At 35.2% G+C, this 53,142-nt stretch overlaps 1 protein-coding gene across 1 annotated transcript; it reads left to right on the top strand.

The window, feature by feature from the left end:
• Positions 1 to 10,689: 10,689 nt before the first annotated feature.
• Positions 10,690 to 52,652, top strand: LOC123532056 (PR domain-containing protein 11-like). The gene is made up of 7 exons (XM_053517979.1): positions 10,690 to 10,862; positions 25,334 to 25,450; positions 26,824 to 26,928; positions 48,169 to 48,248; positions 51,078 to 51,275; positions 51,794 to 51,932; positions 52,471 to 52,652. The coding sequence occupies exons 1-7, from the start codon at positions 10,790 to 10,792 to the stop codon at positions 52,650 to 52,652; spliced, it is 894 nt and encodes a 297-aa protein (XP_053373954.1). The 5' UTR covers positions 10,690 to 10,789.
• The last annotated feature ends 490 nt before the right edge of the window (positions 52,653 to 53,142 follow it).

Raw genomic sequence — 53,142 nt, 5'->3', positions numbered from 1 at the left:
GATTTAGAAGGTTTTCTGTTACTTGACATGGTGGCCTAGTTTTTGACGCACACGTTTCAAACTCGTCTGAGGCTTCAAAGTGAGGAACCAAGACTTCGTCGACCTAGCGGGTTAGCAATGTTAACTGCACAAGCCGCCAGCATTCGAAATTTAAGTCAGCTAAGGACTATTCACAGAAATGTGTCCACAATTTAAACATCTACGTTATGGGCCATAACCACGGTGTCACTGTAGCCGTATAAAATGTACAACTGGAGTGAGCAACAACTAATCATATTACATGTGTATGGGGTTTGGTACTATAGTTCAAAAACTAAAGTGTCAGTGGACACAAGCACAGCATAAGCTTCCCATACAAGCCTGACTAAAATACTTCTAAGTCAAGGGCCCGTAACACTGACGTTACAGATGCAGTATGAAATCGAAAAAGTGGGTGCACAACAACTCATCACTACGACCATTAGTGTAAAGTTTGATGTTAGCTCAAAAAGTAAAAGAACAAGAAGCGGTCACAGACAGATATATCCACCGCCGAATGGGAAGTTTTGTCAAAGCGAAAATTGTGAAAACAAAGGACAATAACTCAGGCAAAAATATTTGAATTATGAATGCATGACAATATACACTGCGACACTTGACAACGGTAATACTGTGAAAGTTTGGTGAAAATCTCATGAGAAATGTAGACAGAGTTTTCACAAGTCAAATTAAACAAAGGGCAATAACTCCGCCAAAAATGACCGCATTGTGAAAGCCTGACACTATGTTCTGCGGCACTTGATAACAGTAGTTCTTTGAAAGTTTGGTGAAAATTGCATAAGAAATGTGGGATGAATCGCTCACAGAAGAGTAAAGTGGGACGGACGCACGCATGCACACCCGCTTAACATTGCTATATCCCTTCGCGAATTCATTCGGCGGGGGATAGCTTTCAGCAAGATCATGAGCCGTGACGTGACGCGACGGACGAGCAAGAGCAAAGCTATTGGCCTCAACCTGTGTAACATAAATCACTCTTGTTGATACACGTCATACAAGGTCTCCGAAATCTGTAACTGTGATGAATATCCCGCAATGTATATTTTTGTAAGAAGATATGATATATATTCTATAAAAAACAACCAATAGGCAACTTTTAGTATAGGATTTATTTATTTCATTGCTGGATGATGTAATGCTATTCAACCGTCACCAATTCATTTAACTCTAAGAATAACTGGCAGGCAGCATCAGGATGGTGTGTATCAAAAATTTCCGGTAAAATGTCATCACGTCAGGTTTACCGTACTGTAACTCGGCATTGTGCTGGGATCTTATTTCATGAATATTCCACTTGTGAGCAATTCGGTCCAGATCTGCTTGTATCAGATTTATAAAACAAAATTTCAAATTTGCACAGCAGACCGGATCGAGATCATTAAATTGCCCCAAATCACGTAAATCCTTATAGAAATTCATCCACCACTGCACTCTTTGGTGCCATAAAGAGCCCTACCATCGTTCGAGTCGTTGATTAGAGGTGCTTTTGCATACAATAACGCTTCGATGCCCTGCAAAGTTATCACGTACTGGCAAAATTGCTGTAGAAGGTAGACAACTGAATTCTCTGTTCCTGCATCACAGTGCAATAGTCATGGTGTTTTTCTTTTTTCAAATTTTCTTTAGTGAACCCAAATTATACTATGCAACGAGGTTTGACTTATTGTTGGTATTCCAGACCTCTAACCAGATTAGTCTCCTGCTGAATCCATCTATTGCGAAGTGTATACAAAATCCGAAGGGTTTCAGCTTGTCGTAACCATCCATATGCCATATAATACCTTTCGCACAATAAATGCGCCTTTTAAGACGATGTGCCTTTCTGAGGTCAGTACCATCCGGATCCAACGCTTTCATTATATCCATAACATCATTACGCTGTACGTTCGTATTATGATTTACTCTTAGCCGGTGCCACATCGTTCGATTACAAACAGATTGTCCGCTAGTCTGCAGTTCCTTGTCGATAACATGAACAATTGTATCCAGTGGAGTGAAGGTGTGCAAATCCCGACGTTTCAGGTCTAGCTTCTTAAGGATGTTTTTCAACTGACATAATGACAAAAAAAATCACGTGTCTTAACAGCAAAAATCCAATAATTTCCTTGTACTTAAATCCTAGTTTGAAATGTTCAACAATGAGTGAGGTCATTCCATTATTAGAAGATGCTGTAGGCAAATAAGTCGGCACCACACCAACAACCATTTTCAGCAGTGTCAACATAAGAAATTCTACGCACCTCTTCATTTTGATTGTTTGTTGATAACTTATATGTGATAGAAAAAGATTCAGTCTTTAAATGATATTTTCAATCAGGGAATGTTACTTGCACGTGAAAGTACTGCAAAGGCCATTCAGACATGTGACGAATCAGAACATAGCATACTACAATAAGATAAAATGGGGAGTAAGCACCAGTATATCTCATCTACTGACGAAGAACACAAACCTGCACATGCCGAACTTTGAATGATTACACGTTTGTGGAAACTGACAGATTAATTGCATTATACAAATTTTGAATTTGATGGTATATCAAACATCTGTCAATGCGTTTCTTACGAATTATGTCGAAATAGTTCCTTGTAAACTCGAACATTAATCATTAACAATGCTCTTCCAATTTTGCAAAATGAACATGACTACTTACCTTTTAGAGATCTTTGTTATCGTTGCCAACGTCAGCCATCTTCTACGCACGTTCTCGAAATGCGCGCCAATATTACACCGAAGATATAAGTCATAACTCAAAAGTCACAAGTCATGCGTTTTAAGTCAAAAGTCTTAAGTCATTAGTCGCAAGCCAAAATTGCCCTCCAGGGCTTCCACAGTATGGAATATATTCTACAGTTTCCATCCGATAGAAATGCAACTTGATATTCATCATCAAAATGAAGTGAAAATGCGCATATTGGTGGGACTTTCATATTTACTGGTACTGATGATAGACCCGGACAGAAAATGAGGTTTTTTACCTGTAACGTTTTAATTTCTGCAAATTGTAATCAATGGTCGGTATCAAAATAAAGCTTAACCTTTGCTGAAAACCTTACATAATTCAAATTTATATTTAGTTAGCAAACTCACATGAAGTGAGGCCCTGAAAGGGGTATGTAAAATGGGGACTGTATGAACGTTGACTGACGATAAATTCGAACACTTTGTCATTTACAAAATTTTCTTGGTATTATTATATTGAAACTTTCCCCAAAAAGCTGCAACAGTCATTCCTTATCAAGTAATGAATAGTTACCAAATGTCAGGCATTCATGTTTCGACAGTGAGCATGCGCAAAAAAACACCCTCTTCCCCAGTAATTTTGGATAAATATTTTTATACAAATAAATGTAAGTCATTTATTTATACAGAATATGTACCAATTTTGTTTTTGTTTACACCAGTTGGTGTTGTAAGTGGAAACTATTAGATGGTGTGTTCAATTTTGTAAATAACCGATTGCAAACGAATATTTCCAAGGTGGTCGACTTTATCATCTGTCCGGGTTTATCATCAGTACCAGTAATTATTTTTGAGTTATGACCCATTTTTGGACTTTATTCATTATATCTCACACATGTTCACGGGGACATATCTTAAACAATGTTGATATCATTCTTGCTTTATATAACTTGTTTTTTTTGTTGTTGTTTTTTTAAAGACATTGACTGTGGACGCAATAAGTTACCATTTTATCTATGAGACCAGCATGTACATCTTTGAATTTTACACTACAAAACAACATACTGAATAAATTGGCCAATAATCATTCTCAGGATCCACCCAAACAAATTGACAACCGGGCCAAAAGACACACATTGTATCTAGACAAAATATATATTGATATGCATTTTTTCAGACTACCTCCTACTATTGCACCAATTTTCATGTGAAATAGTTTAAAAGTTGCATCAGGATCTACCATCTTTGACTGCCTAGGTCACAAAACCGTACGATGTCCGTACGGTTTTAAAAAATTGTTCGAGTCCACATATTATAAAATCGTTAAGGTCTCTGTACAATCGTAACATCTGGTCACAGTGCCTACGCGCCCCGTACGATCTTAAGAGGATGCAATCGTAGGATATCCGTACGGACATTGCAGACCAGTCGTGAGCCCGGTCGTACCTCGTACGGTGCTCGTGGGTTCGTGCGCCGCTTGCACGGCACTCGCACGGCACTCGAACGGTGTCCGCACAGTAAAATATATTCCTGTTTTCATGCCAACTTGAATCACCAAGGAAGTTGTAAGGAGCCCGTACGGCGATCGTAACGCCCTGCGAGCCCCGTGCGGACATCCTACGTTGACCGTGCGAGTCATGCGGGCTCATGCTGTTTCCGTACGGGGCACTTGCGAGCTGCTCCCTACTTTGAAAATCTCTACGAGCTTGTAGAGAACTCGGGAAGTTTCCGAGTCCTCTACCATTTCAAAAAAAATCCGTTTAAAGCTTGTACGAGTAAACGATGTCCGTACGGACGCCGTACGAGTTTGCCAAAATACCCATACGGCGCTCGTAGCGTTCTTATGACAGGGGTATAATGGACAGTCAGACAAGCGAATAGGCGTATAGACAGAGAACATGAATTAACAATGATATTTTTCAATATTAGTTTATGATTATGTACCAAATTCATAACAAAGTCTTCTTTGTTATGTATGTTCTGACAGGACCCACTTTTTGTCATAAGCTTTACTGTTTGTTTTTTTTTACAAATGAATTCATTTGTTTTGACACGGCAATAAAATAAAGAACACGCATGTTCTCTTAACATTTGCCTTCTATCAATGCATAAAGTTTCATGAAACATAACTTGTACTATTAAAGTTACCGCAGGTTGCAGTGTTGTATTGACGGGACTTAAAAGTAGAGTAAATCAACTCCTATATACTCCTGGACTGCACAATACAATATGTACATCTCACTGCATCTATTTCTTGAAAAACGTTTACCTTCAATAAAATCTCTGATGAAAACTGGTTTGCTACTAGTATTATCTTAAATTTAAATAAGAGCGTGCATCTTGCTTGTTTTATTGCACCGACACACTTAATGTCATATAAAAGCTTTTTAGCAACAATGGTGGAAGAAGACCCAACGTGCCTCTCGGACATTCTTTCAGACACGACCAGGCATTCAGTTCTACAAAGGGTTATGACCAAATTTAATGTAGACAGTATAAATGCAAATCATACATGAAAGTGACTGCCGAACTTTCACAGATGAATATTGCGCAATACTTCTGGGGTAGAACACATGTATATTCGTGGTACAAATCTAGTAACTTTTAATTTAGATATTGATAGCAATAGCATAAATGATGGCAGACATTAAAAAGTGTTCTTTTTAGATGATAGTATTGTAAGAAAAAGATCACCAGTTTGTATAGTACAATCCTGAAATGAAAACTGGGGAATGTTTAATATATTCACATATAATATGCATTTCATGTTCTCATCCAGTAACATATATAATATTATTTCAATATGCGAATATTTGATATTCAAACATGTCACTGATATTACCTGCTGTGGCATTATCATGACCTGTTCCTGTTTAAAATGATACTAGTAGTTAGTTTGAGTAAATAACTAAATACGTACTAGCATAACTGATATAAATTTTACATTTCTTTTTCAATAATTTGAATATATATAAATAGACTCAAGTTATTTAAACGCGAAAAGGGTTGCGTAAAGAATATTACATATACTTTCATACACATATAAATAAATCACAATCTACAGAAATTGTAAATTTTATTGTCCAGAAACAAGCATGCCACTATTCTCAACATGAAATGCCAGATTCAAAACAGATCAGATAAGAATAAAGGACAGTGAAACACCGCTCGCGCTAGCATCAATGGCACGAAAACAGAACTCACTCGTCCCCCGCCATTTTGCTCTCTCTCTCTCATTTTCTTCCTGTATGTTTAGATCGCTCGAAACCCCTGTATAATTCGGGCATTAAGTTCCTTCCTCTGTGATCTCAAAAGATCGGTGTTTCACTGAATGAAGACGCGTTTGTCTTATGTTAGTCTTATACAACTGGGATATTAATGCCGGGTAGCAAGAAAATCCAGCCGGTCAACCAAACATACATAATATCGTTACTGATAAATATACTTCATCAAACTGCTTTTTAACGACTTTTTACAGGTAATTTGGCCTGATCTTATTTCTTTTTGTTATTTCATTCATACAAGACTGTATCAAAGCTATCGTAGGCCGCTGTTCAACACAGCATTATTCAAGGTGAAATACGCCCGAGTTCTGTTCGATATTTTGTTTGATACAGACATGATCATGTTCCCGATTTAAAGCAAGTTTTAATATTTAATATTTCTGCAACTTTTATGTCTATACCATGATTTCAAGTCTGTCAGACTGTATTCGTAAATCGATTTATTCAGTCGACATAATTATTATACATTATTACTTGCATTATAAGGCCACTTGAGTGGAAGAACAAAAACTGGTCTCAACACAAATGTTCTCTCAACACATAATTTGTTCTTACCGCCTCGGTAGCCTAGTGGTACAGCGTCCGCTTCGAGTGCGGGAGGTCGTGAGTTCGATCCCCGGCCGCGTCATACCAAAGACGTAAAAATTGGTACTAGCAGAGGGTAGTGCTAGGACTGGTCAGCCCGGTGTCAGTATAATGTGACTGGGAGGGGTATCATGTCACGTGTCTACGGCGTGATATTCCAGTGAGGCAGCACTATAAAGTTGGGCATTGTGCTCACTGCTACAAGTAGACACCGTCATTTATATGACTAAAAAATTGTTGAAAAAGACGTTAAACCCGAACACACACACACATGTATACACAATCGGACAAGGAACCGAAAAAGCGGTCTCTTAAGGAAGTTCGACGTATCGCATTTCTTATTGCTCATCATGTTTTCATATTAGAAAATCTTTACAATGGTATAAAATTTACAGAAATAATCGATATTTGCATTAATGTGACGTCAGAGTTACAAAACATTATAATGAGCCCTTGTGAGTGCTGTGGGCCGTAGAAGTTTCTCAGTTTAATGTAGAATAAAGAAAACCAACTTTTAGTGTGTTTGTTCCTTTAATAAAATTCTGTGTAAAACTATTTGATTCAACTGTCTAAAGTTATCTTAAATAACTGACTAAATAAACATGAAATGACTGAATAAAACTTTATGTGATTTATACCGTTCTTCTTAATTATTTGAATGTTTTGAACTTGAATATTGTGAAAAAAGGGAAGATAAATCTACTGGGCATATAAACAGCAAAGCCTGTTTAGGCTGTTGAGTTGTCTTTCTTTAATGCTGAATTGTATATTTGCGAGTGTATGTATATTACTTTTTTATGTGCGTGTATGTATGTATGTGTGTATATATGTATGTCGGTACTTATGTATGTATATGTATGTGTGTGTGTGTGTGTGTGTGTGTGTATATATATATATATGTGTGTGTGTGTGTATATATATGTGTATATGTATCTCTCTCTCTATATATGTGTGTATGTGTAAGTATATGTGTGCACGTCAGGGGCGTACCTGGATGATTTTGAACTGTACGCCAGATATGAACAGCATAGCTACGAACCAAGCAGAGATGCAGCGAAAGTGGGGCAGGTGACGGAGGGGGTCTCCATCTCCTGGTGGATTGAGGTTTTCAAGGGTCTCCCCTTGAAAACGTTGAGTCTTTCTCGGCAGGAGATGCGTTCTGTTGCTATATTCCAGAGTTAATATATTTTGTTTGTCACATTTGTACTACACACTTCAAAGATAATCATTTAAATTCATAGTTTATCACACCGCTCATGCTTACTAGCAGTGTTCGTGACAGTTCCTAAAATTGCAACTGGAGCAGCCTCGGATATTTTGAGGAATATAACCATTTTTCGTGTAGAGTCCTATGTAACTTTACCCTGGAAAGTGTGTTCTTCAGTAGCTCGAATACTCTGGCACGAACACTACATATGTCATTCTATGATATATTCTATTGTGCAACTGCCAAGACCCGCGCAGGCATATTGTGTATCGCCAAAGGGACCTAACCATGAGTCTGTTAGGGTAACTGCATTTAAACTCTTACCTAATCCCAACTGCTACACATGTGAACAAATCGCCTATTTGAATCATGTGCAACTAGATTTTTGTTGTTATCATTTTTGAAATCTTCTTCAATGTTTAATTTAACGCATGACTTTTTCTGCATGCGCATTTTGACAGGTTTTTGATATATATATAGCAAATATTTCAAGTTTTCTCACACGAAACGAAACTTTGTAGTAAACGTTAACAACTTCTAATATTGGCAAATGCAAATTCAAACTGCGTAATTTGCTAAATGGTTTTTCGGTATCCAGATTTGGATATAGATTAATAGATTAAACTGCAGCCATAAAAAAATCTTTATTATCACTCCAAGAGTATTATATTTAGCGTAACTTTTTTCTTACCCGGGATACCGGCTGATCATTTTTGTTCTCTTGATGCTCTCTTGATTTACCAATAACGTAACATGTTATTTGAAACTTGAACAGCAGAGTGAAACAGGTGTCCTGTTTTTGTGCAGACAAAATTCTCTGACCTGCCCAAATTGAGTACATCGAGGTTCAATGGACATATATGGTGTTTTGTTGGAATGTTTGTGGAAAACGAGCGGTCTTTGCCGTAGAAACTTGCATGCACAATAGATTTGTTGGGTATAACTATGCACCGATACAGATTTATGTTAATATGGGGACTTTCTAGCTTTCCAGTTTTGATGGTGGAGGAAGACTCCAGTTGCCCCTCCATGCATTATTTCATCACGGGCGGCCACCTAGGTAGAACCACCAACCTTCCGTAAGCCAGCTGGATGGCTTCCTCTTATGATGTTCACAATAGAATATCTTTTGTGACAGAGTATCGCAGCTTGGAGTTTGTGGCAAAATGAATCCTCTGAAGTGGTGCTCTAAATAAGTATACGTGTATTAAATGTAAATCATTAGCTAGACTTCTTGTACTATTACTAAATATTTATACTGTTTTAGCTAGACATGCATTTTGTCTTATTTTAAACGTATTGCATGGTACTGTTAATTGTATGTTTACATAACCTATATGTAGTAATTGTCATATTTTCAAATATAAAATTCGGATCAAATGGTACATGTATGTAGCTTGTATCCACTCGTATGTTTGTATGTTCAAAACACCGAACGAGGTGTCTATTTTTTAATAAGAGTAAGCCATCAAGCTGGCTTTGTGAACAAAACATGGCTATATCCTGGTACAAGTTCATCCGGGGTCGTCCTCTGTTAAAAGCTGGATAGTTATTTTGAGACATAAAAACAAACTTGTAAAATATTGTAAATTTACTTCAAGTGATCATCTTATACTTAACTTCCTATAAGCGTCTCAGGGATTACCTACATAATACACTTGCTTCACTTACATGTTTTCGAATGTTTCTACTTAAGTTTGCCACTTGAGCATTTTTGGTTCTTGTGAAACATATCTATGTGAATTTTTTTCTATAGAAAACTTTAACCAAGGGATGCCCAATATGAATATACATATGTGTATACCAGTTTGTTTACATTTGAGCTATTGGTTACAATAATATTGATTTCACTGATAAAAATTGATTATAATGAGAACTGTAAACTGCAAATATGATAAACAGGAAAAACACTGTCAGTAAGACCAGTTTTCATCAGTAAAATTACTTCTTTTTAAGCAGTTTATGATTTAGAAAGAAGAAAGATATAAATAGATGTATCATTCGATTGTGTTTCCACTGGCTCTTCATTGACAGTGCATAGAGTGTTTCTTTATCCGTTCGTTTTGGTCTCGCTGTCATTTTGTGTACTTGTGCGTGCGTGCGTGCGTGCGTGTATTAATTTATGACATGTCTTTTTGGCGATCTGTGTCTCTTGTTGTGTTTGCTATGCTTCCAGGAAATCTACACTTACTTTTTATGTTTTTTTTTTGTATTTACGATTATTAAAAAGTACAAAGTATGTCCAATAATTCAAAAACGAATTAGATAATCACATTTAGATTATATTGTTCGAATGAAGAACTTTAAATAGACACCTAAACTCCTTTAGATTTTCATTTTATTGCATTTTTAGCATACTGAGCCTTTAAATTTTCACGATGCCGAATTTGAATTGTACGCACAGGCGTATAGGCGTATGCCCAGGTACGTCCCTGCACGTATGTATGTGTGTGTGTGTGTGTGTACATGTGTATTTGTATATATGTATACATACGTATGTGCTATGTTTATGTGTGAAATATATATGTATGTTAAATTTATATGTATGGATGCTGATGCAAGTATTTGTTTGTATCGGTGCATGTGTATATATGTATATTGCATACATATTCTCTGGTTCACATAAAGTATTAGGGTGTTGTGATCACAGGGTAAATCTTGTTTAGTTATTAACTAGAAATGTTATGGTTGTCATTTAATGTTTGATTAAATAGTCTCATATAATTCTATGTCAAGAATGGTCATATGCATTTTTAAAGTTGTTTTTATGTTTTATATGTGTTTGTATGCATGTGAATGAGACTTAAATAAATAAATAAATTTAGTAGTTTCAACTTATGTTACATACAGAAAAATAAGTGTATAATAACAGTATATTGAACGCTCTTGAAACAGATGGTTTACAATTGAGTTTTGTTGTTTATAGTGGTTTAAATTATCTTCGCCTTTAGCGGATTTATATTCACGGTGCATTATCATAAAAAATCCTTAGATATGCGATTAATTTTGGTGTTCTGGATTTATATTTATTCACATAATTATACAACATGCTTCAAGGATTATTCAGGTAATACATAAATTTGTACATTTGTATATCAGCTGAATGAAACTCGGTAATATAATTAGATTTAAAAAACAAACATATTTAGAAAATATGTGTTAAATTGATCTTTTAATATACGGTAATGACTTAGAAATGACAATCGTCATTTTATTGCACGTTAAGATTTCGGCAACGATCGGAGCCGAAACAATGGCTCACGTGATTACGTAATATAACAAATATCGACGAAAAACGCAAATTTCAATGAATTGCAGAATAGTCGAACTTATAGAAAACAGAAATATTTATTACTTAAAAAAAAACTAGTAAAAAAAAAGAAGTATCTGTCTGTCTGTTTTGTCTGTCTGGATAAAATTGTTTGTTTATCGGCATGTCTGACATTATGTCTACTAAGGTCATATGACATTTTTCAAGCTTTATTGGTAGAGGAAGACCTGAGATAGCACTCAGGGTATGGTGGCAAACACAGATCAAGGAAACCTATGTAGAACCATTAAATTTCCGCATGCTGTCGAGGTGGCTTCCTATCGAAGCTCGAACCCATCGTAGTAAGTCTAAGCTTATCTACAAAAGCAGGAGCATAGAGACTGGAATTAAAGCGAATGTCACTGTCTTATTTGGAACACTGAAAACATTTACTGGCATAGAAATAACAGCAATTTAGTAATTATTTTCTGTCAGACACAAGCCTTCCATAAGTGTAGTGGAAGGCTTTCCCACATGAAGGATTCTACCAGAGCCCGCCCACTTAGCACAGATCTATACATCGCTACGTCGATAGATCGATCCCGAACGAGGCGTATGTTCCCCGTGACGATTTGGTAGAAGACATTGTAGTAATTTTCGTCCTCCACCTCTATTTTTATGGAGAAGTTAGCAGTTATTTGCGAAGGTTAGTGCGGGTCCAGGAACGCAACTACATAATTTTATTACTATAAAAAACGGCGCTAGCCTCAAAAACAAACAAATCTACATGCTAGTCGAGGTTTCGAATCTACATCTCTAGGGGCAAGGGATTCCTAGTCGGCCTGATGAAAGCGCCCGCAGTCCCTGTAGTATCTGAATGCATTCATATTAAATACAATGTTGATATTTTAATATGCACAATAATATATTGTTATTCTATAATCAATATTTTCCTGCTTGTTTTATGATCAGCTGAAAGTATCATTATTATCTACAAAATGCACATCGATATCATACAACCACTCTGTCTGTTTCATATGAATATGAATGGTAACTACCGGTCTCTTGTCAGAGCTTAGCCACTTCTAGAAATAAATTAGTTTAGACCGGGGTATTTAAAATCCATAGAGCTAGAATGTCTATTCATTTTCTTTTCTAAAATGCGGCTTGTCATTCAAATATAAAAATATTGCCTAGTTGCTGTTGTTATTTTGGTTTGATAAAATATGACTTTTTGGAAATAGCTAAATAAAAACATTCAGAACCCTACCTGATTCTTTCGGAAAATATTGGTTTAGTTATTAACAGACGGGAAGTAACTCTGTTACACATAATTTAATATAGTAGCTGAATTCTTCCGTAACAATCGCAGACAACACAACGTTACCAACTTAGATCATTAGAAATTGTCAACTGAGGGTATTTTGCGGCATTGGTTATTGTAAAATGCATTGAAAATACGAAGACTTCTTCCTGTTATTCGAAACACACCACACTTTAAGGGGTGGAGGCTTACCCGGCAAAAGGATCTACGTGATACACAATCAAACGGAGGCGCAAATCAATCATGTGTTTAAAGTGAAAAAAAGCAAGAGAGGTTTTTTCGCTTAACATACATGTACATTATAATTGTCACTAGATTGCGGCATGTTGTAAATGTGTAATCGAGTACTTCTCTGTATTCGACACACAATATAAGGTGATAGAACATCGTCAAAGTGAAAGAATGTAGATTGTCTCCACTCTATTTAGAATAGCAGTATTGCGAGGTTAGGCGGGCCGGAACGCAACTAAATTTTACATAACGCGTAGCCAAAAAAAATTACATAGTGAGTCGATCACTCTAGGAAGGATTCTCGCTTAAAGGCCCCATCGTGTATTGAATTAATAAATCAATGTATTATACAAATATAGTATTCTATCAATATTCTGCTGATTTATGACCTGAGTCATTATTTCAAAGATCGATCAACAACACTCGTCTTCATGATTAATGGTAATCGAGCTTAGCCTCTAGATATTAGTTGACGGTATTAAATCCTACTAGATTCTATTCTTTTTTCTAATGCGGCTGCATAATATAAAATTGCTATTGTGTTGTATTTTGGTTTGTAAAATATGAACTTGGAAATACTAAAATCAAACGATTCGAACCACTGATTTTTCGGAAAAATAGGTAGTTATTACAGTGTGAATAACCTGTACACATATTATATAGTAGCGAATTTTCTAACATTGCGACAACACTACACTTGGTTCGGCAAGGTTTGAAACATGAACGAGCGATCATCATTGTTATGAAAAACAAGAGGTTTTTTACATACTGTACTAACATTGAAGCAATAGGTATTTTGGCATGTATGTAAAAGATGTAAATACAATATTTTATAAAAACACCGAGAACAGAGCTTTGAGTGGAACACATCAGATAGGCAGGTAGAATAATTCAAGTTGAAGTCAAACCATTAGAGTCGTAGGTTCGTAACATGTGGGGTAGTTATCAGTCATTTGCAGAGGACAGGTTAAAATTAATCCAGTTCAAACAGGTATGACAACTGATAGCCATATATAACTGAAATTAGACTGATTATACCGTACACATACGGAACGGCAACAACAACAATAACAACAACAACAACAACAACATTTATTAGCATAATCGACATATATATGCCTTTGGCTAATGAACAGTATACAGTTCTATCAAAACATGCGTATAAATAATTTGTAATCAACATTTCAAACCCTTAACAAATAAATTTCCCTCAAATATTTACATATATTCCATTGGACTTTTTTCTTAGCAGATGACAACAAATTATCAAACATTTTCAAATTTGGCCACGATGCTTTTGGCAAATATTTTGAACGTAAGTTTTTATATTTAGGACAAGTCAATAACACATGATTCTCAGATTCTATAGCATTTAAATTACAATTTTGACATATTCTTTGATCCCTAGCTATACCACTATACCTTCCAGTTAAATAGCTAAGCAATGTGAAGACATTCTAAAACAACAGTAATTTTCTTAAGTAATCATTATCAACATTTGTGAGATATGGTTCAAACATAAACAGCGTTTTAAATCTTGAATAATATTCTAGTTTTGGCATGTTTGTAATACTACCATGCCATTCCTGTATATACTGGTCTCTTAACCGTTTTTGTAGCATTGGAAAATAGTTTATATTTGGCGCTATATGGTTCCATAAATATCCATATCCTAGTTGTTCTGAAAGAGTTTTAACATATTTGGGCCAGTTTGTACATCGGGGAGAATTGACATTGTTACATTGGTCTCTAAAAATATCAGTCATGATAGAATGTGGATTATTTACAAGCTTTAACCAATATTTTAGAACTTTCTCTTTACACAGTATTGAGAGAGGATACCTTCCAAGTTCCCCCAACACTGCCATATTTGGGGTTTGCATTTTTACACCGAGTATCCTTTTACAAAATTTCATATGTATTCTATCTAAGCAACTTGTATCGTATACGCCCTATACTTCAGCACAAATAATAAAAGTGGTTCAAACCTTACATCAAAGAGTGTCATTTAGTCTTAACATCAATATTTTAAACTAAAAATAGTGAATTTATATACCCAGAACAGCTTTGGGTGCTCGATCAGGACAGTGCCATATTAAAGGGACACTGATCTGGATGGCCTGGTTGTGGCCTATGGGATGATAGATCAGCGTATTTGCGATAAGGCCAATTAACAAGTCAGAACATGGTAGGCAATGCTTATGCTTATATAATGAAGCTAACTGTTATAGCTACACGTGCAATAAATAAATTGCAAGTAATTTCTAAAACCTTTATAGCAAATCACTTCTACCTTTTATAACGAGTTAGAAGTTTTGAAATCAGGCTAATAAACAAGTGATAAATTACAAACAGTGTTTATCATAATTTTCATAAAGTAAGTTTTTTAAAAATAATTCATATGCTGTTTTTTATATACAAAAATATAAAAAATGCATCAGGCAATAGTTTTGAGACGTAATAATTATTGTGTATTTGAAACAATAAATCATTTATTGCTGATTTATTATACATTAAAGAATTAACATATTTGAACCAAGAGAATTAAGCTTTTATATAAATCCTTCTGTCTATATACCTTCTTATTATTAAAATGCTAACGAACGTTCTTTAATTTCTAAAAATCAGCAATTACCTTTTTTTTTCGTTTTATTATGTTACATTTTGATATAAAGATCACAATCATTGATAAACAAACTTGTAAATATTCTTATTTAAGATTTTGAATAATATATTCTCATAGTGATAAATGCTTTGCCTTATATAGAGTTAATTATTTAATTGGCCAGGTCATTATCAACATTGATCTGAGCAATCAAATATTATCTTTACATTAAATAATTTGTGTACATTGGCTAAAAAAGACTAAAAAACATACAGCATTTCCAATATATAAATGCAAAACACAGGAAAATAACCAATATATTTTTGTTAGGATCCTTAAAAATTTGATCTTGATAATTATGCTAATGTCAAGTATCAGGTTTTATGCGACCCTTATACAGACTACCAAAGGCTCTTGTTATTGGGATAAAATTTGGGTATTTTTTTTAGGGGGGGGGGGGGGGGGGGCGGAGGGGGTATTATATAGAGAGTTTCTTGCTTGATAATGCTTCAGATACGGAACGGCAATGGCGTGTCTTACATAGTTATTAGCCCCACACAAGTGTCATAACAGGTTAAGCACGTAAGGCACGTCATTGCCCGTCAGTGCGTTATGGTGTTGTGTCTGTTTAAGAGAGATAATGAACTGTGCAACACACAAACGTCCCCTAGCAGAAGTCTTTGACTGTTATAACTATGTTTCTGTATTTCTTCTAAATTTCATTTAAATTTCCAAGTCAAAAACTCCTTTGCAAAACATGCTCGGAAGTAAGGTGGCACCTTACTTTAAATTCCCTTGTACATTATCTATTTATAGCTGCCTTATTGCAAGTATTCTGGAACTCGCAAAGATGAGCTGCGCATAGTCACGTGTCTGCCTTGTATATAGCCATCCGAACTAATCTGTTTTATTCCATTAACAAATTGCCAGTTGGTATCGATACTAATGAAAAATTTATAGTTATTATAAGCGTAATAGCGCTTGCAGATAAAAAAATATACTCTGATGGAAGGTTCCGCGCAAAAACACTTATCAACATTAGAATGAGCAATCAGCTGTTATCGTTATAGCGGCTCGTTTGTTCCATGCTGTCCTGTAGTGTTCACCTGTCAGAACTACAACACGATGGCAGACAAATAGCCTATGTTGTTTTGTCATTTTGGCGCCCCTGTCAGCATGACGACACAACAAAAAGGCGACATGGTGACATTTTGTTGTAATGTTGTCGCCCTGCTACTGTGCGTTTCCCTTGCGCTAGCCGGATCGCTAAGCCAAAACACGAAGACTGGATGTCGTGTTTTACTTCGGTTGTGTTGGCTGATGTGCCACTCGTCAACACGAGAACACGACTACATAGCCTTTTGTGGTGTTGTGATTCTACCGTGGCGTTATGCACCAACACGGCGATAATATAAATGATTTCGCCCTCTGGTGAAACCTATGAGTTTGATTCTGTTTGAAAAACAAGAACTACATATTTTCTGGACTCTGAACGATCTTAATGATTCATTTACCTTGTCCGATCATTACGCTTATACGCCTGTGCGTACAATTCAAATTCGGCACTGTGACAATGAAAAGTCTTAAAATGCTAAAAATGCAATAATTTGTGGGTTTTTTTTAATAATCGTGAATTATATGGAAAAACATAAAGTAAGAACACATTGGGTACTGCCCAGGAAGGGTCAGCGACAGCACCTTCGAACGGTACATCTACTTTCTAAATCCTATACAAACAAGCAATTCTACAGATGAAAGCTAGCCTTACTGAGTGTGTTTTTTCTGTATATCATATCTGCAGTTTGCAGTTCTCGTGATCATCAATTCTCATTAGTGGAATCAATCTTATTGTAAACAATAGCACAAAAGTGAACAATCCTCGAATAGTGAGTACGGACATAACAACTGGTGTCGAAAATATTATATTAATTATTTCAAATATCGTATAGTTTTAATTGAACTTGTAAAAAATTTCAGTAAAGGTTTTCACAACCATGTCATATAATCTTGATAAAAACGTGTATATTGGGCATCTCTTGTTTAAAGTTTTCTATAGAAAATGGAAATAGATATGTCTCACAACTTGAACCAAAATGCCCATGTGGAAACATTCGAACAATGAAAGTAAAACAAGACTTAGTGTATTGATGCCATGTAAAGTATGCAGGTAAACACTGAAACGTTTAGAAAGTTTAGTATAAGATGATCAATTAAAGTGAACTTGCAATATTTTACAAGTTCGTGTTCGTATCTCAAAAGAACTATCCAGCTTTTAACAGTGTTTAATGTTGGGAGGAAGACCACGGGTGCCTCCTTTGGACATGGCATTAGCCATGAACTGGTATCTGGATAAATCCATGAATTGTTCATAAAGTCAGCTTGATTGCTTACTCTTACTGAAAATAGACAAAACCTCGTGCGGGTTTTCGAATATATAAAGATACGAGCGGATACAAGCGACAGTCCATATCTCAAAGGTATACTGGATCCGAACTTTACATTTGAAAATATGAACAATTACTTCATATAGTTAATGTAAACATACAATTAACAGTACTATGCAGTAGGTTTAAAATAAGACAAAATGCATGTATAGCTAAACAGTGTAAATATTTATTACTAGCCAATGATTTATATTTAACATACACGTATACTAACTGAATGTTTTCATTTCTGGGGAATCGTTTTGCCACAAACTCCAAGTTGCGATACTCTGTCAAAAAATTATAGATATCATGTGAGGAAGCTATCCAGCTGGCTTACAGAAGGTTGGTGGTTCCACCTAGGTGGCCGCCCGTGATGAAATAATGCACGGAGGGGCACCTGGGGTCTTCCTTCGCCACCAAAGCTAGAAAGTTCCCATATGACCTAAATTTGTGTCGGTGCGTCGTTATACCCAACAAATCTATTGTGCATGCAAGTTTCTACGGCAACGACAGAGTGGTCTTTTTCTAAACATACCAACATAGCTATAAGTATGTCCATTGAACCTCGATGTACTCAATTTGGGCATGTTGGAAAAGTTGTTTGCACAAAAACAGGACACCCGTCTCAACCTGTTGTTCAAGTTTTAAATGACATGTAAAACGTTTTATTGGTAGATCAAGAGAACAGTAGGAGAACAAAATGATCAGCCGATGTCAAGTTACGCTAAATATAACACTCTTGACGATATTGAAGACTTTTTAATTGTTGAAATTAAATTTATCAATCTTAGTCTATATCCAAATCTGGATACCGAAATACCATTTAGCAATATACGCAGTTTGAATTAACGTTTGCCAATATTAGATGCTGTTTACGTTTACTGGAAAAAAAGTTACGTTTGGCGTGAAAAAACTTACAGTAAAAATATTTGCAGTGTGTGGTTCGATACATTTTTCAAAAACCTGTTTAATGCGGATGCAGAACTCATGCATTAAATTAAACATTGACGGAGATTTCAAAAACGATAACAACAAAAAGCTAGTACATCCTTAATGTGAAAGTATTGCCTATGCAATCTTCGCATTGTTGAGGATATTAAATAAATAATAATGATAACAGCTTTGCACACGGTTCGAATATGCGATTTGTTCACGTGTAGCAGTTGGGATTAGGTAAGAGTTTAGATGCAGTTACCCTAACAAATACTTTATTCCCTTTGGCGATACAAAATGCGCGGGTCTTGACAGCTGCACAATAGTCAGGTGGTTTTAGTGACAAAAGTGCTCTAGAAATCATTTTATGAGGGCCGGCATGTTAATGCCCGAAGACAACATATTTGTTGAAGCTTGAACCTTACCGGTTACTTTGATAGCTGTCTCCAAAAAATATAACGATGTTTTATGGAAATTAGAGGGGTCAAAAGGTCATGCTATGAAATTCTGATTTTGCATTTTTTTTTGTGTAGCTTTTATTTCAATGATTATGTACTGGCAATGTGTCTGGTAAATTATACCCTAAATTTATTATGAAACTATTTTAGTCACATAGAATTGGTGCGAAGCTAAAATAGAACATGACAAATAGAAACAATGTCTGAAATTAGGGTCAAAGGTCGTGCACTTTATCTATTTACGTTGAGACAATGTCATCTATAGATACTATTAATATGTTATCCAAAAGTGATAAATGGAATTCATTCAAATTTCATACAAAGATTAACGACATTAAGGAAAAGTGCTTTGTACAAGTACAATAAACCTATCTAGCTTACTTTTTGAATTATCTCCATTTATTAAACTTACATATAAATGGAATTCATTCAAATTTCATACAAAGATTAACGACATTAAGGAAAAGTGCTTTGTACAAGTACAATAAACCTATCTAGCTTACTTTTTAAATTATCTCCCTTTATAGAATGCAGTTGTCTGTATATTAAATTTTTTGCATATAATTTAACACAGATATCTTAAGCATTGTTATAGAATATGGGGTTCCTTTTTGGCTCATCTGATTTATAGCTCGATTATACGAAGTATAAGGAGAGCTATCCTACTCGACCAGGCGTCGGCGTCTTTCCACGCCCCAACTTTGGTTAAAGTTTTTTTTACACTTTCTCTTTTTTCTACTTATCTCTGTAATTACTTAATGGATTTGATTCAAACTTGAAATAGTTATTCCTCATTATCACACACATCATCTGACCTAAGGGCCATAACTTATGTACCAATATTTCGTGATTCATTCCCCTTTTCACTTAAGAGTTTCAGGTTAAAGTTTTGATGCACTTTCACTCTATCTGTGTAATTACTGAATGGATTTGATTCAAACTTAAAATAGTTGTTCAACATCAACACCCTCATCAAATGAAGCAAGGTGCATAATTCTGGCACAATTTTGGTCATGAATTATTCCCCCTTTTTACTTAGAATTTCTGGTTAAAGTTTTAAAGCACTTTCACTCTCTCTCTGTTACTGCTGAATGAATCTTATTCAAACATAAAATAATTGTTCAACATCATCACCCACATCATATGACACAAGGTGTATAACTATTGCACCAATATTTAATGAATTATGCCCACTTTTTGCTTAGAATATACTTATATAGTGTTTTGATACACTTTATCTTTACCTATAATTACTGTACATTTTTTCATGAATTAAGCCCCCTTTTACTTAAAATTTAAGGTCAATTTTGATGCATTTTCACTATATCTCAGTTATTATGAAATGCATATTTAATTCAAACTTGAAGAAGTTGTTCCACATAATCACTCACATCATATGACACAAAGTGCATAACTTTTGCACCAATATTTAATGAATTATGCCCCCTTTTTGCTTAGAATATACTTATATAGTGTTTTGATAAACTTTATCTTTACCTCTCTTATTACTTAATATTTTCTTCATCCACCATTGGAATCACTCAAGTGACGGCTCCAGTTTCCTCAGATGTGCCCTGTTTTACTATCCAGCATCGAAATAGTCGAGCGCGCTGTCTTCTGTGACAGCTCTTGTTAAAAAATTATTGTCATCACTTGATCGTCATCGGTGTCTGCGTCGGCGTTGCCTGGTTAAGTTTTATGTTTAGGTCAGTTTTTCTCCTAAACTATCAAAGCTTTTACTTTAAAACTTGCAACACTTGTTTACCATCAATAGCTGAGTCTGCACAGCAAGAAAAGTAAATCCATTTTTACTTTTTGCAAGAATTATGGTCCCTTTTGGACTAAAAATATCACATTTCTTGTTCAAGATTTGTGTTTAGTTAATTATCTCCTAAACTATCAAAGCTATTGCTTTAAAACTTGTAACCCTTGTTAATCATTAAAAGCTTACTCCGTATAACAAGAAACATAACTCCGTCCTGCTTTTTTGCAAGAATAATGGCCTCTTCTGAACATAGAAAATATCAGATTTCTTGTTCAAGTTTTGTGTTTAGGTCAGCTTTTCTCCTAAACTGTCAAAGCTACTGCTCTAAAACTTGCAACACTTATTAACCATCAAAGATTGACTCTGTACAGCAAGAAACATAACTCAATCCTTCTTTTTGCAAGAAATATGACCCCTTTTGGACTAAGAAAATATCAGAATTCTTGCTTAAAGTTTGCGTTTAGGTCAACTTTTCTCATTAACGGTCAAAGTCATTGCTTTAAAACTTGGAGCAGTTATTCGCCGTTTAAAGCTGCAAGTACAGTAATTCTACATTGTTTTTTTGCAAGAAGTACGACCCCTTTTGAACTTAAAATATCATGGGTATGACAATATTTATGCAGAGACAAAAATCAGATGAGCATCTGCACCCGTAAGGCGGCCCTCTTGTTTTATTTCAGCATGCTTTCATGGTAACATATGTACCGATACTTATATTTACTTTCGAAAAAAATGTACTGAATAACACAGGTATAATTCGATTTTATTTATATTTGTGAGTTCTTATTTATTACAAGTCGCTTTTACATAATTTTAATGAGTAAAATGCCCCTTCCCACAATTTACTACACTTTGAGCAATGACTGTCTACCATTGAGTACCAGTATATCACGCTTTGTTTAGCGTACCATTTATTTCACCAAAATCTACGTTACATTAACACTTAAGATTGACAAACTTTTACACAATGAGCATTAAGTTACAGTGCTTAGTTAACAAGCATCTTAAAATGACTTCCAAGGCGGTGCCCCACTGTGTTCCTTTGTTTGTTCGTTTTGTCCTAATGTGTGTTGGCTTTGTGTGTGCGTGTGTGTGTGTGTGTGTGTGTGTGCACGCGTCTGCGTGATGTGGGTTTCATTTTGTGGAGGCTGCGTTTTTGGTGCGTGGCATTCCCTGTTTGATATTTGTCTTTGCTTTTTTTTTGAATAATTCTTTATATCAATTACTTTAAAGTGCATTCTTTCGCCAGATGCAGCTTATTGGTACATACGTTACTTAATTAAATTATGTCCTTTGTTCCTTAAAACTCTCTTTTGATAGAGAGTGAGTGGCGCAGAAGTTAGCAGACTGGGCTACAGTGGTCCGTGTTCGATTCAAGGTTGTGGCTGATATCCCAACCAGTGTTCAGTACTAGTACTGTTTCCAGCACTATCGGTCTAGAATGTATGCTGGGAAGGTAATTATCACACCTGTCGTGGGTTCCGCTGGAAATAAGTTACATTTTGTTCCATCCATTACAGGTGGGGACTTTCGTCCACTACCCACTTTTAACAAGAAACTTTACCTGTTTTACAACTTTTTTATCAAACCAAGTAAATGTTGTGTTATATACCGAAACCTTAAATATTCCCCATTATAAACAATATGACATGTGCAAAGGTCAAGGTCACGTGCACCCAAATTAAGTTTTCTTTTTGTTTGTAGATGAAATTACTTCCCTTTCATATCATGTATTATCATAAATGTGTTTTTCTTCAGTTTTAGAACTAATTCAAAAATGAAAATACGATTGGTTCTGATAGATATATAAAAATGCTATTAACAATATTACATTTCCAGAATATGAACACAGACGCAAGTCACAATTTTATTGAAAGAATATATTTTGGCATTTTTTTCTTTCTTTTTTTTTCAAATATTAACGTAACTGTATGGTTTATCAATAAAAGTAAGCATTAATGTAGTTGATAAATAATACCCTTTTATATGCAAGGTTATGCATCTTTTCAGTTGGCAATATGATCATGTTTATTTACACTTCATAGCATTTACTGCGACATTTGAACCTTTAACATATATGTGTGACATTTAAACTGAGAAGCATCTGTATGTATCAAACTGATTGCATTAGTTAGATAAAGAAAATTATCTTAACAAGAAATCAAAAATATTGGGTTAAGTAGTCTCAATCCGAATTAAAACAAGTCATAACTGTCCGTAAGACAGCGCACTCGAATTTTCTCATTGCTTGACTCTGAATTAGAGCTTTGCCAGTAAAAAACTTTATAAAACTTTAACCAAAAAAATATCTAAGTTAACAAGGGGCATAACTCTGTAAAAATTCAAATCAGAGTTAGGGAGTTTGTTTCTCCTGGTGTAGACTTTGATAAAAAAAACTATTTAAAGTTTCAAGTCAATAGCTTTGATAGTAACAGAGATATTTGACTTTATCAAAAACTTTAACCAAACTTCTTAGTCAAAAAGGGGCATAACTCCATGAAAATTCAAATCAGAATTATGGGAATTGTTTCCCCTGGTGTAGACTTTGATAGTTAATAAGCGTTTTAATTTTCAAGTCAATAGCTTTGATAGTAACAAATATATTTGACTTAATCAAAAATTTTAACCAACGGCGACGCCGACTCTGCTGGGGCGAGAGCAATAGCTCTACTTTTTCTTCGAAAAGTCAAGCTAATAAAGCAACGAAATAAAACATTTAAAACTTTACAATATGTCCTGCCGGAAGGTGAACTTCAACAGTATTTTATGATAAAATGAATGCAAATATTACATAAAGATTTACTGGGACATTTTTAATCTGTAAAATAAAAGCTTTCCTGAAATTGTATATAACTAATATATACTGAACAAAATAGCTAAGTGCCCCCAATATTTATTTGCCAATATCTTCAAAAATATCATAAAATACTTCTTGAAATGTTGTGTACACTCAGAACAATATATTACTGATAAAATGCCGAACTTTCAACAAAATCAAAACACGTCTTCAGATATAATATTCATTCGTTTTACGATTTTAACCAATTTTTTGACATGTCACAAAAAGTAAACAAACATGTTTACAATGTGCATGTGCATACTAAAAACGAAAACGTATTTTGGGAAGATAATGAAATAATTTCGTTAACTTGCTTTTTCTAAAATCAGCACTCACCTTTCGTGTCATATTTAACCATTCGCTAGAAAAAAATGTTAGTATGAACAGTTCTTATTCTTACAAATGGTATTCACTTGTTCACTAAAACACAGCTTTTATTTGTTTTGTGACTTTTTTACAAATGGGGTGAGTTAGTAAATTGAATAAAATTTATATGTTGGCGTCACTTAATATTTTTGAAATATTATTATGTTATTAACAACACTTTGTTCTAAAAGTATGCTAAATTTCAAATTTGTATTTACAGAATTTGCAAAGATATTGGAAAATTAGCAAATGCGGTTAGCTATTTTGTTCTGTATATATACCCTATGGCCTTTAACCTTTATATATGAGTATACAATATGTTTTCGAGTGCGAGTCATAATTTATAAATTGGATACAAGTGTATGGTTTATGTAATCCTAATATTGTTAATCAAATCCTGTATAATGAGAAATTATTCGTGAATCATTGCATCAGTGCTAAAAATTATGTGAAAATATCTGTTTTAACGCATGACCTTTTGACCTCTATACTTTGCATATAATGGTCATATATTTTATGGAGACAGCAGGGATGTTTAAACTTTAATAAAGTCTTTATCTCCAAGCATTAACACGCCGGCCCTCATAAACATTTTTCAGGGGCTAAAACCACCAGACTACAATGAAATAGCATAATAATGACAGTGTTTCAGTGACGCAAATATTTTGAAACATAATTATATCTACTGCTACTGTTGATTTAAAGTTGTTGTGTCCTTGAGTGTATTGTATAGAGCAATTCACAGAACTTTGATTTTTCAACATTCTAAGTCTGGCATAATTCATTTTGTTATTTATCGTTGTATCGAAGTAATACAAGGAAATATCTGCGAAACACATATTAAACATTTTAAAATCTTAGATGAAATTATTAATGAATACTAGTACGGTGCAAGTATCGTGCAAGAGGGATCGAGCTATTGAATCACTCACTTTCCAGGGTAAAGTTATATACGACTCTATATGAAAAATGGTTCTATTCCTCAAAATATCCGAGGTTGCCCCAGTTGCAATTTTAGACCTAGTAAGCATGAGCGGTGTGATAAACTATGAATTTAAATGGTTATCTTTGTAATCTGTAGATCTAGTACAAATGTAACAAACAAAATATATTAAAGCTGGAATATAGCAAGAGAACGCATTTCTTGCCGAAACTTTTCAACGTTTTCAAGGGGATGCCCCAAAACCCAATCCGCCGGGAGATGGAGACCCCCTCCATCACCTACCCCACACTCGCAGCATTTCTGCTTGGTTCGTAGCTATATAGGCGGCTCATATCTTGCGTACAGTTCAAAATCATCCAGGTACGCACCTGCGCTCGTTGAAACACGTTTATTTCTAGGTACAGACATTGGTTACAACTGCAAGTTCGATGCTGAATGCACGGCAGGAAACGGCGGGGAATACTCTAAATGCAACCAAGACTTGAATATATGTATTTGTACAATCAACCATTTAGGTATGTATCATTGTACATGGATTAAAATTTTCTGATGCATTTTGATCCGCCTTTCCTTAATATGGGTTTTCATTGATCTTAAGGTAGTTCTGCACGTTTGATAATCCAGAAATAATTACGTAACGTCATTTATCCGGAAAACTGAATAATTTTATGATTTAATTAGTAAATTTATTACAACGGCAACGTTACAATCTTTCTAAAGTTAAACTATGATATTAAAACGTATTAAGTAATTCCAAAAAAATGTCTTAAAATCAGCTTGAAATGCGCGAATCTCTTTAATTATGGGCAAATATCTTTAAAACAAGCACACAGGCCTATACAGTTTATTTTACCATATTATAGTCTATACTTGTTACAACTGTGAAAAGTTTCATAAAAATTTACATCGTAGAAAAAAATTCTGTTTGCGAAAATGTTATCAAAAGTGTGATTCTCCCATACACTCCCATTATGAAAATTGTGTGAGGTCACATATTTTTTTAACCATTCTAGCAAGAAAATCGAGTATACGACCCATTCTTTTTTATTTGCCAAATTTTCTGAGTATATAAAATCAGGGTTTAATCTAGCTCTACATTGTAGATAAAATCTTGACGTGAGCTTGCAGACCTACCTTAAATATAAGACAGTACCATTACAAATTCAGCCAGTTTTGACTAGAAAAAAAAACCCCAACATTTTTCACATTAATCATGTGAATGGATTGTTATAAAACTTTCAGGATATCTTCATTAGCATCAAAACAACATTGTTTTATTTATATTTTTTGTTCGCAATTGTGACTGATGAAGTATTTCAATATACTGCCATGGTATGAATTTAATAAAATATTCAGTCAATCCGGGGTTCAAACCCGGAACCCTCGCTTTCTTGTTCGTACAGTGACAATACTTAAACTGTCAATCAAACAAGTTCCTACAAGTTCTGTCTCCTAAAGCTCAACACTTTTATTTTTATTTGAAGAGTTTCTGATTTTAACTGATGTTTGTTTCAGAGTGTCAGTGAGAGAGAATACAGAGCATATGAAATGAGCCGCACCATGAGAAAACCAACATAGTGCGTTTGCGACCAGCATGGATCCAGACCAGCCTGCGCATCCGCGGTCTGGTCAGGATCCATGCTGTTCGCTAACGGTTTCTCTAATTGCGACAGGCTTTGAAAACGAACAGCATGGATCCTGACCAGACTGCGCGGATGCGCAAGCTGGTCTGGATCCATGCTGGTCGCAAATGCACAATGTTGGTTTTCTCAAATGACGGTTATACTGTCCTGATAGAGGTTACAAACCTCAATATCAATCAATATTTTATCCTACTCCAGCCTCTAGGAAAATTAATGACTTTTTCTTATACATGTATATACTACAGGTGAGGACAAATGTATGCAGGACAGCGATAAATATGACGGTGTCTGCAGATACGAGACTCTTTATAATAAGAAGGGATTTTGTACGTTAGAATGTTCACCAAAAGGTAGGAAAAGTCACACGCACAGGCATGCACGCACAAATCAGGTATTTTGGGCATACTATCCTCAAAATGCTTCAGTGCAATTAACCCTTACCATACTGGACACGATTGATTCTGCCTTTGAGATCAGTGTAGATCTTGATCAGCCTGCACATCTGTGCAGTCTGATCAAGATTTGCACTGTTCGCTATTCAGTCAGTATCATTTTTGGTAAGCACCCCTTTTAACAGTTAATGGTACTGTCCAAATTGAAAGACGGACAAGTTCATTATAGAAATATAGCAGGGGAAGGGTTGACATGAGTGAAGTAAAATCCATTAAACATATAGCATGCCCCCAGCAACTTAGATACAAATTTACTATTTTACTTATTGTTAAAGGATTGACATATGAAATAAATCGCAATGGAAATCAAAAGTGACAATAAGAAATGTAGATGGTCGCGGAAATATCAAAAATACCGTTTACATGTTTAATATGAAATACACCTTTAATGCTCACAGGAGACAAAACAATATCATAGATAAGAAAACTATTAGAATTATCATTTAAGGATGTATCTTGAATCAAAGTATTTTTAATTTCTGTCAGATAACTTATAAATAAAAAATACATATGAGCCGCGCCATGAGAAAACCAACATAGTGCGTTTGCGACCGGCATGGATCCAGACCAGAATGCGCATCCATCCGCGCAGTCTGGTCAGGATCCATGCTGTTCGCTAACGGTTTCTCTAATTACAATAAGCTTTGAAAGCGAACAGCATGGATCCTGCGCTGGGATGGATCCATGCTGGTCGCAAACGCACTGTTTTGTTTTCTCATTGTGCGGCTGAATTATTTACTGGATGATGCGATTTTTTTTTTCAAATAGATATGACAAAATATGTATATTTGGAGACTGGAATTCTCGTACAAAGCTGTTGCCAGACTATATCATTCCTGACTAGGATGTTTTGCATGAAATTAATCTAGATGATTTATTTTATGAAATGCAGCAACAATTTGAGGATTTTACGTGCCAAAATGTTAAACTTCAAAGAGACAACCAATATAAACATGTGAATAATTATAGTTACAAATTCATAGACTTTTTACAACGTAACAGTTCTATATTTGTCTTTAATGGCAGAACATTTGATGATATAAAATGCTGTACAACTTGTAAAATTACAAGCACTGTTGATTATTTTGTTTGTACGTCAGATTTATTTGAATATGTAATATGAATGTTCTGGTGTGCATAACCCAGTTACTTTAATTCTATGGAGTACATGAAGGAACAAAACATGAAAAGTTATGAATTTGTCAAATTGTGGGAAAAAATAATCAAGTTTTTTTTTTAGAAAGTAATGAGATAATCTCGCCTGATAACTTGGGTAATATTGATAAAAATGTTACCAAAATATTTGAGGAAAGTTCATTAAAGAGTTTCAGTGTATCTCAAATCATGAAGGTTGATAATTCTGAATGTAAAAAAGCTCGACGTGACTTCAGCTATATTACAATGTATAGTGTAGAGATTTACATGTAATATAATGAGATACAATGTGATCTAATGAGAGAAGCTTTAAAGAACGATATAAACTTTGGAAATCGGATAAAGCTATACTATGAAAAGGAAATAGTTTCTAAAGTTTGTACACAAATAACAGCATTAAATATATGTACTAGTTTTCATTATTTTGCCTTAAAAGTTGTGCTAGATAAATATGCTTAGATAAATTTATTATTTCATCTTTATTTTTTGAACTGTCAAATTTACCAAGATTTGGCCAGCTACGATAGCAGGACTTTAGGTATAATTTTCTTAAGTCTTTATAGATCGGGCATACTAAAAAAAGGTGGTACTCACTTTCTACAACATTTAAACAACAAAATTTACACTTTCTATCTTCTCTGGGTATATTATTATAACGACCTCTTTCTATTTCGAGTTTGTGCGACGATAACCTATATTTTGAAAGAGCTATTTTATGATCTTTGATTCTGTATAAAATCTAGATAAGATTCAATTTCGAATGAATGTTTGAAACAACTAAAAGAAGCAAGCCTCTATGAGTTATTCTATACTTGATAATATGTTTGTGTTAAATACTCTGGTCGACCTATTAAGGAAAAGTAAAAAGAAACTATTGTGTGCCTTTATTGATCTTAAAACTGCTTTTGACAACGTCTGGCAGTAAGGGCTTTGGTGCAAATTATATGCTTTCAATATAAATGGTAAATTTTTGAATGTGGTAAAAATATTTATGAACATGCTAAGTCTTGTGTTAGCACAAATATTAGTAAATCTATTATTTCCAATGTTCAACCGGGGTAAGACAAGGCGAAAACTTGTCACCTCTCCTATTTTCACTGTTTTTAAATGATCTACATGACTTCCTTTACAATAGTGAACTAGTGGAAGGCGTCAATTGTAACATAGATGATGTGGACGAAAATTATATGAACTTTTTAAAACTTTTTGTCTTATTGTATGCAGATGATACTGTTAATTTAGCTGAATCTGCCAAAGATTTACAAGAAGTGTTAAATGTATATGGAACATATTGTGATAAATGGAAATTAGTATTAAACTCTACAAAAACAAACATAATGGTGTTTGCAAAAGGTAGACATGTAGAGTATAATTTTACTTCCAAAAATGAAAATTTGGAAGTTGCAAATGAGTACAAATACCTGGGTATTATTTTCAATAGAAGTGGTTCATTTTTAAATGCAAAAAAAAGCACATAGCTATTCAAGGAACTATTACAATGTATACCTTAACTTAAATGGCTAAATCCTTATACTTACCTATTGATATGCAAATAGATCTGTTTAATAAAACTGTAAAGCCCATTCTTTTATATGGGTGTGAAATTTGGGGATATGGAAACATAGATATAATTGAAAGATTCCAACTTACATTTTTGAAATACATTTTGGGATTAAAAACATCTACTACTAATACTATGGTGTATGGTGAAACTGGAGTAAAACCATTTTCATTAGATATTGAAACAACATTAATTTCATTTTGGGCACATTTAGTGTTACCTAAGAGTTTTAAATTGACACAGTTCAGTTTATAGTTTATTTGAGTATCATCATTGTACAAATATTTACATACATATGAGTATAAAAGTCATAAAAAGTACAATGCCATTCATAATATTGAATTATAAGAGACTATTAAGTAAAACATTTAAGTACTTTATTACACATTCTTGAAATTTCAACATCATTTCTACACAATAAAATGTTGATCGTTTGATAACCTGACTATATAACATGTTAGCTATTAATCTAAAAAAATATTAACCTGTTAAAAAAGAAACAATATATCTACAAGAGCTCCGCCAAGCGGGGCAATATACGCCCGAAGGGTTATATCAGAGGATGGGAGCACAATTTAAAGAACTTGACTGTTGAAGCCAAAAGGACTGGAACAACAATCTACAATAAAATCATTACCAGGTACAGATATGTCAGAATACACCTAAAAATTGGAGGTGCCATCCATGTTTAACCACAGAAAAGTGGTTTTGGTTTTTCTCTACGGCCAACAATAAAAAAAGTTACAAAATAAGCTATTTATAGTAACATAAAAGGGAAGTAATTAAAAAAAAAGAACTGATAGTAAGCGAACAAAAAAGGGATCTGCCAAATAAAAATAAACAAGAGGGCCATGATGGCCCTATATCGCTCACCTGTTATCATTGCACTTGAGGACAAGATGGCCCTCAGAAAAAAATATCTAAGTCTAAAGGACAAGAACAACAAAGGGAAGAAATTTACCAAAAAAAAAAAAAATTCTTACAAGGTATAGATATTGTGATGAAAACGCCGCTCTGCAAGTGCAGTATGAATAAGGGCCAACCTAATCCTGTGGGTGGATGACTAAAACCAAACTAAGTTTCAACTTTAAGATAGAGAATTTATTTTATTTAGTATAAAGATTCACAAACGATATGATTACTTTAGAAACGTTTTTTTTACTTATTAAACAAAGCTTCAAAATGTTAATCCGAGTTCCAATAACAAGCTTTGGAAAAGTTTAAGTAAAGATCCTTCCAATGTTTAAGCAAATAATAAAGTTAATATTTACATCTCCTGTCCCATCGCAAGTCCAGTGAAATTTCAGTAAAAATTAGGGTTAATAACAGTATTTAATACTATTAAATACTTTGCTAGTACTGTATTTGTAAATAAATAGAAGTTTAAATAAAAGTTTGAAAGAATTTAGTTTAATGATGTTTGTTCAAAGTCCGAATGAGAAAAGCTCCTGATTGCCCTGTGCGGCTGACTATATTCAAATTTCCCCGCTCCCAAACTCGTATCTAAGGGAGACTCGCGCATCACGGTGGTACCCCCTCCAATCAGCTTGCAGAGATGGGAAAACCGCGGGAGATCAGTTCCAGTCATCCAATGAAAAGCCGTTCAGCCCGCTTTACCTCTTCATCCCACCGCGCCGCACAAACCTAGTGCGCTTAACTGGATACTGAAAAGAACAGCCTAACAGACGAAAATAGGGGTCTAAGGAGGCCCCTAAATACTTAGTACTGCCTAACCTAAAGATTTAGTGGTGTGACATCAGTCATTAATAGTGTTTTTCGCGATGTGATAAAAATATCCATGCGCCAACTAAAATGGAAACCTTCAAGTCAACAATGAATGAAAATAAGGAATATTTGCTTATAATTGAAAATATGGATGATACAACATCGATGAGGATCTTCTTCTATATGTAGGTGTATGTTTCCTGGTCCATATATCGCGTGGTATGAGTATGCAATGTGCATAAAGTGTGTTTAGGTCTCATGTTTGATTTTACTTCCTAGTTCCTAGAAACGTAACACGAGATATTTTCTTATGTATTGGTGATATAGAGTATCAGGAATGAACTACAACAGCAAATTAATACGTCCTTACGATTGTCATCAAATTGAATGACATAATTTAATGTGACATATCCAACATGTCCAAATACTGTGAACTCAAAGGTCAAGCATGGCAGTTAGAGATGGAATCCAGGTAAACATTCTGACAGCACTATTCTGCCTGTGGTTCGACCCCGCTCGGTGCTGCTTCAAAAAAATGTGGGTGGGAGGGAATCTGAATATCCGAAGTGCATTCTGATTTTGTGCCATGGACTTCTTGCACAGATGAACCTCATATTACACTTCCCCCACCTTTGTAAAAAAATAATCCTCCTGGATTATCAGCATATATATAACACATTGAACAACACATTAAACATTTCCATACATATAATCTCAATAATCTCAAATATAATCTCATAGTTTTTTTTTTTTGGTTGGTTTTTTTTTTTTTTTTTGTGCATTACAAGAAAATTTTAATGCAAATATACAAATCAGAAAAGAGTAACATTACAAGTCAGTCATCGGCCTATTCACTCTAAAACAACTAGATTTTCACTTTTACCCCACCCATATCTAACACGTTCATAATTGCATCTGTGTCTGTCCACCGTTCGGCCCTTTCCAAAGCTTTTACAATTGACCACGCTTGTCTGGAGTCTGATATTTCCCCTTTAGCTATTCCTCTAAGGCAGGAGAAATTATACTGACGGATTTAATCAGGTATTCTTTCAGCCTCATTGTTGCTAACGGAAGGATTGTCTTGGCCGTCCAACATGAGGAAGGAATATTTGTCAAAAAGTTACTTTTTAGATATTGTGGGAAATTCAGCAGTATTTTTTCGTTCAAGAAATAATGCCATTTGCTCCATTGCAAATAGGCGATTTTCTGGGGTAAGTTCCCGCCAATTACGAGGGGGCCAGGTCATTTCATGTTCAAACGCGTCAATGTCAATTTCTCGGGACCATATCCTCCTAGCTGGAGGGCACAGGGGCATTACACCTGTTGACTACAGTTTAAAAGCTCGGTGGCGTAGTGTGGATTCTTCATTATTTGTAACAGATGAAGAAATCCCGGACGAAGAAGAATCTGACGAAACTGAAGAATCCGAAGTGGAATCTGTGTCTTCAGCATCTACCTCTGAACCTACTCTCACGTGTCTGATGTCTCTTTTTATATTGGCCTTTCTACTTATATCACCCCTTTGTGCCCCTGTAATTACACCACTGCTTCCACTTGCCTGTTCTATAGTGTCCACCTTACCATTCTGAACCCCATTCTCTACCATCCCTGTCCCACCTTTCCCAGTTTCTTTATCTATCATTTCTATCTCGCCGTTCCCTGTTCCTCGGTTATCCTTATCCATAATACTTACTATCCTATCCACTGCACATCTGGTTTCAACTGAATTTAATTCCCGTTCGACAGTCTTCGTGCTTAGAACTGGAAGTATTTCTCCTGTCACAGGATCTAGCGTGAAAGGTGCATCTCCCTTTTCATCCAGCTTCTTTGCTGTGAATGTTTCTGTCTCTTCCTCCCCCAGCTCAATGGGAAATTCAAATTCATAAAAGTCTCCTTTCATTGTGATTCTAGTATTTTTTTTTCGTCCTTTTTCGTCGTATTTTGTTCTTTATCTGTTTCATTATTTGAGGTCTTCAGCTTTTTTTTACTTCCTTGAACGGTTTGTGTACTTTGTCTTTTTTCAGGTTTTCCCTTTTCATTGGTTTTATGTGGTGTTTGATTGTCTTTCATGTGTTTTCGTCCTTCGTTTTCACTTTGTTTTTCACTGTTTTCTTTGTCTTTGTTTTGGGACTGTCCACTGTCTTTCCTCTTTTTATCATTTTCCTCTAAACTCATTGACCGTCTTCCTCTTTCTTTCCCTTTAGATTGTTTTTCACCCTCCTTCCATTCCCTGTTAATTCTGTCCAAACGTTCTTTTCTGTCATCAAACCCATCCGCCCACGTACGAACTTCCTGTCGGATGGAGAAGGCTAGGTCACTATTGTATGGTGTAACAGAATCCACTGCTTTCGCATATTCCAATGGACTACGTGCCATGTAAAATCCAGCTTGCCTGGAGAACATTTCCCTGGACTTCCATGGCAAATCATTGTGAGCAGTCCTCACGTGAGATTCTAGGTCGTTGACCCTTGTATAGGGTTTTTCCACGCCAAAACACCATGGACATAAAACTGTAAGCACTCTGTGTGCAGGACCAATCATATGCTGTTTCAGAGCACCCCATGTCCGGAACATACCGTCGCAAAGTGTGCAATCAAACCTAAAAATAAATGGTCGTGTTAGTCATGTTAGTATTTTCCCGAGTTTCCATGTTTATAATTTATTAGTTTTGTTAGTGACAAAGAAAAGATTAAAAAGACGTTGCCACCCACAGGAGTCACGAGGAATATTTACCCGAATCTCAAAAAAAAAAAAATATGCGAGGAACTTTCAAAACCGAACAGTTTTGTCTTCTGGTATATATATCCTGTAGAAAGAAAGAACAAGTCATTTTACACAGGTGTTGAGCACTTTGTTTTATTGTTACACATTTACACATGTTTACATTCAATATTGTTACACTTTTACTATTGTTGTTGTTATACATTTACTCTTGTTGTTTCACTCATTTACACTTGTTATTGTTATACTAAATACTCTGGTTTACTTCATATAAATAAGACAACAGGTACATTTGCATTGTTTATTAAACATCATTGACAGTACAAGGGTTATCGTCCAACGTTACATGTTACATTTCCAATTGAAATTCAGACATATTTGCTAACATTGTCGCTCCTTACGTATCCAGTTAGGCACCTTATTCCCATAGTATGGATACAATCTGTCAACATGGTAGGCTTTTGGTTTTCCTTTGCACGTTCTCTTCACCATACATACCAAATCATCCACGGTCTTTGTTACTAGAAACGGCCCCTTCCATTTATTCACCAATTTAGAGCTGATTCCCACTTTCCTTGTAGGATCATGCAGCCAAACTAGCTGCTCTTTGATGTAACCTTTCCGTTTCCGAGACTTACTGTCATAGTGCTTCTTCTGATACCTTGCAGCGACCCTCAAGTTCACCCTCGCTAAGTCATGACACTTCTTCAGTTTGTCTTCAAGGTCCATTACATATTCACTGGAGTCTGCAAACTCCATCTGCGCCTTAGGTCGTCCCACAACTGCTTGCATTGGCAGCGTTACCTCGCGGCCCAGGACCATCTTGTTTGCACTAAGCTTTAAACTACTGTGAGGAGAGCTTCGGTATGCCATCATCACCATTTGAAGGTATCTATCCCAGCAATCAATCTGCGAGCTACAGTACGATTTAAGCATCGATATCAGTGTCTTATTAAAGACTTCCACTAAACCGTTGGCCTGCGGCCGAAGAGACGTAGCATGTGTTTTCTCAATGTCCAAAAGTTCACATAATTCCTCCATAAGTCGTGACTCGAAGCACTTCCCCTGGTCAGTGTATATCTGCAGCGGCACACCATATCTCGTTATGTATGTGTCAACAAGGGCCCTGACAACCGTTTTTGATTCTATATTTGGTATAGCTACGCTTTCCGTCCACTTAGTAAACCAGTCAGCCATTACGAGGATGTACTTATTACCGGAAGTGGTCACCGGAAGCGGCCCAAGGATATCCATCATAAGTCTCTCTCCCGGTTCCCCAACAACATACTGTCCAAGGGGTGCTTTATTTGCTGTTCTTGACAGTTTTGCTGCTGCACACTCGTGGCATTCTTTGCAATATCTCTTAATCGTATCTACCATCCCTGGCCAATAGAATGCTTGTCTGATTTTCCCCAGTGTCTTTTCTATACCGAGATGCCCACTGCAAGGCGTGTCGTGATGATATCTTATAACATCACGTTGTCTGTCTTTGGGTGTTACCAATTGGTAAAAATGATCGCCGTCGTCTGTGTCAAATTTTCTGTACAGCAAATTTCCAACTATCTCTAGTCTATCCCACTGCCTCCATAATGTTTTCAGGTGTGAGGAATTTGCTGAAATATCTGCCCAGGTTGGTCGCTGTTTGCCATCTTGCAAGTCTATCTTGATCTTTGCAATATCCTTGTCTTGCTCCTGACTTAACGACACATCGATGGGGTCCCATCCATCTAAAAGAAATTGATTGCTAGACAGTCTTGATGATGCCTCATTCATCTTACTTCTCGTGATAGCTCTGATTGTTTCCTCGGATGTCTTCTCAAAAGGTTTTGTTGATGCTTCAAAGTCGATCTGAAGCTCCTGTTGACGTTTGCACGATTTGCACGGCATTCTCGAGAGAGCGTCAGCATTAGAATGACTCTTTCCACTTCTGTGTACCACCCTCAAATTGTAAGTGTTTAATTCTTGGAGCCATCGTGCGACCTGTCCTGTGGGCACTTTTAGCGTCCGCATCCAGCTGACAGCGGCGTTATCAGTTCTTAAGAGTACTTCCTGTCCATAAAGATAACTATTAAAATGCTTTAATGCCGTAATAACTGCCATGAGTTCCTTCCGAGTTATACAATAGGCTCGTTCATGAACGTTCATCGATTTACTCATTTAGGCAATGACTCTTTCCTTTCCGCCTTGCACTTGACTCAAGACAGCACCACATGCAGAATCCGAAGAATCTGTGTCAAGTATAAATTGTGAACCTAACACTGGATATGCAAGTACCGGTGCTGTAGTAAGCGCACATTTGAGTGTATCAAAAGACTTCTGGCATTCTTCTGTCCAATTGAATCTATTGCTTTTCTCACAAAGTTTGTGCAACGGTCTTGCAACCTCGGAAAATCCTAAAACAAACTTCCTATAATAAGAGGCCAGTCCAAGAAAGCTACGCACTTCCTTACTGTTCTTCGGTGTTGGCCAGCCCTTAACAGCTTTGATCTTTTCTGGGTCTGTTTCTATTCCTTCCTCCGAAACAACATGCCCAAGGAAATGTGCCGATTTTTGGAAGAAGATGCATTTGGATGGCTTAAGCTTCAGCCTCGCCTCCCGCAACCGTTGGAGAACATGCTCTAGTCGTTCGAGACATTGGTCCACAGAATTGCCTGGAGTTATGATATCATCCATATATAATAAAGACTCGACCCATTGTATCCCTCTTAGAACGGTTTCCATTAGCCTTTGAAAGGTGGATGGAGCATTTACAAGCCCAAATGGCATGACCCGGAAGTGAAACAGTCCTTGCCCACTTGTTGAGAAAGCTGTTTTCAACTTGTCATCTTCCTCCATCTCTATTTGCCAGAATCCGCTACAGAGATCCATCGTATTGAACCATTTAGATCCTGACAAGGCATCAAGGCAATCATCGACTCTGGGTATGGGGTAAGCATCTTGGACTGTCACTTCATTAAGCTTACGGTAGTCGATACAAAACCTAGTAGAACCGTCTTTCTTTGAGACCAACACTACGGGAGATGACCAAGGACTATTGGATGGCTCTATAACACCTTTTTCTAACATCTTTTCTACCTCCTCCTTCTCAGTTTCGCGTTTCCCATATGGTTGCCTCCTTGCTGGTTGTCGAATTGGATACGAGTCCCTTGTGTTTATTTTATGTTTCACCATGTTGGTGCATCCTAGATCGCCTGAATCTTTTGCAAAAACGTCCTGATAATTACTTAGTAAGGTTGCAAACTTCTCTCTATCAGCATCCTCCAAATGCTCTTTTCCTAAGTCAAACATTGATTTCATGTGTTCTGGCATAGAATCTTGCGCAGACTTCTTCATATTTCCGTGAAAAGTGTCTGTCACGACTGAACACATTTCCGATTTTCCACTGACTCTATCCATCGTAAATCTATCTTCAAATATTGGATGACAACGACCAATTTCTTTACCCTCTTAATTGTATAAGTATCTTCAGTTTCGTTTATAACCCCTATAAATAATTCGTTACAATGCGGGTCCAGTATTCCCTTGATGACCATCATGTCATTCAATTGATGAGTTTCCATCTCACCTTCAAATGCGACTTCTGGTAAGAATTCTGAGCTTGGTATTTTAACTGGCACCAGCATGCAGGTTTTAGCAGGTATCTCTATTTCCCCTCCGACAGTTACACGACACACTCTATCAATAGACTCCTTTGTTTCACATTGAATTGCATATCCATCTTTTGTATTAAGTTCCATTCTCTCCAGATTCCATTGAACTATGTTTTTTCATAATGAAGTCCTGTCCTAATAGTCCGGGTAGAGATATGTCACATACTATAATAGTGGTTCGTGCTTTAAAACTTCCAAAATCAATGTCCGCTTCTGTTAAGCCATACATAGTGATGTTTGTTCCATCAACTGAATTTACGTTGATATCTGTCATATGCAGTGGGTATATTTCTTCTCCTCCACATGTCTCGAATGTCTCTCTAGATATCAGGGTTGCAGTGGACCCACTATCCAACAAAAAGTGTATATCTACGTCGTTCATTTTACCATGAACATACAATCCATTATCCCAAGAATACTCTGTGCTTCCCACTTTACCTATTCTTGGTGGTGTTGCATTCTGCTCTAGTGTTGCTTTATAGTGACTAGGTCGATTTCCCTTCAACTTCCCCTCCGTCATCTCACGACCTAACGAGATGACGGCTTGAAGTTTTCCTGGTTCCTAGGGCGAGGCATGTTTGGTGTCTATTCTTTTGTGGACATTGTCTCCAAAAATGACCCCTTGCCCCACACGTGAAACATGTTTTGTCTGCAACTGGTGTCTTGCCAGCAGCTTCAAGTTTATCCAGGCGTGCTTCTATCTTCTGAATGGCTGATGTTAGTGTCTTCATGTCTAACATATCTCTAGATTCAGCAGGTTTCTCGTCCTTTGACCTCTCCATAGCTACACCCCTTATCGTCCCGACAGATGTGTTTGCCCTACCCAGCACGTCTTCATAGCGTTCAACTATTTCTACAGCTTCCCGGACAGTTCTACAGCCTCTATCCATTAGCCTGCACCTCATTTCCGGCGAAAAGCTCTTATAGAAATGTTCTAAAGCTAACATCTCCTGTGCATCCGGGCCCAGTGACACATATGCCTTTTGAGCGTACATCCGAATTTCATCCCCAAAGTCGGCAACAGTTTCATCCTTCCGGCGAGTCCTAGTCTGAATCCTGGACAACCATCGATTTGCTTGCCTTCTATTGCCAAACCTTTGTTCCAGGTTAGCAGTAAGTACCCTATATGAGCGCTTCTCATGTTGAGCCAGGGAACTGTAGTGTAGCCTTGCTTGTCCTTTAAGTGAAGTCGCGAGGTACAACAGCTTCTCTTTGTCAGACCAATCTGCAAGCTCTGCACAGTCATCAAAGTAAGCTTGATACAGATCCCAGTCTTCTTCACCCGTGTAAGGATCTGGTCGAATATTTGGTGCACTGCGCCTGAAGTAACGGTCCCTAGCTATGTAAGCATGATCTCCCTCATCTCTACGATCATCATCCCCGTCTTCCATTCCAGGATGATTCATATTAAAATTAACTTCTGAATCCGAATCCTGCTGTTCAGCCATAATAAGAAGATATATGAGCTATCTTTTAAATAAATGAAATAATATGAGCTTTCTCTAAATAACAAAACAAAAAAAATAAATACTGGACTTTACTATGTCTTGTAGATAAAAAAAAAACAATGGACCAAGAGTGTGACGTGGAACGGGTGTCCTGATCTGTATGGTCGCTCTTGGACTTTTCTAGACACGTCCCCTATCTAGATCAAACTGTTCCAAAGCCTCCAAGCACCACAATTCCTGTTAGAAGAAAGGGTGTGCGACGCTGGACGGGTGTGCGACGCCGAACGGGTGTGCGGCGATGAACGGGTGTACGGCACGGAACGGGTGTGCGGCGCCGAACGGGTGTGCGACGTCGAAAGGGTGTGCGACGCCGAAAGGGTGTACGGCACGGAACGGGTGTGCGGCGCCGAACAGGTGTACGGCACGGAACGGGTGTGCGACGCTGTTTGGTCCCTCTTAACCTTTTCTAGACAAGTCCCCTGTCTAGACCAAGTTTTCCGAAGTATCCAGTCGCCAAAGGCCTTGTCAGTGGTCAGCCGTCTGTTGTCGCACGGGTGTGCGACGCCGATCAGATGTCCAAAATGTCCGAGTAAAGGTCCGTAATTTCGAAAATATATCAAAATCCTACTCTTCTGACACCAGTGTGAAGAAAACGCCGCTCTGCAAGTGCAGTATGAATAAGGGCCAACCTAATCCTGTGCGTGGATGACTAAAACCAAACTAAGTTTCAACTTTAAGATAGAGAATTTATTTTATTTAGTATAAAGATTCACAAACGATATGATTACTTTAGAAACGTTTTTTTTACTTATTAAACAAAGCTTCAAAATGTTAATCCGAGTTCCAATAACAAGCTTTGGAAAAGTTTAAGTAAAGATCCTTCCAATGTTTAAGCAAATAATAAAGTTAATATTTACATCTCCTGTCCCATCGCAAGTCCAGTGAAATTTCAGTAAAAATTAGGGTTAATAACAGTATTTAATACTATTAAATACTTTGCTAGTACTGTATTTGTAAATAAATAGAAGTTTAAATAAAAGTTTGAAAGAATTTAGTTTAATGATGTTTGTTCAAAGTCCGAATGAGAAAAGCTCCTGATTGCCCTGTGCGGCTGACTATATTCAAATTTCCCCGCTCCCAAACTCGTATCTAAGGGAGACTCGCGCATCACGGTGGTACTCCCTCCAATCAGCTTGCAGAGATGGGAAAACCGCAGGAGATCAGTTCCAGTCATCCAATGAAAAGCCGTTCAGCCCGCTTTACCTCTTCATCCCACCGCGTCGCACAAACCTAGTGCGCTTAACTGGATACTGAAAAGAACAGCCTAACAGACGAAAATAGGGGTCTAAGGAGGCCCCTAAATACTTAGTACTGCCTAACCTAAAGATTTAGTGGTGTGACATCAGTCATTAATAGTGTTTTTCGCGATGTGATAAAAATATCCATGCGCCAACTAAAATGGAAACCTTCAAGTCAACAATGAATGAAAATAAGGAATATTTGCTTATAATTGAAAATATGGATGATACAACATCGATGAGGATCTTCTTCTATAAGTAGGTGTATGTTTCCTGGTCCATATATCGCGTGGTATGAGTATGCAATGTGCATAAAGTGTGTTTAGGTCTCATGTTTGATTTTACTTCCTGGTTCCTAGAAACGTAACACGAGATATTTTCTTATGTATTGGTGATATAGAGTATCAGGAATGAACTACAACAGCAAATTAATACGTCCTTACGATTGTCATCAAATTGAATGACATAATTTAATGTGACATATCCAACATGTCCAAATACTGTGAACTCAAAGGTCAAGCATGGCAGTTAGAGATGGAATCCAGGTAAACATTCTGACAGCACTATTCTGCCTGTGGTTCGACCCCGCTCGGTGCTGCTTCAAAAAAATGTGGGTGGGAGGGAATCTGAATATCCGAAGTGCATTCTGATTTTGTGCCATGGACTTCTTGCACAGATGAACCTCATATTACAATATGTCAAAATACACCTAAAAATACGAGGTACCATCCATGTTGTTTCACAGAAAAGTGGTCTCGGTTTTTCCCTACGGCCAATAATAAAAAGTTACTAAAAATAAGCTATTTATAGTGCTATTGTGCAGACAAGGTCAAAATACCTAATTCTGGCCCTTTCAGGGGCCATAATTCTGGAACCCATAATGGAATCTGGCCGGTTCAAGAAAGGAACCAAGATCTTATGGTGATACAAGTTGTGTGCCAGTTTGGTAAAAATCAAATCATAAATAAAGCTGCTATTGTGCAGACAAGGTCAAAATAGCTAATTTTGGCCCTTTCAGGGGCCATAACTCTGGAACCCATAATGGGATCTGGCCAGTTCAAGAAAGGAACCGTGATCTTATGGTGATACAAGTAGTGTGCAAGTTTGGTTAAAATAAAATCATAAATGAAACCACTATTGTGCAGACAAAAAATTGTTGACGCACGGACGCACGGACGGACTAACGACGGACGACGGTCGAAGGGTGATCACAAAAGCTCACCTTGTCACTATGTGACAGGTGAGCTAAATAAACGCAATGCAGAGCAATATACACACAAAACAAAGTCATATGACCTTTGACCCCTAACAGTGACCTTGACCTTGAAGCAAGCCATCCGTAAGATACGCTCTGCACGTCGTCTCGATGTGCTGTACGTTTGTGCCAAGTTCCTTGAAATCCTTCAAGCAGTTCAAGAGTTAGAGGGCGGACACGAAACAAATACATATGATTTTTGACCTCCAAGTGTGACCTTGACCTTGAAGCAAGCCATCCAAACATGCGCTCTGCACATCGTCTCGATGTGGTGAACATTTATGTCAAGTTTCTTCGAAATCCTTCAAGGCGTCCAAGAGTTACAGAGAGGACACAAAATTACATGTTATGTATAATTTTGCACCTTATAGCTGTAACTTTGCAGTGATACAGCCAAATAGTAGATTTCAATGGATAAAATGTATTAAGGATATACTTTTCAAATGTGGAATGAACAATGTTTGGAATATATATATGTTTCCAAATTCAAAATGCCTGATTGCAGCAGTCAAGCAAAAACTATCAGATCTGTTTTTAAACCAATGGTATCCAAGTTTACAAACTTTTAGTAAATGTAGAAATTATAAATTGTTAAAATCGAGTTTGAGAAGTATATCATAAACACACAGTCAAAGTTATTTAGATATATGATACAGGTTACACGAAACCATAAATTACCCATTGAAACTGGATCTTGGCATGGTGTAGAGCTTAGTTTGAGAAATTGTACGCTATGTAATTCTTCAATATGTGATTGAATTTCGCTATCTTTTTGAATGTAGGTTTTTGATCACCAAAAGAAAAAAAATATCTTAAAGCTAAATATTATAAAAGACCAAATATTCATTGTATTGATATGTTTATGAACATAAACTGCCACACTATCCCAGAGTATAACAAAATAGTTTATAAAGGAATTGTTGATACATTTATGTAATGACCAAATGCCTTTGCATGTATAGGTGTGTGCATGTGCACATGTATTCATATGCATGTATGTATATGTGTATGTGTGTGTATGTACATGTGTAAAGTTTCATTATTATTTTGTTGATTCTTCGGTACCCTCCCGGTGTCTGTTTTTTTTTTTTTTTTTTTATTGTTATGAACAGAACAGAACAGAACAGAACAGAACAGAACAGAACATCTCGTTTATTCTCTCAATACATGTACACACATGCAAATATGAGGAATTTACAATAGACAAAATGATCTTTTAACGAGGCTACCATATATAAACACATCAAAGTACAGTACATCAGTTATAAACAATTAATATTAAACACATGATATATGCCACAATTCATATTAATAGAAATAATAATCTGTAAATGGAGAAAAGATACATTCTAATTTCTAGCAATTCGTAGGATAACCTTTACAAACTTACAAAGCTTCAAAAATTCTGATTTGTTGTTAGTACACATTAATTTTTCTAATTAAATAATGAAATTCATTCCCACTTCTGTTTCTACATGAGTTACAAGTTCTTTCATTTATTGGTATTCTTGACCAGTTTCCCGTTTCAATAGGTAAGCGGTGATTCCTTGTTCTAAATTTAATAAAATTATATAATAGAGGGGGTTGTAGTTTGGATAAATAAGGTTAAATACCAAAAGTTTTTCTTAAATACTCTGTAGAATGTGCTTTTTGCTTGAATTTTCAACTAAAAAATCCCAATTATTTAAGAATAAACCCTGTAGTTTTTTTTTTGGTTATCTTTAACCATTTTGCTTTCGGAAAATTTTGATCTGTCCCATATATCAACAAGGCCGCATTTAATCAAAATAGATCGAACATTGTATAACCATGGGTACTTTATTTTAAGCATTTAAATAGGTATGGTTCTTTGATTGAAAAAATATTTTTATGAACGCAGTTGATATTTGTTGGGTGTCTCCACCTTCATTACACAGAGCCTTGACCAAAACGAAATTATTTTTTCTTCTATATCATTGACAATGGCATACATCCCGTTTCACCATAAACAAAATAATTAGGGAAAACCCTTTTTTAAATTTTAATACATTATTTAAAAATTTTTAAATTTGTACACGCTCTTTTAAATTAGTTTACCAAAACCCCATATTTCAGTTTCCCTAAAGTAAAATAGGTCTGTTATTTCTGTTAAAAAATCTATTTGTAATCTACTGGAAGGTTAAGACGACGGAAATTTTTTAATAAGACTATACATAGCCCTAGTTGCTTTTTGAATATGTTTTTTTACAACTAAGAAAAGACCACTTCTATTAAAATACAGACCAAGATATTTATATTCATTCACGACCTCTGGGGTTTCATTTTTAAAAGTAAATTATATATAGGTTGTCTGCCTTTAGCAAAAAACAATTTTCGTTTTGAGGTTTTTTACCTTAAGTTTCCAAGTACACAGTATTGTTCGAAATTTATTTAATGTTTCCCTGTAAGTCATTTGCTGTTTCTCCCAATATTACTGTACCCTCAGCGTAAAGTAAAATAAAGATTTTTAAGAGATTAAACAGTTCATTTGTATTTTGTTCATTTGAATTGTTATTCCTCGTACATTACTATTATTTTAAAAAAAAAGTCCTTTAGATCGTTTAAAATAGTGAAAAAGCAAAGGTGATAAATTTTCCCCTTGCCCGAACTCCAATATTACGGGAGAAAAAAAGTTAGAAATTTTAAATTTTTACTCTAACACAGGTTTTATATCATTATACATTTTTTCTGATGCTTGGAGACACTTTCCGTTGATTTTGGTATTCATTAATTTTTCCCATAAACCATTTCTCAGACCGTGTCGAAAGTTTGTTTTAAGTCAATAATGAGCAGAATAATTTTCTCTTGTTATATTTAGATATTGAATAATTGGTGTAAGACGAAAAAATGTTTTCTGTTGAGAAACCTTTTCTAAAACCCGCTTGTATATTGTTTAAAATGTTATAAGATTCAACATATCAATAATTCTTTTATTTAAATTCTGGTAAAAACTTTCCCTAGACAGCTTAACAATGTTATGGGCCTATAATTTTCAGGTTTAGTTATGTCGCCCTTATTTTTATATATTGGGTTGATAATACCTATTTTCCAAATTTCTGGGATTAAAACCAGTTTCATAAATTTAGATTAAAGAGTTTTAACATATTTTATTTTTCATCAATGGTAAAGATGCTTTTTTTGTTCATTTACAATTTTATCTTAACCACTTGCTTTCTTATTTTTTAAAGTTTTATTGCTGCCATTATTTCATTTTCAGTAATGGGAACTTTTATTTCTTCGTTTATTTCATTTTCACATTATTTTATTATTATTATTATTATTATTATCTTATTTTATTATTATTATTTTTATTATTATTACAGTACCATTATTTTCATCATCGCTGTTATTTACATTTTTGGAAGAAATTATAAAGATCTGACAAGTCAGCTTCAACTTTTCTGTGTTGGATTTCCATTTAGGATGTTCCAGTATTTCGTGGGTCTTTACTTTTAACATTCCGTAATTTCTTAATACTTGAACGTTTGTCTTTATTATAGAATTGGTTTAATGTATGTTTGTAAATTTTAGCTTTTCGTTTAGAATCTCCTTGTGTTTCGTTATTCTTTCTTAATTTATAAAGATACTTTGCCGTGTGAAAGTTCTTTCTACCCTTTTCTTGCCTTTGGTCCTAACCAAGAAGTTTTTTTAGAATTACCCGTGTATGATTTTTTGTTTACCTTTGTATATCCAAAAGTTTCGCTAGATGTATTTAAAAACAGTGATAAATATGTCACTGACTATTTCGTCTACATTCTCTTTTGTAAAATTCATTTTTTAGGTAAGATTATCAAGTGTTTCTTTTTAAATTTGCAGTTTTTGTACATCAATTTTATCTACAAATTCGTTTGCTTTTGTTCTATCCCATAGTTAACAAAACAATTGTTCCTCATCATGTTCGTAGCTGCTTTTATTATGTTAAATGTTAAGTTTAGTTCAACTGGTTATGAACATCTGATAACAATGGGCAGAAGTCTAATACTCGCATTTGAAAACACATTTTTAAAAAGATTAGAGTTACAAACAAAGTAGTCAACAACACTTGTCCCTTTTAATGGGGTTTTTTCCCGGGAAGTCCCTATTTGTCTCCCATTTAAAATGTAAAAAATATTAAGTTTCAAAAACTAAAGAAATTGATCCCCATAATTATTTGAGGATTTATCGTTATTTACACGTACTTTATTTACATTTGAAGACCTGTCAAACATATCATTTCGAGGTTATATTCTAAGCATATTTTTTCCCAAAATTTTGACTTTCAAAAAATTCAGTATCTACAAATGATATATCCTGAAGACATTTAGTTCGGGAAATTTAAAAATCTCCAAATAAACAATACAGCCCATTTTTCTGTGCAAACTTGTTAACATCACTTTGGATTTCTGAAAGGGTCTTCTGTAGAATATTCTGAGTACTCTGGTGGTACATAAACAATGCCACAAACTACATCTTTTTCTGTTTTTAACAACGTTTTTGAAATTGTAAACCATAAAACCAGTTTATTATCTGTCTCTTTTACAGAAATATATTTAGAAATATCCTTTCTAATAAGTAAAGCAATGCCACCAGATTTACGTCTTCTGGTAGAAATTCTGTTTTTCATAAAAATATCAAAGCCCGGTACATTTACAAAATCTAAGTCACAACATTTTGTTTCTTGCAAACCTATTATACTATACTGGTTTAAAGATCAATAAACTCTGGACAAATCAATTTCGATTTCAGGCCACATACATTTAACGAAAGCATTTTAAGTTCTTCAAAAGCATTTGAGTTATGGAGTTGTGTTAAAAAGCCTTTTTACACTACGAGCCTTGAAATTTGTTAACAATTGTTTGCCTCATGTTGTCAGTACCTTGACCTGAGTGAAATAAAGATATTTGTATTTGATTTACGTTAATATGACTTTTTTCTACACTTTCCGGTATTTTTCTTTACTCAAATACAGCTGTGATCGTCTTTGATTGTAATCTGAGATATAAGATCAAGTGATGTTTGTTATTTTTTTGATAACCAGCGATTCGCACCTATTGTAAACAAAGCTATCTGAAACCGATTCATATCAATTTGTGACCATTAATTGTTCTAAAGGTAAGCAGTTAACGGTATTAACTACAGGGTAAAGTGTCATCACCATAGCGACGTACAATTTCGGCACGTTTATATACAAAAACGTTGGAAGCCATTCTGCGCGTATTGCTAATGAAAGTTTCCTAGATTATGATTAATATAATTATGATGTAAAATATGTGTTCTGTAAAATATGTTCTACATAAAACATGAAAATTTTACTTCAAAAACTACATTTTGTTTTGCTTTATAAATGCCTGATCGTACGAAACAGTGCAGAATGCATGCACGTTTCGTAGCTTAACGTGTTTATTGACTAATGCGGCCATGTATCTTTTTTAAAGATACTTCTTATTTCATGTAAAGAAGCCGTCAAGCTGCCTTCCGGAAGGTCGGTGGTTCTACTCGTGCCTGAAATAATATCCGGAAGGGTATCAAGGGGCTCCCTCCACTAAAAAAAAAAAAAAGCTTAAAAGTCGCCATACTGTATAACCTATTTTTTGCATACAGGACGGAGATTTCCTGTATTTTCACCGGTGCTGGAAAACTCCATTTTATTTCATAAAACGGAATAAAAATCAAATCCAATACCTTGATAATTCCTCTTTGTTCCTAACAGTATATTTCTCGATTCAAAAATCGCAAGTTTTTTTTTTAAATACATAACGATACTCTTCAAATGATAAAACAAAACCGGAACTAAACATTGTTATTTGTCTTTGAAACGTCATGACGTCTTTCCTGTTTACCGACGTTGATTTCCTGCGCTTTATTTAAATACGCTGCTTTTATGATAATAGTTCTAAAAAGAAAGTCGTTTGTTTGGTTTTATTTTTACTATTATTTCTTGAATATGGTATGCAAGAAAAAGATTCTATCACTGGCTGTAGATGCCGATGGGAATATCCGGCTCTCGATTAACTGTTTACGCGGTAACTCGGCATAGCCTCGTTACCGCCGCAAACAGCTACCCTCGAGACCGGATATTCCCCTCTGCAACTACAACCAGCAAAAGAATCTTACAAATAGTGTCGGTGTAACTAAAGAAAATGTCATGGTGTAGATCTAAATGCATGCCCGTCATGGTGATAAATTGAATGTGTTGAAGAAATGGTAAGTGTAAACATCCTTTACATACGGGAATTTTATATGTTCATGTATGTTTTAGCCAGGTGAAACGGAGCAGAACATATATAACTATTTAGGTACAGCTGCATAACATCAACTGCATTTACAGGAACAACAAAATGGCAGGAAAGTCAAGACTGGTATGGTGAAATTGTACAACCGTTTGCCTCAATAATACCCGATAAAAAGGTATGACGATTTTGCAATACGATTCCGTCTTTAATTATGAAAGTAACGAGGGCCTGTTTGATATACACCTTTATTTTATGCTAACTAATGAAATACTTATTCTATCAGTTAAATATTTTTATATCTCATCACTCACACTGTGAAAATATGAAATCTGTATTTTCACACTGTGAGAGATATAGCTCCCCCCTCATACATTGTGTTAAATTTTAAATTATTGCTTAAAACATGATGAAATTGTAGTCGCACTTTGTTCTTTATAGTATATTTCTCGATTCAAATTATTTTACTTAATAAGAATTTCATAACGTTATGCAGCAAAAAATAAAATAAAATGGAACTTTATGTTGTGTGCGTCTTTCTAACGTCACAACAGGTCTGGCGTCATGTCTGTTTACGCGCGTCTGTTTTCCGCGCTGAGATTAAAATTGTTGCAAAATGCACATCTCAACGTAACTAAGCATAAAATAAAAAGAAAATTTGTTTGTTTTTCCTGAATATTGAATATATCTCACCTCGAAGTGAGAAAATGTTCACATTTTCACTCGAGCGCGTGAAAGTATTTGAAATTTTCTCACTTCGAGGTGAGATATATTCCATATTCAGATATCCTCTATGTATTTACCGGTTTTCATTTTGCACGTAAGTAAACTAATTGGCAGGATATAAGTAGCATGCAGATGTCGAGAATCTTTCTGTTAATACGCGTTTTACTCTCCTATTAAACACCTGTTGCAGAACCTCTTATTAGTATTACTAGACTTTTTGCAGATGACAGTTCCATATCTCAATCTTCAAGCGATATTCCTTCCATGGAACAAACCATTAACGAAGATCTAAAATCAATTACATCATGGTCCAAACAATGGCTCGTAAAATTTAACCCAATAAAAACTGAAGCTATGGTCATATCATTAGTTAATAGAATTCGCCCAAATTTATATTTTGACAATGTTCAGATAAATTTTGTAGAGTAACATAAACATCTTGGAGTTACTTTTAGTCATGATGCATTTTGGCATCAACACATAACAAACATTGTAACGACATCGTCGAAAATACTTGGAAGTATGAAAATGCTTAAGTTCAAACTACAGCGAAAAACATTTAATCAAATTTATATGTCATATTTAAGACCTCATCTCAAATACGCGTCATTAGTATAGGATAATTGTACGGAATATGAAAAACAAACACTTGAAAATTTACAATATGGAGCTGCTCGTGTTGTAACAGGTCTCGCAAGATCAGTGTCGATCCAGAATTTACTTAAGGAGATAGGCTGGGTTTCGCTTAGTCATGTAGTGATAGAAGGAAAATACAAAAACTTACACTTATATACAAAGGAAAAAATAATTTACTTCCCCTTTATTTAGCACAGTTATTTCCCCCTTCTGTAGATTTAGCTGTCGAAAATCGTTACTGGCTAAGAAATAATATGGATTATGCAGCAGTTGTAAGAAGAACCGACATTTATTCGAAATCTGTAATTCCGTCTTCTCTAAAACTTTAGAATGAACTACCTATGGATATACGCGAATCTCAATCTTTAGCAGGTTTTTAAAAGAAGTCTTAAAGAAGCTTTCAACCTCCCGTCGTCCCTACATTTTATCTCAAAGGTGAAAGAATACAGACAATTCATCACTGTAGAATTAGAAATAACGCAGTAACCTCAACTCAGATTTATATAATAACTATCTTGTGCCCAGTTCATCATGTAAATGCGGTGCTGAGCTTGAAAATGTTGAACATTTCTTTTATACATGTAACAGATACAAGCCTCAAAGGCGAACACTTTTCATCAATACCAGCCAGTTCCATCCCTTGTGCAAAGAAAATTTTTATTGGATAGATTCTTAACAGAAGAACAAAATGAAAACTTTTAAAGAAGTTCATAAATACATAAAGGAAAGTAAAAGATTTGATACTTGTTCAATATGATATAAATATTGATTACTGTTGTTCACTTTTGTGTGGGGTAAAAAGCTTTACATAGCTTATGTTAACTTGCAGAAATCTCTCCGACAATAAATATTTTTTTATTTGATTTGATTTATTTTTTTAACTGTCGTCACTGTTGACATTGACATATAACAGAGTGGTGGCTTTGTGGTTGGCAGCAACAAAAGAATAGAAGCAATAGCTCTATATTTGATGTTTTTCTTTTGTTTATGTTTTCCTTATCTGCTTTTCATCATTGATCTTACTTCTATATAACATCTGCTTTTTTCTAAAAAATGCGAAACCTCTTTAATTACTGAAAAGCTTTAGCAATCATAAATTACTATATTTATGTATGTATATATATATATATATATGTACAAGTGTGACATAAAAACACATTACTTTTGCAATGTATAGCGTGACAACCCTGGGAAGAGCCAATATAATGTTGTCATAACTTTTGGCCCAACCCATTTGTATATATGACATATTTGATATATGTGATTGTTGTTTGTGTTTCTGTATATATGTACAATAAAATATGATTAAACTAAATTAAACACCCCCGAAAAGTGACAAGAACAGAGGTTTTGCAAGAACATGCCAATAACGTTATATATATATAAATAATGTATATGTATTACATTGTATCTGAACACCGGCAATAATAATTCACTGGCTGATAAAATTATATTGAAGAAATTTATATAATATCTAATAAAATATTTCCTTAAGTATCGAAACGACATGATTTGAAAACTGTAGTCCAAACCCCCCCAAGTAATCCCTTTAAAGTCTAAACGGCTAAAAAACGACGATACGTCCGTTACGCTAATGTACCGCCAACAATGAGGGGTAACGTCAAAATACACTTAATGTTTACAGACGCCTGCTTGTTACGACCCGAGGAGAGCGTTTAACAGCATTCCAGATGGATTTGAGATAAAATCATCAACTTTACCAGAAGCTGGTTTAGGGGTTTTTACAAATATTTACATTGAACGAAACACCGTGTTTGGTCCATTCAAAGGTACTTTTGACCAGGAAGAAGAGACCGCCGTGGCTTCCGGATATAGTTGGATGGTGAATTTAGTTCTTTCATGATTGTATTTTACAAGTTTATAGTAAAATATTGGCGTTATCGCAGCATTTACTAGGGATATAATTATATTTTTGTAATTACTAAGTAGCTGTCCGACCACGTGTGCAAACCTCTCGGACAGAAAAAGAAAGAAAAAAATGAATAGAGAAAACTTTGTCAATGAATTAGACTAATGGCTATCTACTTACAGCCATTGATGTCAGAAACGGCGGGAAACAGTCGTCTGCTTTAGAAAAAAAAGTATTACATTTCTAGTAATTGCTAATGGAACTTGAGAAAAATTCTTACAAGCCACAGGCTTCTAATATAGCAAAGCTCGTTCACAAGTTCTATCAAAATCGGAGAAACGATTATGGTTCAAGTTTACTGTTGAGTTTTGTATAAAGGCTGCAAATTTTTTTTTTAAAATGTATAATTATATAATAATTCGTGCTATACGAACACATCGATGTGTAAAATATACAAAAACAAATAAATGGTATTTTGTCCATATATACAGATACAGCCACGTGATGGAGAAGATCGAGCTGACATTGTATGGATAGATGCCAAAGACGTCTCTCTGTCAAACTGGTTGAGATATTTTAACACCCCTACAACAATAGCCATGGAAAATGTTGTTGCTTTTCAATTTAAAGGTACGAATAGATGCCAAAATCATCGCTTTGTCTAACTTGTTGAGATACCTTAATGGTCAACATAAAAATAACCAGATCGTGTTCCGTATACATGGAAAATGGAAAAAAGTTTACTTATTTATTTATAGCAAATTGGCAGTATTCTTTGCCATTAACAATATTATGAGAAAAAAAGGCAAATACAAATATATATTCATCTTACTTTCATTTTATTTGGGAATAATGATACATACTATTTTACAGCTCATCGAAGAAGGGTATATATACATAGTGACTTATACGCCCCGGTCGGCTTTTAAAATACAATCAGTTCTGTTTACGTTTTTAATCTTGAGGATTTAAAAGACCAACTATGATTGAACTTTGATAGGTGTTGTCCATTTTATCATTTAAAACGAAAAGGTGCATTAATTGAATTTTTGTAGTTCTCCTTATAACATATCATTTTTTTTAAATTTTCATAGATTATTAATTTTTATGTTTTTTTGTCCCAAGATTTAGAATTTTGTAGTACAAAAAACACGTGTCTTTTTTTCAGGAGAAATGTTTTATCAAGTATTTAAGTCTATACAACCTGGAACCGAAATGCTAATTTGGTATGGCGAAAATTACGGAGATTATCTCAAAATAGAGGAATTCGAGCCTCCGAGATACTATTTCTCATACCGTAAATATATAGATTCTGAATCAACAGTTTTATTTTTAATTATTCAAATGTAGTTGCAAAACGTAGCAAATAACATTCTGACCGCCCGATTTTTTTTCCTATTAAAAAAGAAAACATTTTCTGAGTCCAGTTATGGCGTCAATCGCAAAAAAAGAAACCAAGAGAAAAAAAGAAAAAAATTTGATGGTGTCGTAAAAGATGTCCAATTTAAAAAAACCCTTGGTAAGGGTTTTAGAATGGAATAAGTACTGATCACTTCTCTATTTTAATGTTTTGCTCTGAATAAAAACATTTTTCTGTCTTTGATGTGCGCTCGTGTAAAATTTCCTTCGCATCTAAACTCGAAACATGTTTTTTCAACGACAAATCACAAATTGAGATAATTATATCATACATGTATAATCTATAATTTCTTAAGCAAAACACTTATAAATAAATAAATTTTTTTGAACAACATTCGACGTTAATACGGTATTTAAAAAATCTATTTCAATTAGCTTTTATCATTATTTACTAAACAGCTGGAATTCGGTGGTTTTGCAG

Source organism: Mercenaria mercenaria, chromosome 11, assembly GCF_021730395.1.
Source record: "Mercenaria mercenaria strain notata chromosome 11, MADL_Memer_1, whole genome shotgun sequence".
In the NCBI taxonomy this organism is placed as follows: domain Eukaryota; kingdom Metazoa; phylum Mollusca; class Bivalvia; order Venerida; family Veneridae; genus Mercenaria; species Mercenaria mercenaria.
Note: the sequence above shows the minus strand (reverse complement) of the source record. Positions and strands in the feature narration are given on the sequence as shown.

Excerpts from the sequence above, each read along its gene's own strand:
- LOC123532056 (XM_053517979.1), top strand. The coding sequence starts at position 10,790 with ATGCGATTAATTTTGGTGTTCTGGATTTATATTTATTCACATAATTAT. Across the intron at positions 10,863-25,333 it reads ATGCTTCAAGGATTATTCAG|GTACAGACATTGGTTACAAC; the intron begins GTAATACATAAA and ends GTTTATTTCTAG. Across the intron at positions 51,276-51,793 it reads CTTCCGGATATAGTTGGATG|ATACAGCCACGTGATGGAGA; the intron begins GTGAATTTAGTT and ends CCATATATACAG.